The sequence below is a fragment of the Nuphar pumila genome, chromosome 9, assembly GCF_984573655.1.
Source record: "Nuphar pumila chromosome 9, dmNupPumi1.hap1.1, whole genome shotgun sequence".
Lineage (NCBI taxonomy): Eukaryota > Viridiplantae > Streptophyta > Magnoliopsida > Nymphaeales > Nymphaeaceae > Nuphar > Nuphar pumila.
In genome coordinates this window covers 88,369,802-88,441,890 of record NC_143257.1, presented here as the reverse complement: position 1 = coordinate 88,441,890, position 72,089 = coordinate 88,369,802, and the positions used below count along the sequence as shown (strand labels likewise).

The 72,089-nt window shown below is 37.2% G+C and overlaps 1 protein-coding gene across 6 annotated transcripts; it reads left to right on the top strand.

Moving 5' to 3' along the window:
* Positions 1-31,701: 31,701 nt before the first annotated feature.
* Positions 31,702-57,849, top strand: LOC149828680 (Small nuclear RNA activating complex (SNAPc), subunit SNAP43 protein). Of its 6 annotated transcripts, none has more exons than XM_090016932.1 (10): positions 31,702-31,940; positions 32,043-32,229; positions 39,367-39,426; positions 55,087-55,165; positions 55,251-55,377; positions 55,519-55,632; positions 56,819-57,017; positions 57,112-57,157; positions 57,258-57,333; positions 57,398-57,849. In XM_090016932.1, the coding sequence occupies exons 4-10, from the start codon at positions 55,109-55,111 to the stop codon at positions 57,595-57,597; spliced, it is 819 nt and encodes a 272-aa protein (XP_089873058.1). In that variant the 5' UTR covers positions 31,702-31,940; positions 32,043-32,229; positions 39,367-39,426; positions 55,087-55,108; the 3' UTR covers positions 57,598-57,849. The 6 variants fall into 6 exon arrangements, with proteins under 6 accessions (XP_089873058.1, XP_089873060.1, XP_089873063.1 ...); XM_090016937.1 differs by having other exon boundaries at positions 31,703-31,940; positions 57,409-57,608; XM_090016933.1 differs by having other exon boundaries at positions 31,718-31,940; positions 32,053-32,229.
* The last annotated feature ends 14,240 nt before the right edge of the window (positions 57,850-72,089 follow it).

Here is a 72,089-nt window from a genome sequence, read left to right as displayed (position 1 = left end):
AATATGAGTGCATTCCACACTCAAAAACATCGAATCCAATCGAATTACCCAATAGGAATGATATATCTTTATTTTACCATGATGTGAAATAGCAATCACGTATACATAACTTCAGACCTGATTAAAACCATTCAATCTACAAGGTATGAAAGGTGTATTGAACAAGAAAATACAACCAAACAATAATTTCATGAACAATAATCCAAGATACTTAAGGTTCCACGCCATTTGCCTACTTTATTTTTGTTTCGATCTTGAATCTGTCATGGCTAACACCCACACCAAAAATATATGCATTTTCCTGCATAGATTCGAACTATAGGTTTTGATATGAGTACTACATATCACCATGCACACACATAGGAACAAAATGCCCTTACAAAGAACACCACAGTGCCCCAACGTTGGCCAAGGGTGAGAACCATTGGCTGAACCACTACATATTAACCTATTGGCGAGTAGGTGTTTCCGCTCATGCCACCTCGGTCTCGAGACCCTAAACATTCCTATATACAGGTGGTGCTTGTCGCGTAAACTCCATGATATTGCAACATAGATGTGCAACAAGGCATCAACCACTTACATACAAATAGCAATGCTCCTTACCTCTTTGGAGTCTCACGACGGCAAGGCTGCAACCCCTTCTCTTCGTTAGAGCGGCACCCCACGTCGATAATAGATGTTCACGCGTTCAGCAAGGGAGGTTCACACAGTCCAACAATGGAGGTCGACCACCACCGTGAGAGAGAAAGAGAGAGAGAGAGAGACGTCTAATGTAACTCCTTACCAAAAATCTCTCATTTAACTCCTCTATTTAGGGGGGAGTTACCAAATTTTCAAGGCATTAAAACTTCACCCAAATCTTACGTTTTTGGTGGGTGATGTCTATTTTCAACAATGCCCCCTCCTGTCTTTGGCATGATTTCCTCTAACTTCCCTCACTATTTGCTTTATGGGTACCCCTCTTCCATGTCACCTGGGATTCTCCTCAATCCTTGGTAGAGCTAGATGGAAAAGCCAAAAATTTAGGCCTAACATAATCCCACGTTTTTACCCTTTTCACCAAGGTAGAAAACATCACTTTCTTGTGAAAAAAAATAATTTATGCACAGGGGTTTTGAATTGAGGTTGCAACTCTACAACCCTGTGCGTCCTACCATAACTCCACTTCACCACTTATTGTTTACTTTTGCGAAAATATTCTTTTTATTTCATATTGGGACGTTTTTCCTTGTTGATGGATTTCTTCCATTTTCAAGTGGATTTTTCACCCGTTGGTTTTAAACTTGCACTTGCTTACTTTAAATGTGCTTCGGATCTCACGCTATCATCCCGAAAGCATCGGGTTTCCTTACTTGGACTCGTGAACTGGGTCGGATCATCGGATCTCGCCAAGATCCGGATCCAAAACCACTTGTGAGAGTTTGTTATCGGTTTCCTTCTAGAAACCACAAGTCATAAAAATTGTACTGTCTAACTTAAAATCTTACTATTTCACATAACGGATCCCTTTTATTCATTTAGAATTTCATAAATTGCACGGGTTTTACATCCTTCCCCTCTAAAAAGAAATTTCGTCCACGAAATTTGTAATACATATCAATCAAACAATTGAGGGTACTTGTCCTTCATTGCTGCTTCCGGTTCCCACGTGCATTCTGCTAAGCCATGATGTCTCCATCTCACTTTGACTAGTGGGATGATCTTGTTTCGCATCACCCGCTCACTGCGATCTACGATTTCGACCGGTCTCTCTTCTACGATCAGATCTTCTTGCACACTGATGTCCTCAAACTGAATCACGTGTGATGGATCTTGAATGTATTTTCTCAACATCGATACGTGAAATACATTATGAATCTTGGCAAGTTGAGATGGTAGCTCAACTCGATAAGTCGTTTCACCAATCCGCTCTAATATTGGGAAAGGCCCGACATATCTAGGACTCAACTTTCCCCTCTTTCCGAATCTGAAAACGCTCTTGGTCGGCGATACCTTGACAAACACTGCATCTCCCACTTCGAAGCTAAGCTCTCTGCGTCGCTGATCCGCATAGCTTTTCTGTCAACTCTGTGCTGCTCTAAGTCGATCTCGTATCTTCTGTATTTTTTCAGTGTAATGTTGAAGTACCATTGGTGAATCAACTGTTCTTTCGCCAACTTCATCCCAATATACTGGTGACCTACAAGGCCGCCCATACAGTGCTTCGAAGGGCGCCATGCCAATACTTGCATGGTAGCTATTATTGTAGGCGAACTCTGCTAGTACCACATGAGCATCCCATTCGCCTTTCCAATCCAACATACAGGCACGTAGCATGTCCTCCAGTGTCTGTATGGTCCTTTCTGACTGTCCATCGGTTTGTGGATGAAAGGCAGTGCTGAACTTCAACTTAGTTCCCAATGCCTTTTGTAACTGCCCCCACAGTCGTGAGGTAAACCGAGGGTCTCTATCAGATATGATCGAGACAGGCACCCCATGTAGTCGTACTATCTCCTGAATATACAGGTCGGTCAAGCTCTCAAGTGACTAATTCTTCCTCATCGGTAGGAAATGTGCTGACTTAGTGAGTCGGTCAACCACTACCCAAATAGAGTCATGGTTCTTTCGGGTTCGCGGTAACCCCATCACAAAATTCATCGTGATATGTTCCCATTTCCATTGAGGAATTTCCATCAGCTGCATCGTTCCTCCTGGCCTTTGATGCTCAATTTTGATTTGTTGACATGTCAAGCACTTTGCGACGTATCTAGAATGATAGCAAAAATTAGCATAATCTCGATCTTATATCATAGAAAGAACAACCTAATTAGAACACATAAGTTTTTTTTCTCGTGAATTGGTTACCTTGTAACATCGCGCTTCATACCATTCCACCAGTACCAGTATTGAAGATCTTTGAACATCTTGGTACTGCCTGGGTGAATGGTATACTTGCTCTTATGTGCCTCTGCCAATAACTCTTCTCTGGTCTCTGGATCACTCGGTACCCATAATCGATCTTTAAACCATATACTTCCATCCTCTTTACGCTGGAAAACAGTGTCTTCTTGCAACGCCAATGCCTCCATCTTCCCGTACTGTGAGTCTTCTTTTTGCTTAATCATGATCCGCTCTCGTAGTTCTGATCGTACAGTCAAACTAGACAACCTAAGTACGCCTTGATCATCGAAGAAAGGTCTCCATTTTGTGAACTCAGAAATCATCTTCCATCCAAGATTTACCAAGCTAGAAAGATTTCCCCCAGCCTTACGACTAAGGGCATCAACAACAACATTTGCTTTCCCTGGATGGTACGAGATTGTAAATTCGTAGTCCTTGATGAACTCGAGCAACCTTCTTTGTCGCATATTAAGTTCCTTCTGAGAAAATAGATACTTCAAGCTCTTGTGATCAGTGAAGACTTCGAACTGCTCTCCATATAGATAATGTCTCCAAACCTTTAAAGCAAAAACCACCGCTGCCAACTCCAGGTCGTGCGTGGGGTAATTCCTCTCATGAATCTTCAGTTGTCGTGATGCATAGGCAATGACCTTGTCGTGTTGCATCAATACACACCCCAATCCAGTACCAGAAGCGTCTGTGTACACCACGAATCCTCCGCTCCCAGACGGTAAGGCTAACACCGAAGTTGTGGTAAGCTTAGCTTTAAGGGTTTGAAAACTTTCTTCACTTTTATCATTCCATTCAAACTTTACCCCTTTTCGTAGAAGCTTTGTCATTGGCATAGCAATTCGGGAGAAGTCTTGGATGAATCGCCTATAGTAGCCAGCTAATCCTAGGAAGCTTCGGATTTCGCTGACATTCTTTGGTTGTGACCAATTCATCACAGCTTCAACTTTGGCAGGATCTACTGAAACTCCATCTTTCGAGATCACATGTCCAAGGAACATGACTTCTTCAAGCCAGAATTCGCATTTCGAGAACTTTGCGTATAACTGATGTGTTCGGAGGGTTTCTAAAACGATTTTCAGATGTTCTTTGTGTTCCTCCACATTTTCCGAGTATATCAGTATGTCATCAATGAAGATGATGACAAAGGAGTCTAAGTATGGCCTGAATACCCGATTCATCAGGTCCATAAATGTCGCTGGGGCATTAGTGAGTCCAATTGGCATTACCACAAACTCAAAATGCCCATATCTGGTTCGAAATACTGACTTTGGGATATCTTCATCTTTTATTCTCAACTGGTGATAACCTGACCTCAAATCAATCTTAGAAAAGACTTTTGCTCTTTTCAATTGATCAAATAGGTCCTCGATACGGGGTAGAGGATATTTGTTCTTCACAGTTGCTTGGTTCAGCATTCTATAGTCTATGCATAGTCTCATAGACCCGTCCTTCTTTTTCACGAACAGGACCGGTGCTCTCCATGGAGACGTACTCGGTCGTACAAAACCACGCTCCATCAGTTCTTGCAATTGCTTCTTCAGTTCTTCCAACTCTGCTGGTGCCATCCGATAAGGTGCTCTTGATATTGGCTTTGTACCCGGCATTAGTTCAATCCCAAACTCGACTTCCCGCTGAGGAGGAAGTCCAGGAAGTTCTTCTGGGAATACATCGGCAAAATCGCGGACAATTTCCAAATCCTCTAGCCGAGTTAGTTTTGTTTCACCTCCGATCATACTAACCAAGAAAGCCATATCTCCCCGACGGAGATACTTTTGGGCTTTGAGGGTCGAAATAACCCTTTTCTTGATTCCAGGCTTTGCTAATCGAAATTCTACTTCCAGCATATCCGGTCGAGACAGAATTACTTTTCCTTCTCTACAAAGGACTCTAGCATAGTGTTCAAAGAGTCAATCCATACCCAGTATGACATCGTATTCGGTCATATCAAGTATGATTAGGTTGGCAGGTAAGTTGTGTTCTCCTAAAATAACTTCTACTACTGACATGTAGTTCACACACATTTGTTTCTTGTTTCTACATTACAAAACAACTTTTCTACATACTTACAGAGTCATCGCGGTCGCTGGAAGAGCCAAGATCTCAGATTGTTCAGTCCTGCTCTGATACCAAAGCTGTAACGCCCCAACTTTTTATAGTAAAAATTTTGGAGTAAATTTTTTTTTTATGAAATAGCGGAAGTGCGTAAAATACAAGTCGGGCGCATTACAGGGTAAAACAGAGAAGTACTAAACATACCATTCATTAATTGAAACATTAATGTCATTAATTACATCCCATAACAGAATTGTAAATCTACTAATCAGAGTTCAAACATAAAATACTGAATAAATGAGATCTTTTGGCTTTATCCAAAACGACACCCCGATGCTCCAATTAGTTGCTACCTGAAAAACATTTAAAGCAGAAGGGTCAGACTCCCCTGTCTGCGTAAGAAGCATTATATTTATATGTGGTGCTCAGTGACCTGTGTACAAATATGTGCAAGTACTGCAGATATAACTAGCTTGAAAGTTTATAACATTCTAAGAAGATGATTATGCTTTCTAATTCATGATACAGTGCAAAGGATGACTGAACTAGAGGTATATTTGTCCACATTAATACAAGCTGTAGATTCCACAAGTTTTACTAAAGTCAACTCAACATAATGTAATTCTTCAGAGATAAGTTTCTAGTCAACTTAAATTATTTAATGCTTATCTTACTCTTACCCTGTGGGTACGCACAGGCATAGACCTCGTAGCGGACCGAGACCATACGGGGGTCTATTATTTAATAACCCGTATGACTAGCCGTACGGATATTCAAAGGGGACGGTCAGTGACCGAGAGAGAACTCCCCAGTGGCTAGAACAAAAATTAAGTTGCACCCTGTACTTCTGCAGAAGACTTGGATCTACCACCTAGGACATACTGGTAGTCCTGGTCCCCTAACTTCGTGGACTGGGGACCGGGTGAGACGCCTAGCTCTCACAAGAACAAAAATGTCCACGAAGCTTGTACCACCTACCCTCTCCAAGGTAGACCATGGGTCCAGTAACATACACCATCTTTCAGGTGTACCCAGAGCCCTGGGAAACCAGTAACATATACCATTTTCAGGTATACCCAGAATCCAACATATTTAATTTATATGTGTATAAATTTTCATTCTTGCTTGTTTGGATCCAGTAACATACATCTTCTTTCAGATGTACCCAGAACCCTGGGAAACCAGTAACATATATCATCTTTCAAGTATACCCAGAATCTCACATTTAGGTTATGTGTGCATATTTTTTTTTTATTATTCTTATGTGCAAGTCATTGCACCACAGGGGATTTTCAAGACCCCAACTCATACTCAGGTTGATTATGCACATTACCCATCGAATGCCTCAAAGGCACCAACCATAATTTCTCATAATTCTGGTTCAACTTTGTGTCGAGTACTCAAACATTCGGCATTTTCAGTTTTGTTTATGAGCTCGAGTGTACGTTTCGTACCCCCACTGGTTATGCCGCAACATGGCATTATCCAACTTTATCATGTGTGTTCCATGTATTGGACATAATCCTAAAGTCCATATGTGAATCACATATTTAGTTTACCATCAAAACTATTTCCTTCATAGATATTTCAATTGCATTTCACCTAAAAAGTCTTTAGAAAAACTTTTCTAAAAGAACCCTTCACGAAAATCATTTTAGAAAACTCTTTACTCAATTTTTCATGTTTATTAGTCGACCAATAGGCTCACCGGTCGACCAACCTTTTTGGCTTCAAATCTTCTAAGCAAAACGTTATTTTTTTTGAAAAATTAGTCGACCAAAGAAGTTATCAGTCGACAGGACAGAATGTCTATTTTCTGGAAAAGTTTAGCAGCAGTCGACTGAAGGGTTTATCAGTCGACTGATCATAAAATTAGTCGACCGAAAGTTTTATCAGTCGACCGGACAGAATGTCCGTTTCCTGGAAAAATTTAGCAGCAGTCGACTGAAGGGTTTATCAGTCGACCGAAAGTTTTTATCAGTCGACCGGACAGAATGTCCGTTTTCTGGAAAAATTTAGCAGCAGTCGACTGAAGGGTTTATCAGTCGACTGAACAGAATATCAATTTTCTGAAAATTTTAGCATTAGTCGACTGAAGGTTTTATCAGTCGACTGATCAAAATATCTGTTTTCTGGAAAAAATTTAGCATCAGTCGACTGAAGGTTTTATCAGTCGACTGATCAGAATATCTGTTTTCTGGAAAAATTTTAGCATCAGTCGACTGAAGGTTTTATCAGTCGACTGAACAGAATGTCTGTTTCCTGGAAATTTTAGCAGTAGTCGACTGAAGGTTTTATCAGTCGACTGAACATATTATCAGTCGACTAACTATTGTCTCAGTCGACTAATTTTGCCATTTTTCTGTAACTTTTAAAAGGGTGTATCTTTTTATTTTTCAAACATTTTGATCATTCTAAATGGACTGTTTTGCCACCCCTTTCATCCTCAATGTATGGAATCTTTCAACTATAAATATGAGTGCATTCCACACTCAAAAACATCGAATCCAATCGAATTACCCAATAGGAATGATATATCTTTATTTTACCATGATGTGAAATAGCAATCACGTATACATAACTTCAGACCTGATTAAAACCATTCAATCTACAAGGTATGAAAGGTGTATTGAACAAGAAAATACAACCAAACAATAATTTCATGAACAATAATCCAAGATACTTAAGGTTCCACGCCATTTGCCTACTTTATTTTTGTTTCGATCTTGAATCTGTCATGGCTAACACCCACACCAAAAATATATGCATTTTCCTGCATAGATTCGAACTATAGGTTTTGATATGAGTACTACATATCACCATGCACACACATAGGAACAAAATGCCCTTACAAAGAACACCACAGTGCCCCAACGTTGGCCAAGGGTGAGAACCATTGGCTGAACCACTACATATTAACCTATTGGCGAGTAGGTGTTTCCGCTCATGCCACCTCGGTCTCGAGACCCTAAACATTCCTATATACAGGTGGTGCTTGTCGCGTAAACTCCATGATATTGCAACATAGATGTGCAACAAGGCATCAACCACTTACATACAAATAGCAATGCTCCTTACCTCTTTGGAGTCTCACGACGGCAAGGCTGCAACCCCTTCTCTTCGTTAGAGCGGCACCCCACGTCGATAATAGATGTTCACGCATTCAGCAAGGGAGGTTCACACAGTCCAACAATGGAGGTCGACCACCACCGTGAGAGAGAGAGAGATACGTCTAATGTAACTCCTTACCAAAAATCTCTCATTTAACTCCTCTATTTAGGGGAGAGTTACCAAATTTTCAAGGCATTAAAACTTCACCCAAATCTTACGTTTTTGGTGGGTGATGTCTATTTCCAACAATGCCCCCTCCTGTCTTTGGCATGATTTCCTCTAACTTCCCTCACTATTTGCTTTATGGGTACCCCTCTTCCATGTCACCTGGGATTCTCCTCAATCCTTGGTAGAGCTAGATGGAAAAGCCAAAAATTTAGGCCTAACATAATCCCACGTTTTTACCCTTTTCACCAAGGTAGAAAACATCACTTTCTTGTGAAAAAAAATAATTTATGCACAGGGGTTTTGAATTGAGGTTGCAACTCTACAACCCTGTGCGTCCTACCATAACTCCACTTCACCACTTATTGTTTACTTTTGCGAAAATATTCTTTTTATGTCATATTGGGACGTTTTTCCTTGTTGATGGATTTCTTCCATTTTCAAGTGGATTTTTCACCCGTTGGTTTTAAACTTGCACTTGCTTACTTTAAATGTGCTTCGGATCTCACGCTATCATCCCGAAAGCATCGGGTTTCCTCACTTGGACTCGTGAACCGGGTCGGATCATCGGATCTCGCCAAGATCCGGATCCAAAACCACTTGTGAGAGTTTGTTATCGGTTTCGTTCTAGAAACCACAAGTCATAAAAATTGTACTGTCTAACTTAAAATCTTACTATTTCACATAACGGATCCCTTTTATTCATTTAGAATTTCATAAATTTCACGGGTTTTACAAATACAGTCAGTAAGAATGCTATGTTCCAGTAATAAGTTATATCTATTCTTCTGTAAATTTGATTTACAATCATCCATCATAATACAGTTGTAATTGACATCTTCCTAATATCTAAGCCATACAACCATCATTCAGTAGAACTATGGCAGATTTTCTGGAATCAACTGCAGTGGAAGAGGTGGTATAACATCCGATCTTCAGATTATCAACGCAATATGTACAGAGCTGGAACCTCAGGATCCAGTGTCTCGTTGCATCACACAGCAAATTTCCATCTGGATGATGCTCCAGGAAGAAAACCTATGCATCTATGCCTATGGTTGCATACCTTTGTCTACCCCTGTTCAACCATATAACTGAAACTCCTCAAAAGGAAAATCTCTGGTTTGTGCGACGATGGACTCCATCTGAGGAAAGATTGTCTGATAAATTAACCCAACGTGGGTTTTGAGTGGTTGAATTAATCATATGTATTTTTGTTCAGGTAAGTTTGTTCTGCTCACTTGTGTTTTACATCCTCACAATATACAGTTCACTTATGCCTATCACTTACAGCACACACCTTCTTGTCTATCTGTACATTTTGCTCAGCAGGTCCATTGCCCAAACATACGCCTAATGTCCTGAACTTTAGCATCATCAGCATAACTCCTTTGTTGATTCACGTCTTCATCAATTCTTTGGTCACTGTTAAACATTAATATTGCGTTTTTTTTTTAGTATTTTGGATACGGATCATTTGTTTGTATCTCCACAAGCCTCAGCCTTTCCCAGCATTTACGTAATTCCTGTCTTGCATAAATCACTCGGTATCACCTTCTTGGGTCTGGCCATTAAGATCCTCCTGCATTGTTGGAAATCCTGGATTTCCATGTTGTTTTCACCTCATATATGTGCTTGGTCATGCTCATTAGCCACTATCCAAAATTTACATATCTTATGAATCATCAATAGCCACACCTTTGCCATTAGATAGTGATTAGGTTATCAGTGAGTCATCCATCTAAGGCTTGTCTTACCATTAGCTTTGCTCAATTCAGACAGTCACCAGCTTGAGAGAGCAGTGATGTCAGCCACATACAGTCAGACGTCAAAACTATTGGATAGTAATCCCAAGGATAGTAATAGGGGAAGTTCCATCCCCTACCTAATACTCATAGATATCCTGGAGTTATTTGAAGTGACCAGTTGCATCAGGAGTGTAATTGAAGAGGCTCTGTTTTGAAGGTAAACTTTCAGACTTGGGCATAAACAAAGGTTCGCCATTAGAAATCAAGGAGGAATGGGCATAATTCACAAAACTTTGGTAAACACCACATAATGGTAAAATGTTCCTTTCACAGGGATGCAGTTTTGATTTTTGAGCCACGTTCTCACTTGAATATATCAATATTCAGTCACAAGTTTCAAACCACAGAGGTTTAGAGAGTCATTGATGCAGAATCTGCTGCAGGTGCCTCTTTAGTTCATGAATATCATCAAGCCAACAGTTGAAAGCTCGGTTGGGTCTTAGTTTCCAAAAATTGATGAAACCACATACAATATTGCATGCTACTGACTGTACCCATGTTAAATCTATGGTCCATCGACAGGCTGCCACATTGGCATGGCCTGAAGCTTGATCCTGTTTGTGAAAATCACTCTATTAGTACTTGCCTTCTCTTACATACCAACCTTCACCTTGCTATGAGCTCTTCATAGTGGCTCACGATGGCTGTAGCTCATAGCACCCATCCTTCACAAACCACTGTGTTTACCACAGTATAAAAGTTGATGTTATATCAACTCAGCACCTCTTCCACCTACCATCCATGGCAATCACTTGCTTTTAGCCCAGCTGCAACACTACAGCACCAGTGGGCTGCTTTCCCACCTGCATATCTTAACATATTAAAATTCATGATAATGATTATCTCTGGAATTCATATATAGAAATCGATGGATAAATAAATCTATTATGTTATACTTCTCATAAGCTATTGATGTGTATATATATATATATATATATATATATATATATATATATATATATATATATATATGTATGTATACATACATGCCTATATATACGTATATAAGTATATATATACATCATTTCTTATCTTCTTATCATTGACATCTTTTAGGAAATCCATGTGATGTATACATTTTATTTATTTATTTATTTATTTATTTATTTTCATATTAAGCCAGTTATTTTTGCAGGAAATATGTGGATAAAGTTATTATTTGAAGTTGTAAATTTGATTTTATGAGTTGTAATAGCTAGACTTTAATGAGAATTTACATTTAATGAGAATTTACATTTTCCTATCTTAGATAGAATGAATGAACATTGTAAATATCATGAACGGCTCATTCTCATGTTGTTTGCCTTTATTTCTCAATCTCACAATGATGAAACACGAATGGCACGTGCACCATTTCGTAGGAGGTAATTAATTCTAAGTTGATGATTTACATCAACGGCCATAGTCGGGATGTAAACAAGACTTAGTATTTTTATCTTTTATGAAATAACACTGGATCCACGCTGGATCCTTTTCAAAAATCATTATATTTTCAGTAAACATTCTCCTCTTTTATCATAATTTAATCTAAAATTAACTCAATATATATACCAATGGCCATAGTCAGGGTATATTGAAAGTTGATTTCATTTTAAATTCTATAAAAGCACCAAAAATGTATCTTATTCTTCACTTGAATTTAAATGTAGTTATTACATAATACATTCAATGACCATAGTCAGGGAGGTATTATGTCTTCAACCTCATTTTTAATTCATTTAAAGAATGGAATAGCTTTTCAAAATCCAATTTCAAAATCATTCATCATTTAGGATAGAATTGCATCATATTTTCAAAAATTCCTTTCAAAAACCCAAATAATTTTTGAACATCTTTCTTCAAGCTTCTATTTCAAAATTCCAATTCTATCTCAATTTCAAAGTCCAATTTGACTTTGAAATTTCAAAATCATTTTATATTCAAAATTCCAACCCAAATTCAAAATTCAATTTCAAAGTTCAAATTTAACTTTGAAGTTTCTGATTCATTCTCAAAATCAAAATCAAGTTTATCTTCTTATCTTCAATCACAGTTTGAGATTGATTTTGAATCTCAAAATCTAAATCTTTCTAAAGTTTTAAAATTCAATCTTGGTTCTCAAAACCCAAGATCCATCTTTAAAGGTTCTATTTGGACTTTTTAGAATCCAAATCCCAAGTTAAATCCTAATCTCAACTTGGATCCAGATTTCCAAGTATGAATCCAATTCTAACTTTGGATCTCAGACTTCAGATCCAAATCCATTCTAGGATCCAGAATCCAACTTCGCTTTGGATTTCAGACTTCAGATCCAATTCCATTTTAGGATCCAGAATCTGACTTCACTTTGGATCTCAGACTTCAGATCCAATTCCATTTTAGGATCCAGAATTCAATTCTACTTTGGATCTCAGACTTCAGATCCAATTCCATTTTAGGGTCCAGAATCCAAACTTCACTTTTGATCTCAGACTTCAGTTCCAATTCCATCTTAGGGTCTAGAGTCCAATTCTATCTTGGATCTCAGATTTCAGATCCAAATTCCATCTTGGATTCCAAATCTTGAATCCAATTCCATTCAAAATTTCAGATCCAAATTCCACTTTGATTTCAATTCTTAAAACCAATTCCACTTCATTTCAGATTTCAAATCAAATTCCCATTTAGGATTCTAAATCCAGAATTCAATCTCCTTCTGAATTTCAACTCTATCCAGACTTTGGATTCAGATCCCATCTTGAATTCCAACTTTCAAATCAATTCTATTTCTCAATTCCCTTTAGATTTCCCACATTTTATTTTGATTTCAAAACTTCAAAATTAGAAATCAATTCCATTCCAAATATTCATCCAAGTTCAAACTTCTAAATTCAAAGTCCATTTATGACTTTGAAATTTCCTTTCTTCTCTTTTTATCTCAGTTTCAAGATCATTCCTTTCAAAATCCAGATTTATTTTCCCAAGCTCTGATTATTTCAAAAACTTAGAATTTTAATCTTAAGTTCTAAGTTAGAAAACATTTCTTCACCCCATTATCAAATTCATCTCAGAATCACTTGGGAATTCTTTAAAACATTTTCAAAAAGAGCATACATCTTTGCATTTGCACAAGCATGATTCTTTGTGCATTTAGATCTTTAGGATAAATTCTTAGATAATTTCTTAGCAAAGCAAAAGGCATAAATTCGACCCTTGGTTCGATTACCCCTAGTAAAGGCGCCAGGAACGGTCGAACCTCGTACCGACGAGCGGATTTCGTCTCCCAGTTTTCTAGCAAATATTTCAAAAACGGAGGCGAGTTATTTTCTAAATATTTTTCAAAATTAAGGTCAAGTGAGACCCCGCAAAAGAATTCATCTTCTCTCCTTTTCTCTTTCTTTTTCTCTTCTCTCTTTCTTTCTGCCCTTTTATTTTTTTCCTTCAAAAAGGAGGAAATAGAGGTTAGAAAGGAAAAGAGAAGGAAGAGAGAGAATATTACGAGAGGAAAAATTTTGCGATGATCACACCTCTTGATCAATACCAGCAGCAGTGACTGGTACAGTTAGACTTGCTTGATGAGAGAAGGCTAAAAGCAGCAGAGCATGCTCAATCCTATCGCCAAAGAATAGCGAGACAATATGCAAAGTCTGTCATCGAAAGGAGATTTAAAGTCAATGATCTAGTACTTCGATCCACAACTTATCTCAAGCATCATCCTGGTGAGAAATGGTCGCCAAATTGGGAAGGTCCCTATGTCATCAAAGAAGCATTACCCCGCAACTCATATCGACTCATCAATGCCGATGGGGTAGAATTACCAGATCCCATTAATGCTCGACACTTTAAAAAGTTATATACTTGAAGCATCTATTCTTCCCTTGTAATCTTCCTATTTTCTTCAATATGGATCAAACTTTCCTTTCTCAGTTATATTGGGGCATTAAAAAAAATTTATTCTATATGCAGGCAGGATAAACAAATCTCTCATTTTACACACTTCTGCATCAATTTGCATTTGTTTGCATTCAACTGCATTAATATCAATTTGGTCAGTATTGAGATTTCAGCAAATAGTCCCATCATAATTCCCAACTATTATTCAAAATTGCAAGACAGTCATTGGCACTGAACCAAAATCCAGTGCTCAAACTGGTATATTTTTAAAAATCTAGTGCTCGAACTAGTACATTTTTAAAATTCAGTGCTCGAACTAGTACATTTTCAAAATCCAGTGCTCAAACTGGTATATTTTCAAAAATCCAGTACTCAAACTGGTACATTTTCAAAATCCAGTGCTCAAACTGGTACATTTTCAAAATCCAGTGTTCGAACTGGTATATTTTCAAAATCCAGTGCTCGAACTGGTATATTTTTTAAAATCCAGTGCTTGAACTGGTCCATTTTCAAAATCCAGGGTTTGAATTGTTACTATTTCAAAATCCAGTGTTTGTACTGGCATATTTTTCTAAAATCCAGTGCTCGCTCATATTGGCACATTTCCAAAATCCAGTGCTCGTACTGGTACACTTTATAAAACCCAGTGCTTATATTGATATTTTTCCAAAATCTAACCCCATGTTAGTATCCCATCAATCATATCAGTCGATCTTCTAGGTTCAGTTTTCGTACGAACCTCTCATCAAAATTCAATCTTGACCTCTGGGTCATCCAATTTCCAATTTTGACCTCAGGGTCATTCAAGTTCCAATTTTGACCTTCGGGTCATTCAATTCTAAAATTTTGACCTTCGGGTCATTTGATTCTTTATTTTTTACTTAGGGTCATTCAATCCTCAATTTTGACCTTCGGGTCACCCAATTCTCAATTTTCAATTCTCAATTTCGATAGTTAGGTTATCCAATTTCAAACCTTCGGGTTACCAAGTCTATTTCAATCATTTTCGACCTACGGGTCACATTTGCCAATCTAGGTCGTATTCATTCAGCCTATTGGCCCAATATCCAAATTTCAATTATTTTATCTTGCGAGAGACCCTTTTTAGGGAGAGTTCGAGGGAGCTCATTCTTTTCGCATGCTATCCAATTCGTTCACTTAGCCTCGTTTCAGGGAGAGTTTGAAGGGACTTGTGTCATCATGAACTGTTTGCAAAACAATGTCCAATTTCACACAAGGAACCCTTTTATAGGGAGAGCTTCGGCGAAAGTTCGCTTTTCTTGTGGCCCCCCATTTCATACTAGGCCATTTTGTCATGGAGGATCCTCTTTTTAGGGAGAGTGTGATGAACTCGTTCCTTCATGACCCAATTTACCGAACTCACTACTATCGGCCCCCTTTCCATAAGAGAAGCCTAATGTTAGGGAGCTTTGACAAAAGCTCAATTTCTCTTCGAAAGTTCGTTTTGCAAACACCTCCTCTTCAGGGAAGAGATGAGTAATTCCCATTTCCCATTCAAGTAAGAGCTAAGCCTGAGTCTTCTCCTTTGAGGAAAGGAAAGGATAATTTTCGTCACGGATGCGTTGAGCTGTACCTCAAATGCTCTCTTTCACCAAGGATTTCAAGAACATTTTGTCAATTTGTCAATCAATTACTTGTTGATTTCAAAATCTTTATTGCACAAATCTTTGCCTCAAAATACCTTCAACATTACTTCCAAAAGAGCAAATCTTTTACAAAGGAAGATTCAAAATCCAAATTTTTTTCATTGGCCAACCAAAAGGATGAAGGATAAATCCTCGATATGGCCAGCAAAAAAGATTTGATATTGTTGCAAAGGCCATGAGTCATTGATATTGATCGTAGTTATGGCACATCTCTAAAGACTATTCTTGTAAAAATGAGGCACTAGAAATATCTTAAGCACTAGAAAAAGAGAGAATTCATCCAAACCCTATCTCCTCAAATCACCTAAGCTGCAATTAAATATCTGCAAAAGGGGTCTCTCAATTGTCGTCAAGATGAAGACGAACTATGCGAGTTAGACCCTCAGGGCCAAAGAAGATTCGGATCATCTCCAAGATGAAGGAGTTTGTGACGGATCCTTCCAAGGAAAGTTCAAAGCATCGTCAAGATGAAGGCGAATGCGATGAACCTCCTGACAATCCCTAAAAGATATATAATTTCTGCTATCATCCAGAGATTTCCAACCAATGAGCCAATATCGTCAATATAATCCCTAAGGCAAAGAAGGATCTGAACATCTCCAAGTTGAAGGAGTTTGTGACGTACCATTCCAAAAAGAGAAAGAGAGGGGGAAAAGAAAAAGAGAAAAGTCAGGACATCTCCAAAATGAAGGATGATATACTAAACTCCCCCGAAGCCCAAGAGAGCCCAAAAGAGTGCAGAAAGATTATCATGAGAGAAGCATCTCAGGATATCAAACTGCCAAATCCATCAAGAATCTTCTTTAATTTAGTGAAATTCTATTATCAATATTATTTCATCAATTGCTTTCATAATATTAAATTCTCTCTTTCTTGTTCATATCAAGGAAATTGATAGCTTCCTTGAAGAAGGTTAATCGCAAGCAATTTGGATTTCAAATCTTGATTTTGTGAAATGAATCTCGTTTGGAGGTAATACTTCAAGTAGAAAAGAGGAATATTTTCGCAACAATGTGCATCATTTTCAAATACTTTGAATCAACAACAAAATTTTTAACATTTTGACAATATTTTCTAGCTATCCTGACGTGAAGTGAGAGCTTGATGTCTGTTTTTGACGCATCCTGAAACCATTTTCAATCCCTCTTTATGACTTGATTACGGGAGTTTTCAAGATTCCTTCTCTTTTGGTATAATCTGAGTGCTCGGGCTCTCAGATTTGCATACTTCCCTGTGTCCCCACTGTCCCGCCATAGACAGTTCAATTTCGGTTTAAGGTCGAACCCCCAATCATTTTATCGCAAAAAGGCAATTTTAAAAGTTGATTTAGTCTTAGAAATGAGGCACCCAAGATCAATCCCTTTTCAAGCTTTAGGGACCCCATTTTCCTTCCTTTTGCAAAACCTCTGTTGGATTCATTATGCAAAATCCAAAGGTTCCATCATGGTCTCTTCCTTCGAGGATTCCATTCATTTTCCGCCCGATCAGGTTAAGGGTACAAACCTGAGCCTCATTTAATGAGGTATTTTCATTTCTACCCAATCAGGATAAGGGTACAAACCTGAGCCTCATTTTGATGAGGTATTTCATTTTTGCCCAATCAGGATAAGGGTACAAACCTGAGCCTCATTTAATGAGGTATTTTATTTTCGCCCGATCAGGTTAAGGGTACAAACTTGAGCTTCATTTTGATGAGGTATTTCATTCCCCAATCAGGTTAAGGGTCAAACCTGAGCTTTTTCCCATGCAAAGCATTTTCTGTCTCATCCCGGTTAAGGGCAAAAACCTGAACTTCACCGCCACAAAGCAAATCTATTGTTCTCCATTTCATATCTACCATCTTCACTAGGCTAATATCTCTATACCCAGTCAGATCCTTCTAACTGGGCATTTTTTTTATATAGCCCAAATTTGGTGTGTGTTTTTTTGCCACTAAGCTCAACCACAAGCCGGCTTAGTAGCAAAGAGAGGCATCTGTAAACACCCTAAATTTTCACCCATATCCCCAACACTTTCACCAAACACTACAGTTTGTCTTCCAAGATCACTAGAGGGCAAAATGGTCATTTTCTGAGCCTGAAACTTGCAAAGGTCTAAATTTCATCTTCAACTCTCAAAATTTCTTTGTTTTAGCTCAGATTTTCAAAGTTTTATTCCTAACAGAAGACGAGAATCTCTAAATCCTAGTTCAGGATTGCATTTCATAAGACATGTCATTGCATATCATCGCATGAGCATTTCACATTATGTCATTTCGAGGTCCAGAACTCCTGATTTTCAAAATTCTCAATCCAGATACGAGTTTTTAACTTTTTCAAAATTGATTTCAAACCTCCTAGGTCTTCAAAATTGTCAATTCTTCCCATTTTACCCCCAAGACTCTGAATTTCAAAAGATTTTCTCAGGAAAATGATCTGAATAGTTTTAATATGGATTTTCAAATCTTATCAACTGGATCGGCTCTGCCAAAAGAAGGGGATGAAGTCTTGAATTTCAAATCTCTATTTTTCTCTGCAAAAAGACTTTGAATTTCTTTACAAAATTTCTCCATTTTGCCCTAAAAGGCCACCTTTCTTTCAAATTTTTGCAAATTCCGCTTTGTATTTCATAAAAATTTCAAAAAGAATTTTTACATTTTACTTTAATTTTGTTCTTATTTTAAATAAAGAAAAGAAGTGGGACCCACTTTGAGGTGGCATCACACTTCAATTTCCTTTTTATTTCCTTTTATTTAAATTTTTATGAGGCCACCCAGAGATGGCGTCACCTTTTTCTCTCTCTTTCTACTCTCCACCATGCGTCACTCTCTCTCCTCTTCATTCATTGCCACTTGGCAATGTGGAGTCACCCTGAGGTGATGCCACATGCCTTTTTTTTCTCTTTCCACTCTCCACCATGCGCCACTCTCTCTCCTTTTCCTTGATTGCCACTTGTCAATGTGGAGCCCCCGCTAGAATGGCGCCAGATGTCTTCAATCTCTTTCTTTATTCCATGTCAAGTGTCACATGTCTACCCTCCTCATTTCTCTCTCCCTTGCCATATGTCACTTTGGGGCCACCCTGAGTCGCCATGTGTTCAACTCTCCTTTCTCCAGAAAAAGTAGATTTGTCCCCCCTAAGGTGGCGCCATCTGAGGTGCTTCCTCCTGCAGCTGACACATGTCAAGCTTTGCTCTCTTCAAAAAAAGCAAATGACACATGTCAAGCTCTGCTCTCTTCAGAAAAAAAGCAAATGACACATGTCAAGCTCTGCCCACTTCAGAAAAAGCAAATGCTACATGTCTCTCTCTACTTCCTTCAGAAAAAGCAAGAATTCAAATATTCAAACTCCAGACTGAGGTGGCGCAAATCCAAAATTTTCCTCCTTAATTTCATTTTTTTATTTGATTTGAGGTGGCGCCGCATTCCCCTTTCCCTCTGTTTCCTCCCTCTTGCCACTTGGCAATGTGAGGCCACCCTTAGGTGGTGCCACATGTCCCTCACTCCCTCCTCCAGAAAAGCAAAAAAGGTAATTTTAAATTTCAAATCACCCACCAAGCAAGAGGGGCATCCCACCCTGAGGTGGCGCCATCTCTAGAGGCTTCCCTTAAAAATAGCCATTTGCTTGATTTTAGGAAAAAGGCAAAAACCAAGTTTTGGAAAATTTCAAATCCCTTCTGAGGTGGCGCCATTCCAGAGCTCTCATTTTGTTTTTACTTTTTTATTTTATTGTATTCAAATAAATAAAGATGGCCCACCATGAGGAGCCCCTGCAAAAGAAAAAATTTTGAAAGTTCAAACGCTCCCCTACAACTTAGGAAACGCAAAATGGCTTTTTGCTTTTCCTAAGAAGTAGCCAAGTCTTTAAAGAGTCCATCTCACGCCCCTTAGAAGAAGGACTCATTTTTTTTTAGACAACCCTCTCATCTCACGCCCCTTTTGGCATCCCTCCATTTTCTTCTCTTTAGTCCAGTCTCAAGTAGCAGCCAGGTTGAACATTGAAGGTGAACCTCAACTTGATCTCCAACCTTCTTTCTCGAAGTTAGTCTCTAGTGGTGGTCGAGCAACGAGAAGCAACCTCCATCACAGTTGTCGATCCCAAGGTGAGCCTCCATACGAGTTTACTCTATCGCTTCATTTGATATTTTTTGTGGTAATATGAAATCATATTTATGTTAATATAAATATGATTCTGAAAATGTAATATAACCATGTTATATTGCCATTCAGAAGAAACGATTCATCTGGTTAATGGACCGAATCCTCTTTGTAAATGACATACATCAAAACATTGATCAGTTTCCTTGATTCATTTTTTCATTTCATCATAATCATGCATTAAATAGGATAGATTTATATTTTGTTTCATTAAAATAGCATGTTCTATGAATTTATTAGGTGTTTCATGCATTCTGCTTCATTTTAGTAATTCCCTATTTTTGTCAGTCAGTCCACTCGTTATTTTATGTTTTTATTTTTCCCTAAAAATGCCAAAAAAATCATATTATGTGTCCATAGTTGTCTCTGATAATCTGAAAAAAAAAATCAGAATCATTTGAGTTCATTTTCTTTGTTCAAAAGTCAAAATGCCAAGTCGGGTTTTATGAACTGGGAAACGTTTAGAACATTGGGTCTCAACTTGTAAAATCGAGATCTCACTCATGGAAGATATGATTCTATATCCAAAAAATGCCCTGAACTTGGTATTGAGTCTAGTATTTAATCTGATTTTATCATATTTTTCTGATTTTCTTTTTGCTGTCTGAAAAAAATCTGAGAGTTTGAGACATGTGTTAGAGCCTAATTTGAGTCACTGAGACTCTGGATCGACTTAAGTCGACTGGTTCTCTCTGAATATAGCTCCAAATCCAGATCTATAAAAAGTGAACTTTATCTTCTAAATGTCTTCTGTTTGATTCTGAAATTTTGTAATTTTTAGGATAGTCTTCATGCCAATTTCTTATTTTTTTATTTCGGTCTCCTATTTTAGTGTTTATATCTGCTCTTTTGGTTTATGCGCGTAATGTTATATTTTTATTTCTCAGCCAGTTAATCAAATACCAAATCCATACAAGTGAAAGTTGTTTATATGCATGTCAGTAGTTCCCCACTTAATTTTCGGAAATTTTGATGGTAAATTATCAATTTTTATCCATTTTCACATCAGATCCTATTGATTTTAGTCCCGTCAGAACCAAATCTCTGCTACTGAACTCACCGTAGGTCAAATCTCAGAGCTGTAAAAGCCAAAGATGTTCATTTTTATGTCTTTTAGCAGTCTACAAAATATCAGACATTTCTATGGTGGATTTTTGCATTATTGTGTTAAATGCTATGTTTGGTTCGTACCCATAGGCGAAATTTGCTTGTTTTAGGGTTTTCTTTGAGATTTTGCATCTAGGCTATGTCATTTCATGCATTTTATCATTCTATGTTATTTATAAGGGTAGAGGTATGCTCTATAACGAATTTGGCATGATTTGAGAATCGTTTGATGACCGGTTTAGCCGTATTATCAAAACAGGGTTCTCAGGGGACCCTGATCCGAGCGAAAAACAAACGAAATTCGCTATTTTGGCCTAGTTTCAAAAATCATTTCTGATTTTTACAGTCCTAATATGTTTAGCAGCATATCATCATGTCTCATCATACATTTCATCATCGTTTGATTCCATTTGCATTCTAAAATCCCCAAATTTTGTCAAAATTCCTTCAAAACCCCTAATTTTAAAGGTATAACCTCAATATTAGGGGTATTTTGGTCATTTTGACCACAATTCCGAATTTCCAACTATTTATTACTGGATTTTTTCGCATTTGCATCATTTTAAATTATTCAAATATCAAGGAAGCATGAAAATCGAGTTTATATCCAGCTAAGTCCAATAATCTCAGGATATTATTGGAAGATCTTGGAAAAACCCATATATTTGAGCTAACCTCGTTTCAAGCTTGGCAGGGACATTCACAGGAAAGAGCTGGAATCTGCAATTTTTCCTTTTCTTTCATTTTATTTAGTGATGTAATAATTAAATGAAATTTTGGAATAAGAGATTTACTTTTCTGCTTAGATTAGGATGCATATCATATAGTTTGAATTTCTACAATATCCTGATTATGAGATTCATGCATTTTATTTAGAAAATCATTGTAGATGAACATGAATGACACATGCACCAACTCTTAGGGAGTTGATGAACTCGGTGGAGTCCATATTTACGGCCCTAGTCGGAATATGGACGAGACCCAAATTCAGCATCTTCCTACTAGTCACACTGAGCCTACACTCTTAGGCTATCTTCCAAAATTCACTGCATATCTTCAGTTTTTTTTTACAAAAGATTTTAGAATTAACTAAGTAAATTACAAGCATATTTACGGCCATAGTCGGAATATGTGATAATCTTACCTTAGTTTAATTTTAAAATTGCATATTTTCCTGAAAAAGATGCTTTCATAAAAAGACATTCATTCATTCAGGATAGTTCACATCATGAAATCATGTGCATTTCTCCTTTTCAAGGAAATCGATTTTTCAAGATGCTCTGAAAAGGTTTTCAAAGATTGATTTTCCCAAGCTAAGTTTTCCCCTGATTTTCCCAGAAAATATTTCTTAACTTAGGATTCATTTCCAAATTTTCAAATGAAATTCTCCATTATTTTCCAGAGTCAAAATCGATTTCCAATTTCCCAAGGCTACGATTTTCTGAATTTCAAGTTTCTAAGATTTGATTTCTTTTCTCAAAAAAAGTTTTCCTATGAATCTTCAATCATTTTCCAAAGAAAATTTTCAAATCTGGAGTTTTTCTGACAAGCATTTTCCCTTCAAGTGTTTGCCTTTTCTCAAGAACCCTTTCCATTTTCCAAGGATTTTCAGCCATTCATGATTTTCCCAACTCTCTATGAATTTTCTTCAGATTTTAAATCCTTTTCTCAGGGTTTTCTTGAGAAATCAATTTCCATCATTGGCCTTAGAAACATTTTCCAACTCCAAAATATTTTCCAAGAATACATCATGTTTTTCAACTTGCATTTTACAAAATTTCATAGCACATGCCTAAATTCTCTGTGCATTTAGGATAGAACACGGTTTTGATTATTTAACTAAGTCAAGCACACTTTTGGTCCTTGGTTCGATTACTCCTGGTAAAGGCATCAGGAACGGTCGAACCTTGTACCGACAGGTCAAGTCCCATTCCACAGAATATTTTCCGCTATTTTCAAAACGGAGGCGAGTATTTTAAAACAATTTTCAAATTTTGGTCAAGTTTGACTCGTAGGATCGTTTCCCCTCTCTTTCGCAGGGAAGGGAAAATTTTTGCGATGATAACACTCGTATTGTATCCGCACGATAAGCTAAGCTCGAGGAGCTCACGCTTGGATTCGTGAGATACAGATGTGCCAAGTCATGGTGACTTGAGCGTGACATCCTAAATGAGGCCTTAAAGAGGCCTATGCCAAGTCGTGGAGACTTGAGCCAGATGTTCAAATCACATCCTTGATGTGGCTCACGCCAAATCATAAAGACTTGAGCGAAGTGTTTAACTCATAGCCTTGAGGAGACTCTCACGATATACGCTAAGTCGTGGAGACTTGAGCGTCGTTGTTATGAACTACGAGCTTAAGTGGTCTTTGCATGAGTTGATGCTTGAATGAATATTTGAATGAATGCTTGCTTACCAGACCAACAGTGGTTCTGGCCCCGTTTAATGGAGATTTCAAGTATTGAACCTGCGTTATAATATATGGAGCAAGGCGACATCAAGTTTTAGGGTTTCTCTAGATAACGTTGCACTGCTTCCTTTATTAAAACTAAGTATTGCTTTTCCAAGCAGTGATGTTTGTAATAAACAAGTTATTTTGATAAATGAAACACTTTGGTGGTCAATGAGAGCTTGACCACATACCTCTGACTTGTCTGGAGTTTCTAAAACCGACAACTCATTATTGTCTATTTCCACTGCTAAAACCTTTTCTAAGTTTCGCTGCAAAGAAAAAAATTCATGAAATTTTCAACTTAGCCTTATTTTGGAAATTCGGGGTGTTACATTTGAACTTAACTAGATGTATTTTGAAAGTTTGCAAAAGAAATTCTATCAAAGGATATTTTAGTCATTTTAATTAAATAACTAGTTTATTGTGTCAAAATGCTTAACAAAATATTGTTAAAAATAAATATTTAAAGGATTATATAAGTCCTTAATATCTCTTAAAGCTTTAAAAATGAAATTTAGATTTTTATCGAAACTCGTTTTGCAAGAGAGTTCAAACCCAAACAGATCAACCCAAATTAAGGTTTTTATGGGGTTTAAAAAATAAATAAAATTATATTTATTTCAAAGTCTAACTTTAAGTAAAAAAATTTGTGAATATAACATTTATTAGTATTTAGTTTATCTTTTCTTCTCTCATTTCACATAGTCGACCTCTCTTTCTCTCTCTCTCTCTCATTGTGCCTTCTTCCCCAAACCGTGGAGATGCCCTCCCTTCTTCACTCTTCTTTTACTTCTCTCTCTTCTTGGAAAATGCACCAAAAGACTTGGGATTGATGCCACCTGTTGGAGTGTTCTGTAGCCTTCACAAACCCCATCTTGGTGAGCTCATTCCCCCTCTTTCCCCTATCTTAGTTCTCTTCTTCCCCTTGTTCTATTTTTTAGAGAACCTCTTTTCTTCACTTCTGTTTTTTGCATTGGGTCTTTACAGAAACCCTAGCCAACACCTAGCATTGGGAATTATGTTGCGTTTTTGGAGATCTGCACCACCTTCAGCCACCATTCACATCCATTGGTGAGTTTCTCTACCCCATCTCCTTTTTCTAATTTCTTTTGATTTTTGGGTGTTTTTTACACTAGTCGACTTGCCTAATAAGGGTCCTTTGTTTTTTCCTGACTCTTGATTAGATTTTTGGTATGTTGGTTATTTTGTTTAACTACTTCTATGTACTTTATCTTAGGAAGCGCGTGAGAAAGCTCCCTTAGGGTCGCCCTACAAGTCGCACTCCATCTTTCTTCCCACCTTTGGGCAACCTTGTCAACAACTAAGAGATTCATTTAAGGAACACGAGGACTAGCTGAAATGGTGACCCTACCTATTGGGAGGGTCATTATTTCAATTGAGATAATGAAAAAGAAATTCAAGTCAGAAAGTAGAAGTAGAGATTTGGTTATTTATAGGCAAAAAAATAGTTGAGTTTGGGATTCATGCCCCTTAGATTTGGGCTACTTCCACACCCATTAGCATTAGACATATGTTTTTCTCACTCCCCTATCATTTTCCTTTCCTAAATTGGGGTTGTTTTGCCAATTTTCCTTATGTTCTATTTTCCTTATTTTGCGTGCCTTATTCCCAACATTGGGAATCATGACTTGCAGTTTACGCCAACCCTATCAGTTGTGATGGTGTTGATATCATCTGTTTTCATTTATTTTTTCTTTGATTTCCTAGTTTCAGATTAATTTTCCAAGGGAAAATGCTATTTGTTTGGATTTAGGAGCCTCAAGATTCGTGCAGCCATATCATAACTACCTTGGACCACGTGCAAATCAGTGGAGATGCCCAACACAATCGTCCAACTTTGTTCCAGATTTTTTGGTATGTTTCTTTGTTATTTTCGATAATCGAATTACCGATTTGTGTTGTATTTTGTTATGTTTGTGCATATTCAAATTTTGACAAAATTCTCATATTTATGTACAGTGCTATAGCGCTCTCTGTCAGTGAGAGAACACCCAATCAAGGTTGTTAAATGCGATGAGGCGAAGCGAGGCATTGAGCCTGCGCTTCGCCTCTGAGGCGTACGCCTCTCACAACTGGTATGGAAGTGAAGCGGTGGGAGGGGAGGCAGGGAGCGGCGGAGTAGAAGTTGGCCGACACGTGGCGGTGGATCCACCGGCACTTGGGGTTAGCACAGCCGGCGAATCGGGCGGAGGAGGAAGACTTGGGGATGAAGGAGGGGATTTTGGAGGTTGATGAGGGGCAATTTGCGCATCACAGCAAGCCTCAGTACCTTGAGCGTGTGCCTCGCCTTTGAGGCGTACGCTTCAGGTACTGAGGCGTACGCCTCTCACAACACTGCACCCAATTGTGTCGTTATTGTTGTATTGTTGCTTGGTGTTGTGTGTTGCATACCAAGTGTTCGGTGAATTGCCTAAGCGACAATTCGTTGCAGTTTTCACAGAACCTCTTGGTTTTTTGGGTTTTGCTACTCATTTTCATCAAATCACTAAGGTAGGATTTCTAAACTGAATTTGTAGAATATATAAGAATGTTGTTTGGTACTAATCTAGTGTGTTGTAGCGTTATGTTTACTTAAGCATTGTAGCGTAGCGCCATGTTTAGTAAATTAGATATATGAATGCTTAATTCGATGATTTTGCATGAAATCAATTAGTGAATATATTGATTATAACATTAGCATGATTAGAATAGTTTAAATAGTATTGTTAAGCGTGGATTATAATTTTAATTTTTTTTATTATGCCATGGAAATTATGTCGCACGCTAATTGTCTGGCAAAATGCCTAAGTGCAATGAAATTTCAAATTTAAATGTGGTTTCAAACAAGACTTCAAAAAAAAGGTTTTCAAAAGTAGTATATGCATGCTTGAAACTCGGTTTTTATGTGTTTATTTACATCTTACAATCATGTTTTTTGATATATTATTTTGCATCATAAACATGCACTTGAGTGTGTGCAAAGGTGCATAGTTAACCATGTTAAAATACACATCGCAAGTGCAGTCTTCACACGTGCACATGCATAGTTTGTGTTCGCAAATGAAAAATGTTTAGAAACACTTATTCATTCATTTCTATTAGTAAGAATGCTTAGAATTATATATTTTGCAATGTGCAAATTTGTTTGTAGGTATAAAATAAAATAATACCTAAATGCTAAGTATTACTTGCGGCTAGAAAAGCCACGCAAATTAAATGCAATGCAAAATGCAAATTGGTAAACACCTGTGGTAAGTGTTCATGATGCAAATGCATCACACAGAGGATTATATCATTGTATGCAACACATACCTGCACACACACACACACACACCACTTAGTTGTGGATATCTAGTACTGTTGTGATTGAAGTTCGAAGACTGTGCTTGACATGGTTTTAGTATAGCGAAGATATGAAGTGTGTGGGCTACATGGATCGTATGTGATGCTTTGTTTTACTTAAATCATGCATAAATGAATGTTATGATGAGAGCCCTGCAAAACCATGTTTGTATTCAATGTTATGTATGAACATTTGTTATGATTGATGCCTTGCATAAATGTTATTGAGAATGTTATACATGAGAGTATGTTGATTATCATGTATGATGGCATGTTATATCTAATTCATATATGAGAGTATATTGATTATCATGCATGAGGGCATGTTATATTTGATTCATACATGAGAATATGTAGATTATCATGCATGAGGGCATGTTATATCAGATTTATGACTACCATGCACGTGAGGGTTATTCTGTGAGGGAATGATACTAGAATATGACCTATGACTTATTAATAAAGATAACTCTGAGATAATGGGTTCATTTAAGGCGTCAATGAAGTCAGAATCTCTAAGATGGTTGGGTTCATTCTGATTTCTTTATCCTCCTAGAAGAGTGAATGATGATACAAGCCTCGTGAGACATATTGAGTTTTTTGAGAGCTGAAGGTGCCTTTTGTCCCCATCCCATGGAGGTTAGGGAATAGGTCTACCAATGAGTCCTTGGTGGTAGTACCATAACACTTCAGAGTTAGGGATGAATGCCCGACTTTTAGTTCAATTATATTGGTTTGGTATAACCCGAAACCTGGGACCACAAGTTCATTTTTCTAACCCCTGCATTGTAGAGTTGAATTGCTCAGGATAGACCCAGTTAAGCCATAGGAGAGCAAGTAAAATACATAGAATAATAAATACTCGTATGGTTGTTTCTAGTGACTATACCTTCTTTTTTACCAGATAGGTCTTACAAGACAAGAGAAACAATACATTAGATTTTTTAAATCGCTGCTATCATGTGCATAAACATATAGATGTGAACATATAAAGATTGCTAATGTTTGCATGTGTTATTGCATATAAATTGTTATATGTGAATAAAAAAATATATTTTTAGGGTCGTGTGATTGACCTATTGATGCAAGTCACAAACTTGGTGGCACGTGAGGTGCTTGTGTATGTGAGACACATAAAAATGTTGAGTTAGGGCTTGTTCCTCATATGACTTGTAATGCAAGAGTGCATTGATGTCCTAAGAATGAACCCGCTAATTTGATAATTGTAAGAATGTATATCTTAGTCACGAGTTGGACATGTGTATGCTTTTGTGAGAAAAAGAATAAGAATGCCTATATTTTGATAGATTGTTATGTCTTATTTCACTAGAAAGCATGCACATATTAAGTACATTGGAATGGTCGAATGAGACTTCAACCTATTTGTCATGTGCATTTTTTTTAAAAGCATATGCCATGTTTGTAAGAGACTCCGATGTCCCAAATTTTTTGAGAAGCATGTGTGTGTGTTTCACGATGGATACGGTTTAATGAGATTTGACCTAATTATATTTGTGCGATTATATGTGAATTGCTTATTGTTATTCATTTATATAAATGAATGTCATGGATATGAATGAATGCAATTATGAATGTCATGATATGAATGAATGCAATTATGAATGCCATGGATGCGAACAAATGATCATAAATATGAATGAATGTTATGTGAATGCTTTGATTATAGATTCCCTTGACCCTCATTTTATAAATGATGAGAATCATACTTTGGTTGTATTATTATAAACTTGATATGTATTCATCAAGTTTAGTTTTGAGTTTCCTACAAGCATGTGGTTGATGCCCTACAACATTATAGATACCTTCTTGGAGGACCGAGGTGAGAGACGAATTGCTACGCGGTTGAAGGCTCCACTCTTACCTATTATGATCCCTAGAGAATCCAAACATTTTTTACTTTTATAAACTTATAAACAATTAAACTTTGTTATTTCTGGATCTTTATAGTTGAGGACTTGTAATATTTTGGAATGAGAATCTTTATGAATGTTGCCTCATTTTTTGCCATGTTAGCGTATATGATTTCAAAATCTCAAATCTTTACGTAACTCCTCAATGATCTTAAACCTTAAATGAATTTCGTCTTCTGCATTTTTCTTATGTATGAGTATTCTTGGAGTAATAACCTCAATCGAGTTGTATTTAAGGTTTGATTATGTATTGGATTTGATGCTAGGAGGCTAATTTACGCCCGCGTTTGCACTCAGGTGGGCCATCCAGTATTTGAAATGGTTGGAATGTGGCCATAGGTGAACTCGTTGACACATTACTCTCGGGAATCATATAAAACTTTATAACGAATGAAACGTTTTAAATTTTCTCAAAATTTTGGGGTTTGGGAAAAGTTTTAAAAATATTGAATTTTTAAGAAACGTTACAACTAGGGTTTAGCTTACAAGTGATTAATACCTCTCAAGCGGGTCCTAAAAAAGGTGAGGTTGATGGTGCATGGCATCACCAACGCTCGAAAAAAGCATGAACAAAAGCAAAGATCCAAAAATTAGAGACAAACATACTATAATAAATTAAATTAAACAAACAAAATGAAAATAAGAGAAAAGTGAATTCACCACGGGCTTAGGTAGCCCTCCTAAGACATTGACTCTAATGAGAGACAAATTTGAAACCTCCACAAGGCACATGCTTGGGGAGGTTTAGATCCAACAAAATGGATCCTATGATAGGTGATCTAGACGTAGATTTGGCAGGTAGATTTGACAAAGTGAGGATGCTCAGGTTGGCTTGGGCTATCTATGTGACAAGACTTCCTTATTCTAGTTCTAGATGACTAGAAGGGTGGATCTTTATTTATAGATTTTAAAGTCAATTTAGGTCATAATCCTATAGATTAGATCTCCAAAGGTCCAAGTTTAGTGATTGTGAAACGACTTAAATTTGATTGGATGAGATTGTTGCATGGCAGAATCTTATTGGTTGATATCTTCATGGCTAATTCTTATTGGTTGGAGTTACCTTACTTAGAAACAGAAGCTTTTTAGATTACGATGAGTTTTTGGGATTCTTGAATGAAGTATAGGTTCATTGAATGGTTTATAGAGGCTTCATAGGATAGGAATGACTTATCTCTAAGAAAATAAGTGAAGCTTCTATGTAGCTTGTAGAGATTTTTAGGAAGATAAAGATCCGAGGACATGGATGGGGCTTTTAGAAACTTTATACGAATTTAATATAGAAATTTTAGATCTCCACATTTCAAATCAGGTCCTACTTCGGATCTATTATGACATGTTAATTTTTTTTTACCATAACTCTCTATTAAAGTGTCAGATTGAGATAATTTTTTATGTTTTGAAGAGTTAACATCCTCTACTTTAATGTATCTTTCCAAGCGTAAAACCAAATTCTATCATTTTGAGGTCACTCAAAGTGGGCCCTATAAGAAATTAATTTTTTTTACTCAACAAGCCACCTTGTTTTGATCATAACTTCTGATTGAAATATTAGATTGACCAGATTTTTATGTTATTTAAAAGTTAAGACTCGAGTTTAATTCATCTTTTGGTCAAAACTCTCAACAATGTCATTTTTAAAGTAAAAAATGTACTTAAACCTAATTTTGACTTGAAAATGACCTAAAACACCTTGATTTCAAAGAAAGACTTTTCTAGAAAACTATTTGATCAAAATTAGGGTGTCTACGTCTATGTCCTAAAATTCAAACAATTATTTTTTTTTTATGATCAGTCCGCCAAATTGCCAAGTGTTTTGACTAAGTTGTGACCTAACTAACCATAGACATTGGTTTTCTTATAGTGGGGTACTTTATTTTGATGATTGCACTTGCTTTATTTATTAATTTCAACATTTATATAAACACTATAGGCATGCATACAACCCACATTTATCTATTTGCTTCCACAAAATTGTGGACTTTTGAAGAAACTAATGGGTTAAGATGCAACTTTGATTCATGAGCATGAGATAGTAAACATTAAAGTGCACTAGAATATGGATTTATCTAATCAGGCCACATACCTTTGCTAATTGGGAGAAACATATTCCTTACATGGACTTGATATTGTATAAGTATAGCAAGATGGCATCTTCTAGTTTCTTACATGGATTTGTATAAGTATAGCAAGATGGCATCTTCTAGTTTCTTACATGGACTTGATATTGACCAAACCCATACACTGGTAAATTAAGATCTTAGTAGGTGTGCTTAGCTTATTGGCCATGTGTTGTGGAATATATCCTACATCTTGCCAAGGAACCACTAGCTTGAGGCTTTAACCATGTTTTTTATCATATGGTTTGCTTGCACAAAAATCGATATGAAATTGATCTCTCTCTCTAAATAGCCAGTGGATGCTATTCATGGTGATGGGTGAACTTGGATACAGTGTTGTGAGAGGCGTACGCTTCAGGTACTGAGGCGTGCTGTGATGCGCAAATTGGCTCCTCATCAACCTTCAGAATTCCCTCCTTCATCCCCAAGTCTTCCTCCTCCGCCTGATTCGTCGGCTGTGCTAGTCCCAAGTGCCGGTGGATCCACCGCCACGTGCCGGCCAACTGCTCCTCCGCCGCTCCCTGCCTCCCCTCCCACCGCTTCACTTTCATACCAGTTGTGAGAGGCGTACGCCTCAGAGGCGAAGCGCAGGCTCAACACCTCGCTTAGCCTCATCGCATTTAACAACCTTGCTTGGATAATAGTACTGAGGCGTGCTGTGATGCGCAAATTGCCCCTCATCAACCTCCAGAATCCCCTCCTTCATCCTCAAGTCTTCCTCCTCCGCCCGATTCGCCGGCTGTGCTAACCCCAAGTGCCGGTGGATTCACCGCCACGTGCCGGCCAACTGCTCCTCCGCGGCTCCCTGCCTCCCCTCCCACCGCTTCACTTCCATACCAGTTGTGAGAGGCGTACGCCTCAGTATGCCTCAGTACCTGAGGCGTACGCCTCAGGCGAAGCGCAGACTCAACGCGCGCAGACTCAACGCCTCGCTTCGCCTCATTGCATTTAACAACCTTGGATAATACAAGTTCCCTGCGCCTTGGACAGGGTGTACCTAAGAAAAAGTTTGTGCAATAAAACGTGAAGACCTTTTTTATTGAAAAAACAAGGTTTTTCTGAATTTGCCCTTGTCATTTGAAACGCACACTCTCTCTCTGTACCATGCCCTCTCCCTCCTCTCTCTCCCCCTCTATCTTCCCGTCCCATGCCTAAACCCCTTTTCTCCGTCTCCCTCTGACCCACCAGCCTCCGCGCCGGCGACTTTATTCCCCCGCCTGTCTTCCTTCGGGTGGTAGAAAGAGAGCTCGAAGGCAGACGTCCACAGATTCCCGTGCCCCTCTTCTTCCTCTTCCTCTACCTAGGTAAGGTTTCCGATTTCTCATTTTTTCCCGTGTTTTCTTTATCTGTTTTACCAAATCTTAGACCCAAAATACGAAGATTGAATCGAACCCTATAAGTCATAGTTTTGTGCAGCGCATTAGGGTTCTGCCTCCGGTGACTCCCCTGGCGATCCGTCGAGCAAGAAAACCCAAGGATCCTACTTCCATTCGGCGGTCCGATATAGGTTCCACCTCCGATGCTTCTCTCTCTCTAAGAAACCCCAGGGTGACCAGTTTTTTTTCTGCGTCTGTGTGGAAGTCCTTTTCTAAGGTAAGCAAACCCTATTCCGACTCGTTTACCGGCATCCCTTCAATTCCCTAACAGCCCTGCGGCTGCTCCTCTGCTAAGACAAAGTGGCCATTCTCTTATAAGGTGAGGAATGTTGAGGCTAGTCTTCAGATCCGAGGAAGGTGCTGATTTTTCTTAGTAGTTTTGGTTTTAGGAGCTGAGGGTATTGGGACTTTTATGGTGTTTCTTGTTTTTTTTATATAAATTGGGCTTGTGGCTTCTGGTTTCAGTTTTTAATATATATATATATATATATATATATTGAGAGAGAGAGAGAGAGAGAGAGAGAGAGAGAGAGAGAGAGAGAGAGAGAGAGAGAGAGAGAGAGAGAGGGAGGTGGTTGAACATTAGGTGCTTGCTATACGTGCTTGATGGGTTTTTCAATTTTTTTTTGTTTTTTTTTAAATTCTGACCGTACATATGTGATATGTGTACTTGATTTTATAGGGATCAGCTCTTGAAGTGTTCCAGTCGGACACATGGTTGGGTTTTTATAAGGTTAAAAAAATCAACAGTCCAAAATCTTCGTAAATGTTTGAGGCTCCAAATATCATTTTTTTCGTCCAAAACACATGATCCAGGTGTGGGACCATGCCCAACACATTTATGGGGTCGGAACTGCAGAAAAAACCCCTGAAGTGCAGAGAAACCCATCAAGCACATATCACAAGCACCTAATGTTCAAGCACCTACACTCTACTACATATATAAATACATAGTAATGCTCAGGTGCTCCGGGAGTACCTACTCCCACGTACTAGAAATCATGGTTGTAGGTTGTATCTTCTCAATCAAACCTGATGGATGTACTCAACATAGTTTATTTGATAGGAATCATGCTTTGGATAATGTTTTTTGAACATAAAAATATGATTTTTTAAGTCATAAAATTTTGATACATTGTGAGCCATTGATTTTTAAGTATTAAAAAACATACATGGATGCTATAAGCACATATTCCAAAACTTGTTTTCTATAAATAATGCTTATAGATCATATCTATAGTGTCTGATCAACAAAAGAAGTTCAAGAAATTTGAAAATCTAAAACTTCAATTAAGTGGGAGTAGGTACTCTTGGAGCACCCTATCATTACCAATATATATATATATATATATATATATATATATATATATTTATATATTTGTTTTTTTGTGCAGTACTGGACCCTGGTTTTGTTGATCACTAGGATGGATATGTGTTATTGGTTGGGATTCATTAATGGTGTTCTTGGTGTTTCCTTTATTGATTGAAGGGGCCATTCTTTTATTTCTCCATTTTGTTTCATATTTGACTTTATTTGATAAGAAAATTATTGTGGGAGTCTTATGGGTTATTCATGCATATTTGGTCCTTTCTTTTCTTTCCTTTTCTTCTTCTCTATTTTGGTGGGATGTGTGGTCTATTTTTTGTTTTTATTTATCTGATCTCATGTTGTTCTTTTTGTCATATTTTTTGATGAAGAATTATTGTTGTAAATTTTTTTGGCCTGTATCTGATTTTTTTTGCGCTCATGGTGTTCTTTCTGTTAGAATTCTGATAATGAATTAGTATTGTGATTCTTTTTGCCAGTATATGATATTTCTAGTTTTGTCCTCCTGTTGCTCTTTCATTTTGGTTATTATGGGAGGATTTTTTTTTTCTTTTTTACAATATCTTTGAATACCAGCTTTTCTTAACCATCGCCACACACACTTACCATTGGTCTTTTTGCTTATTTTGTTTATCTTTTTTGTTATTCTTTTAGCAATTAATTTTTTTACTCTTCCTATATATTTGTTCTATAAGGTGCCCACCACCATTTTCAGTTATTGATTGATAGGTAGAACATGTTTTTTCCTTCAATTTTATGGTGTTTGTGGTCTTTGTGATTTGACTAGTTGTGTGAAGTAACTCTAGCCAAGGCACGAAATACAGAACTTACCAAGGCAAGATTCTTATGCTCTTTTGATCTATATGAATTAAACATGGTAATTTGAATGTGGGGATCTCATTCTTGTTAAAATATTGTCTCTCTTATATATATAATCCGATAAGGGTATTTATGTAAATTCACATGTTTTACGCATATTCTCATTTGAGAATATGTTGTATTTGTTTTTTATTTTCTTTTTTGTATTTCTTTTTTCCTCTTTTTTGTTCTTTTCCTCTCATTTAATGAGATGTCACATGGGGGGCCTCCAACACATAGGTTGGAGCACCCTCCAACGGCTACTTTTCTAACCGTTGGAGGGGCTCCAACATATTGGAGCCCCCCATTGCTCCAATGTAATATAAATAGGGGTGACCCCCTTGAGTTTCTTCAAGCTTTTGTAAAGCCCCTTTTGGTACCCAATATATTCAAGTTGATATTTTTTACTTTTGTGTATTTGTATCCGTGCCTTTGTGCACTTGTGAGAAGTTCTCCTTTTGTGCCTTTGTGCACACCTCGTGTTCCTAGCATTGCGTTTTTACACAAAATCTTTTTTTATAGAGATTTTCACATGGTATCAAGGCGAGGTCACTTGGAGAAAGAAATTGGTGCGGTTCTACACAAATATTGAGTACCTCGAAAAGCGTGCCTTCATCATTTTGGAAATTGGCGTGAAGACTCTTCATCCAATATTTTAGAAAATTACTACAAGTAAAATTTAAAATCTTATTGTGGTATCACGTGTGGGCCGGAAATATGGAAGCTCACATTAAAGGAAAAGGGCTTTGGGGTTACGTTCAAGGCTCGATTTCGGAACCGGAGCCTAAAATCACTTTGGTAGAAAGAGGGGAAATAAAAATTCTTGAGGGAGATGAACGAACCAAGGCTCTTGAAGAATATAGCAAAAAACATGAGGAGTGAGAAATGAAGAATTTTAAAATCTTGTCATGGATCTTCTCCTCCGTTGAGACGAGAATTAATGCCAATATTATAAAGTTCAAAAAGGCATCTCAAGCATGAGAGTATCCTGAAAAGATGTACACCTCTAGGGACTTGTCCCATAAGTATTATCTCCAAAAGAGAGCGTTAACTCTTTTCCAAGGAGAAATGACTATAAGGGAGTATTTTGCCGAACTCTCTTCCGTTTGGGATGAGCTTGCTATGCTCGAACCAAAGTGGAGTGGAGAGGTCATAGAACATCGTCATAAGCAATTAGAATAAGATCGTTTTTTTAATTTTTTGAATGGGCTAAGGCCCGAGTTCGAGCAAATTAGATCTTCTCTTCTATCCTTCTTCACCTCTCTTTCTCTAGAAGACGTCATTACAAAATTAAGTGGAGAGGAAACTCGGATGGGCATTAGCAAGCAAAGTTCAAGTGTTCTTGCAATACCCACAAATCAAGAAGAATGTGATGGGGTGAATGCGGTTTCTAGGCCTGGAAACAAATTGAGGACATATAAGCCTCCACATTTTAAAAATCAAAATCAAGGATCCAATGGAAGACAAGGCGAAAGAAGGGACTATAGCAAAATTGTGTCACTTTTGTAAGGAACCGGGACACATCAAACCGGTTTGTCCCAAATGAAAGAAATTATTGGCTATGGCTACCACATCCCAACCTCAAAAAGAAGGTGCATCTACTTCCACAAATGGAGCTCTATCTCTAAATCAAATTATGGAAGCTCTTCGACCTCTTCTTAAGGGAGCCATTTCCGGTGCCGTCATATCTACTCCTTCCCCTCCAGGTAAAACTTCTTGGCTTTTAAACTCGGGTGCTTCATTTCATATGTCTCCAAACATTTCTTCTCTTTCCGAATATTCTAAAAGTTTGTCACCATCTTTTGTTTCAACCACGGATGACACTTCTCTTGAAATTAAGGGAATTGAAAACTTTAAACTCAAAATTTCTTTATTCCCAAAATTAGATTTACACCTAAATTGAATTTGAACTTACTTTCCGTCTCTCAACCCTCGGACCTTGGATGTGACATTCAATTTTCATCTAATAAATGTTTAATACAGGATCACCGATCCGGGAAGTTGATTAGGGAAGGCTCTAGGAAGGAAGACTTGTACTATGTAGATTCTCTTCAAATCCCTAAAACCCCTTTTTGTAATGTGGCCCAATATAAAGACATAAATGTTTGGCATAAAAGGCTTGGTCATCCCAACATCACCAAGTTATCCTATTTGCATTTTATTAAATTTTTTTGTAAAAGTACTTTCTCTTGTAATGATTGTATTATTGAAAAAATAAGAAGTATGCCTTTTGAACAAAGATCTATGTTTACCACAAAACCTTTTGAAATTGTTTATTCGGATGTTTGGGGACCGACACCCGTCATATCCAAGGGAGACTTTGCCTATTATGTGATTTTTGTGGATGATTTTTCTCGATATTGTTGGATATATTTTCTTAAACATAAGCATGAAGTGTTTTCATGTTTTAAATCATATCATATGATAATTAAGAATCAATTTAATAGTAATTTAAAGATATTTAGGACCAGTGTTGTGAGAGGCGTACGCCTCAGTACCTGAAGCGTACGCCTCAGAGGCGAGGCACACGCTCAAGGTACTGAGGCGTGCTGTGATGCGCAAATTGCCTCTCATCAACCTCCAGAATCCCCTCCTTCATCCCCAAGTCTTCCTCCTCCGCCCGATTCGTCGGCTGTGCTAACCCCAAGTGCCGGTGGATCCACCGCCACGTGTCGGCCAACTGCTCCTCGGCCGCTCCCTGCCTCCCCTCCCACCGCTTCACTTCCATACCAGTTGTGAGAGGCGTACGCCTCAGTACCTGAGGCGTACGCCTCAGAGGCGAAGCGCAGGCTCAACGCCTCGCTTCGCCTCATCGCATTTAACAACCTTGTTTAGGACCGATTATGGAGGCGAATATCTTTTCAATGAATTTAAGAAATATCTTGAAGACTATGGTATTGTCCATCAAAGATCGTGTCCTAAGACCCCACAACAAAATGGATTAGCCGAAAGGAAGCATAAGCATATCATTGAAACCACTAGAACGCTTCTTATTTCCCAAAGTATTTCAAATTTTTTTTGGGCCGAAGCGACTCTTGCTTCAGTTTATCTTATTAATCGTCTTCCATCCAAAAATTTAGATAAAATCTCTCTTTTTGAAACTTTATATGAAAAAGAACCCGATTATAATAGATTGAGAGTTTTTGGTTGTAAGGGCTTTGTTCTTACAAATAAGAGTAATAAACTCTCACCTAAAGCCATTCCTTGTGCCTTTCTTGGCTACTCCGAAACCCAAAAAGGGTTTCGATGTTATGATACTAAAAATGATCAGTTATATGTCTCAAGGAATGTAACATTTTTGAAAAATGATAGTGGTTTTGAAAAGAATGAATCTCATTTAGAAAATGCCGACTATTCCTTTCTCTTTGATCTTTTATCTAAAGATGATGATATCTCTAGTGATGATGAATCAACATATAACAGTGACAATGAAGTGGTTGAAATCAACAATAACTCTAACCCTACTACCTCTCAAGAAGAAAATATAACTAGAGACCCTATCACCTATACTCATAGAGATAGACACACTTTTAGAAGTGCTATTGAGCAATGTAGTGAACCTAGCGAATCTATCTCTTCACATGATTCAAACCCTAGAAGAACCGAGAGAACTAGAAGAACTCCTTCTAGATTCGTGTTTTTTTATTCTTTCTCTCCTAAATATCGGGCTTGCTTAAGTGCATTCACTTATATTTTAAACTGAATTTTTTTGAAGATGCCAAACGATGTATTGAATGGAGAGAAACCATGGAGAGTGAACTCAAAGCCAAACGATGCCAAACGATGAAGATGCCAAACGATGTATGGAATTGAGGTTGCCTATTCTCACCGAGGCTATTTTCTGTCTCAAACTAAACTTGCTTGTGAGATTCTTGACAGATCAGGAATCACAGATGACAAGGTCTGCGAAACTCCTGAAATAGTAGGTTCAAAGTTGAAGATTGATGATGAGATTCTCCTAAAAGATCTCACACCTTACCGGCAACTAGTTGGATCTGTAACGTATCTCAACGTTACTAGGCCTGATATTTCTCATGCAGTATATGTTGCTAGTCAATTTCAACATGTACCTACTACAGTCCATATGAGTGCCATCCTTCGCATCATCAAATACATAAAAAGTACAGTAAATAAGGGAGTATTTCTATCTTCTCCTTCTGAATTAAGTTTAATTACTTATACTGATTCTGGTTGGGGAGGTGACCCAAATAATTGTCACTCCACCACTGTTTTTTTGTATTTTTTTAGGTGAATCATTAATCTCTTGGAGATGCAAGAAGCAACATAAAGTATCGCTTTCATCCACTGAAGTTGAGTATAGAGCCATGACATCTACCACTATTCTACCACTATGGAGATTGTTTGGATTCGTAGTTTGTTGGAAGATATGAATATTCAAGTTCAAGGGCCCACAAAATTATATTGTGATAATAAAAGTGCAATCTACATTGCCAAAAATCACACATTTCATGAGCGCACGAAGCATATCGAGATGGACTGCCACTATGTTCGTGAAGAATATTTAAGAAAAACCATTGAACTTCCTTATGTTACATCAGAATATCAACTGACAGACTTCTTCACCAAGGCGCTGTGTTCTCCAAGATTTAACTTCCTTCTTGGCAAACTTTCGGTTGTGTCACCCTAAGTTTGAGGGGGAGGGGTGTTAAAATATTGTCTCTTATATATATATATATTTATATATATATATATATATCTAACCCAATAAGGGTATTTATGTAAATTCACATATTTTACGCATATTCTCATTTGAGAATATGTTGTATTTGTTTTTTATTTTCTTTTTTGTAGTTCTCTTTTTCTCTTTTTTGTTCTTTTCCTCTCATTTAATGAGATGTCACATGGGGGGCCTCCAACACATAGGTTGGAGCACCCTCCAACGGTTACTTTTCTAACAGTTGGAGGGGCTCCAACATATGTATTGGAGCCCCCCCATTGCTCCAATGTAGTATAAATAGGGGTGACCCCCTTGAGCTTCTTCAAGCTTTTGTAAAGCCCCTTTTGGGACCCAATATATTCAAGTTGATATTTTTTACTTTTGTGCATTTGTATCCGTGTCTTTGTGCACACCTCGTGTTTCTAGCATTGTGTTTTTACACAAAATCTCTTTTTATAGAGATTTTCACAATTCTGTTATGTGTTATGCAGGAGGTCCAATCTGTTCTTAATCAGCTTGCTGCTGAACAATCAAGATGTTTCAAGCTTGAGGTTTGTGCTGGTCACATTTAGATTTTTTCCTGAATATATCACATCTAATGGTAGTTGCTTTAGATATAAGAAAAGGAGTCCCACATGTGACTAAAATATAAGTAGTATAAATAGAAAATTTAAATAGGCATGCAAAAACATATGTTACCTTGCATTTGTTTGATTGTTTTTTAAAAAGATATGCCACAAGATATTAGATATCAGTGATGATTGTTTAGAATATTAAAAATCGTTGGTGTTTAGGTTCAGTAGTTTCCAGCGATTGCCCACTATCCATCAATTATCTGTGGCACTCTTTGTGTTTATTTTATCTTTTGTGATTACAGTTTGATCAGATGTAACGATGCCAATCTCCACCAAAGATGAAATGTTTTTACTTGATTCACTAGAAAATAAGAAAATATTAGCCAATAGGTTTCATGGAAGATCATTTTTTCTTTTATGCATTTCTCAGCCATTGTTCATTAGAAGGGCCTCATCTTTCTGACTTGCTATTGAAAATTGGTTTCCTATCTGTGTAACATCTTTACCTGGAGCATCAAGCATATATTGCTAATCTTCAAAAACTAACGATCGATGTTGGAAATTATGGATTCTCTAGATTTCAGTAATCCAAGATAACTGTAGACATGAAATATGTTTTTTGCTATACAATTTTTATGTGATTGTATTTTAGCTATAATTATAATAGTTATGGTGAGAAAGTCATCTGCTAGAGGTTTAAAGACTCTGAAAAAAAGTATACTAAAAGATCTATTTGGGTTGAGTAGGTTGATGTTGGTGAGTTACTGCAAAAGCTACAATCCATGGAAATGTTGCAGAAAGAAGTGGAGCTGCTTTACAGGCACAATACAATCCATGGAAATGTTGCAGAAAGAAGTGGAGCTGCTTTACAGGCACAATTAGTCGACTAATCTTACACTTTTTTCGCTTTTCTTTAAGACTTAACATTATATGCAGGTGCAATGACTTGCTTGACAACAAATAAAAGAAGATATATAACCTATACGTTCTAGCCTTGCACACACTAAAGAACATCAGCTCCTATGCCACTGATCTTGTAAAAATTTAGTAGAAAATTTCAAGATAATTGTGTAGGAAATGAGTCGACTACATTTCTCAAGCCAGTGGTAAGCAATCACCTAGTTACTTTAGCTTCATGGACACTAAGCAGCATCCATCTGACAATTCAATTTTAAGTTCCAATGGAAAATACTGTTACAACCCGTGTTCCAAGAGACCCAGGATCCATGCTGTAAATCCTAGATGCCACCTCATGCCTAGGGGTGTCAATAGGTTGGTTTACTTGGACTTGACCCGGACCAAACTAAGGATGGCAATGGACCGGGGCGGGGGACAAGGTCTCCACCCCTGCCCCGTCTCAAAATCCGAACCTCCATCCCCGCACAGGGATGGATTTTAACCTCCACCTCTGCCTCCATCCCCGTTTCATGTCCTCCATCCCCGGTCCAAACGGGGGCGAGGCGGGGCACCCATTTCCCCTCGATTTAGTGTCATCCCTTAGAAGGATTGGGGATGGGGTGGGGCGGGGCAAGGCGGGGATCGAGCCGGGGATAGGGCGGGGCGGGGGAAAAGTCCATCCCCGTGCAGGGATGGATTTTAACCTTCATCCCTGCCTCCATCCCCATTTAATGCCCTTCATCCCTGGTCCAAACGAGGTGAGACGGGGCTTCGCTTTCCCCCGATCCACTGCCATCCCTAGACCAAACCCTATAGGGTGCGGGTATGGTGATAAATAAGAAGACCCAATTAAGACTCGGGTCCGGACCCAAAGGTCCGATTAATACATGGATCCAGGTATGGTTTATGAAATTTTATACCACACCCAGGCCCGACCCAAGTTCTAATTAAGAGCCTCAATTTTCAATGTAAAAATGATAAAAAAATATTATGTTAACGAGTAAGACTCGGGTCCGGACCCAAAGGTCCGATTAATACATGGATCCAGGTATGGTTTATGAAATTTTATACCACACCCAGGCCCGACCCAAGTTCTAATTAAGAGCCTCAATTTTCAATGTAAAAATGATAAAAAAATATTATGTTAACGAGTATGGTCCGGGCCTGGTTCATGTAGTTCTTATCAGGTCTGGGTATGGTTTCTCTTATGGTGGATTCGATTAGACCCAAGTCCGGACCTGATACCATACCCAAAAACCGGGTTCAGGTTTGGTTCCACCTGGGTCCGAACCAAACCCGACCCGTTGACACTTCATGCCCATAGGGGCGATTCCAGCTTGTATGGGGTCCATTATGTTGATGTGGAAGCTTATGTGGCTGAATATAATATAGAAAAGTCAATGAAAACATGTCCATACCAGAAGGGAGGAGAGCCTGACACACGTCCACATCAGAACCAGTGAGAACCACCCGATGGGGCCCACATGAGGGGCATCTAATTGGAGGAAGAGGGTAGGACATCCCCCCTCTCTAGATGTTTCTCAAGTTAATTAGGTAGAGTTTAATTATGTTTTCTTTCTTAATTAATTAAGACTTTTCATTAGACTAGAGGTCATGAAAGAGGTAGGACTCTAGAATCCTCTCTCTAGTTCTTGTTTTATAGTGACTTATGGATTGATTGTTGGATTCTATGTAGACAAAACCCCTGACTAGGCACTGACTAGTCCGCCCAGTTAGTCTAGGCATAAGTAAAATACCTAGGCTTTAAAATTCCTAGTTGGGTACCTTAAAAGATACCAATTTTTCCAACCGTCTAAGGCGCCTAGTTGGCGACTAAGCTGCCCCCGCCTAGACATGAGGGAAGTTTAGTCATTTATTATTATTATATATATTCTATTGTTTTTTTGTACATATATAATTATATATATATGCATGTGTTTGTGTGATTTGTTATGTGAAATGATGAAAACATGCTTATATATATCTGTTTGTGTTTTCCTGAAATAATGTTTAGTATTATGGATTATGTAATATGTTATTCATATATATCTCTATTATGCTTATGTGAGGCTAAAAGCATATTTTGTTGATTATATTGAATATGTTATGAATAATTGTATATATATGCGTGTATATAATTATATATGTATATTAATATATTTTGTGAAAGCATGTGTAATTTTGTACTTGTGTGATGAAAACATCTTATTAGTAAAAGAATTAAACATATTTTTATGTATATTTTGAGTACTTTTTTATATTCTAATTGGTGTACCGAAGAGTCTTACTAGTCCCGCCTAGTCTCGACTAGTCTTTTTAGGGGTTTACCAACTAGGCACCACCTAACGCTTTTGACTGCATAGGTTAGATTAAGACTTTACTCTAGACCTTCATGCTATAAATAAAGGTCTTGAGAACCCCTTTCGATTATGGATTAAATAAGATTAAATTGATTTTTTAAACCTCTCTTTCTAGATGTCCCTCTTTAGATGTCTCTCTCTCCCCTTCTTCTTCTTCTTCTTCTCTCTCTCATGTTTCTCTCTCCTCTCTGTGATCCACGTGAAGCTAAGCCTCCTTAGGCTGGTCCTTCATTCTTTCCAAGGGGCAAGCCCTTCTTGTACCTGTATCTTGGCTGTGGAGTGATCCCTAACTTGGAAACCGATTTAAGAGCTCTGTCAGCCGTTGTTCTGCTAACCAACCTTCCTTACAAACATGTCTCAGGTATTTATGCCAGTCCTTGGATCTTTATCATACCTTGGGACCAGTCCCTAACCTTTCCTAAAGCTGCCTAAGCCGTCTCGGCCAAGATCGCAGCCAAAGGAGCAGTGCAGTCCCATTTTTTGGGCTGTTTTGCCTTTTTTAATCTCATGCACATACCCTGACCACACCTGAATATGTAAACCCCTTTAAGACCTCTCTAGACCTGCTATACAACGCCTGGAAATGATCCCAACATTAGCTAAGACCCTACCCATGTTCGGGACCTGAAACATCAAAACTTCACTCTGTCGATTATGCAGAACGTGTAGTTTCGTCTGTTTCACCTTATCAACCACTCAAACGACCCAACCTGACCTCTTTGACCCCTAACACCTATATCAGACCCAACACATGCCCCTAGGTCCCTCCCTCCAGAAGCTTTGGACCATGTCCTTTCAGAACTTGACCAAAATTCCTTCTCGATTCACTTATTGATCCTAGTTTTGACCTACCCGATTTAGCTGTTCTGACCCAGTAGCTTCATGGACCTTCTAACGAGTCCCCATTAGAGACCTTAGACCCGTACCACATTGTGTCAACCGGGGTACACAACTCCAGACACGTCAGCCACAGGCCCAAATGGGCCAAAACCGCAGGCACAATCTTCTCACTTTCGTCAGGCTCCAAGTAAAATACCCGTCTGTTGCAAACCCGAGGCTCCCTTTAGGTCCAAGTTTCGAGCCGTCTATTTCGGTTCTTGGGGAGGATGCAACAAAGTGGTATCAGAGCGAAAAACATACCATGGAGGGATCTCAACCCCTCATGATAATAAATTCGAGGAGATTCGTCGGCATGCCGAAAATGCCCGAGTGATTATACAGCAAACCCAAGTTGAGGTATTTCTGTGAAGGCAAGAGAGCACTAACAAAACCAACCGCTTGGAGCGAATTGAAAGGGCTGTAAATGCCCTTGGAGATCGCTGAACACTCTCCACAAGCGAAGGCATGATACTGACCGGGGTGCTAACTTTAACGATGGCCGAAGGGGACACCCGACCGAACCGATTCTCGGGGGCCATCACATGAATTTGCTCGAGGCATGGGTAAGAAGCCTCGCCTTGAAGTCCCTACTTTTGCTGGTGAGAACGTGCATGAGTGAATCTTTAAACTCAAGCACTTCTTTACTTGCCATAACGTGCCTCTGGAGGCACGTGTTGCCTATCTAGAAGGCGTCGCCCTTCGATGGTACGAGTGACTTGACCTCGTACACGGGTAGTCCATACAAGTTGATTTTGAGGGCCGAATCACAGAGAGATTCGACATTTACGATAGTGGTCTTTGTAAGCATTAATCCTTGCATGACAGTTCTACGAAGTTGAATACCCCGTTGACAGACGCAGTGATTTCTCTCCCAACGTGGCCATCACCAAAGACACAATAGTGCACCACAGACCGAGAGCATGTCTAGTCAGACCAGACGCCACACCTGCTGAGAACACCCTAGTGCGCAGCAGGGCAACACCCCTATATGCAGCAGTGAACCAGCCCACCTATTCACCTGTTCGGAAATCAGGTAGTGAGTTGACATTGTCGGAGGAAGAACCGACTACTGTTGAGGGGCGCCGAGGTGGAATCGCCTCACAACCTCCCCTATGACACTCACGAGTCGGGGTGGCCAATCAACCCAACAACTCGATGGGCCAAGTCGATCCGGCCCGCCATGGGTTGGGTTTGGGCCATGATTTTAGGCCCGGGCCCGTTAGGTACCAGGTTGAAACCCTGCCTGTTATATACTTGGGCCGGGCTTGGGTTGGCCGACAGGCTACTGGGTCGACCCGATGGGCCTGCATTATTTTTTTTTTAATAATATAAATTTTTTAAAAATTAACTATTACATAGTAAATTGGATAACTATTATTATTTACCTAATTAGTTGCGTGGGAACTTGCTATTTATTAATTATTACTATTTACCTAATTAGTTGCACTAATTAGGAATTAGTTGCATGGAAACTTGCTATTCTCTCATTAACCCATAATTTCATTCAAGCACTTATGCATTTTAAGATTGGGCCAAGCCGGGGCGGACAGGACTCGCTTCACATTGACCCAACCAATGGGCCAAGCCATGGGCTTCTCTTTAAACCTGAGCCTGTTAAGAACTAGGCCAAAACCCTGCCCATTAACCGGCCCGGCCCGGTCAACAGCCTGATCGACCCGATGCATTAGCGGACCGAGCCAGCCTGATGCCCACCCCTACTCACGAGCGTGACAACACCAAATTCGGTGCAGATCCATGGTGAGGTGTAACTATAAGGTGGACACGCTTGTTGCTATGGGCAACACCCATAGTTTTGTTCGAGAAAATGTTACCAGGGCCCATTACAAAGAGCACCTTGAATTCAATCCTATGGTCGGGGCTGAGACACAATGTAAAGGTATTGAGGTATGCTTAGATGCGGTTGTGAAGCCCCAAGGTGCGAGCCTTATGCCAGATTCATATCAGGTTCCCACCTTTGAAGTCCGTGTGAAGTTCAGAGTCCATGTGGTATTTGATCAAGGAGGAAATCAACATCAAGAGTGCCGCTTCCTTGAGGAAGTTCCTACTATCATCTTGGAACTCTGCCCCTGCATATCGCGAGTTAGCAAACAAGCTAAGCTCGTTACATGTGGTGCTAAGGATTGTTATGAGATCTGTTGTGCAGTCAATCAAAGACTCGTTTGACCTTGGTGGAACAACAAATTAGAGGGCCGTGGTCTCTACTTTGGGAGCAAAGTGGTGCAACGTGGTGGTCTGTTAAGACCCGATTTCTATGAGATGCCCCAGGATCCGCACTCCAAATCCTAGATGCCACCTTATGCTCATATGGGGTGATTCCAGCTTGCGTGTGAGGTCCATTATGTTGATGTGAAAGCTTATGTGGCTGAATATAGTGTGAAAAAGTCAATGGACAGATGTCTATACCAGAAGGAAGGAGAGCACACATGTCCACATTAGAACCAACTATAGCCACCCAGTGGGGCTCACATGGGGGACGCCTAATTGGAGGAACAGGGTGGGATGTACCCCCTCTCTAGATGTTTCTCAAGTTAATTAGATATAATCTAATTAGGTTTTCTTTATTAATTAATTAGGACTTTTAATTAGAGTAGGGGTCATGATAGAGGTAGGACTCTAGAATCCTCTCTCTAGTCTAGTTCTTGTTTCATAGTAGGACTCTTTTGTAGCTCATGGATTAGTTGTTGGATTATGACTTTGCTCTAGACCTTCATGCTATAAATAAAGGTCTGGAAAACCCTTTTGGATTATAGATTGAATTGATTTTCTAAACCTCTCTCTCTAGACGTCTCTCTCCTTACGTTTCTCTCTTTCTCCTCTGTGATCCACGTGAAACCAAGCCTCCCTAGGTTGGTCCTTCGTCTCTTTCAAGGGCCCAAACTCTTCTTCTACCTACATCTTCGCTGTGGAGTGATCCTTACCTTGAAAACTGACGTAAGAACCTGTCAGCTGTGATTCTGTTGATCAACCTTCCTTACGAACGTGTCTCAGGTATTTATACCGCTCCCTGAATCTCTATCATACCTTAAGACCAGTCTCTAACCTTTTCTAAAGCCGCCTAAGCCTTCTCGGCCAAGATCGCACCCGAAAGAGCAATGCAGTCCCGTTCTTCATGCTATTTTGCCTTTGATAATCTCCTGCATATACCTTGACCACGCTTGAATGTGTAGACTTCTTTAAGACCTCCTTGGAACTGATCCCATCCTTAGCTAAGACCTTACCCACGTTCGGGACCCGAAACACCAAAACCACACCCTACTGATTCGACAAAACGTGTAGTTTCACCTATTTGTCCTCATCAGCCTTGCCAACGACTCCACCTGACCTCTTTGACCCTTAGCACCTATATCAGACCCCAACACACACTCTTAGGTCCTTCAGAAGCTCTGGAGTAGGTCCTTTCAGATCTGGACCGGAATCCTTTCCTGATTCGCGTACTGGGCCTAGTTTTGACCTCTCTGACTTAGCCATTTTGACCTAGTAGCTTCACGTACCTCTTAACTGTCACCATTAGTGGCTTTAGACCCCTACTACATCATGTCAACCAATGTATAACTTCCCAGACACGTCAGCTATAAGCCCAAACAAAGGAGCCGAAACTGCAGACACGATCCTCTCACTTCTGTTGGGCTCTAACTAGAATTCTTGTCTGTTGCCGGCCCGATGCTCCCTTGAGGTCCAAGTTTCTGGTTCTTGTGGAGGGTGTAATAGATACCCTCAAGCTAAAAATATGATGTTCTAAGTAAGCAACAATTAGGGAAAATCTCAATCAACAATTGTATTTCAAATTACAAGGATAATAGGTATCACCACTGTAGTTTTTTTTTAACACATTCTACAAAATCTCCCCCATGTTCAGCAAACACCTTGACCTACCACAAAATCTCCGCCACATTCAACACATGATTACAAAAACTTTTTTGACGTGCAAAATATGCTAAACTCATAACATAAAATAAAAAGTGACATAGTGGTACCTTCACGATTGGGACATAAGGGGTAGAAAGGAGATGATCAACAATTTATATGTTATGCCAAAACAAAATAACTTTAAAATCACAAAGGTGCAAACTCACAAGTACAAAAGCCTATAATGGGCCAAATACAAAGAGCCACTAGGGGCCAACACACAATCTCTCAAAGGAGAGCAACCAACACTTAAAAGTAATAAGAATCTTTATTTCAATATGCTTGGCAACAAACACGATTAATATAAGAGAGGGAGTGGCCTATATATAGGCATTCCCATGCATAAAGGGGCTCGCCCAACTATACTATTTCTAGACGTTGGGGTTGGCCCAACTGCTAGTTGGACCTGCTCCCAATCATCTGCTACATAAAAAAAGAAAACAAAAACACAAAAAATTGAAATAGAGAAACTTGTCTGTCCTCATTGGATTGACACCTATTACAACATGAAATAATTGAAATACCCTCGATGGGTATTTCAATTTACATACACAGTGAACTATATATATATATATATATATATGACATATATACAATGCATTTTAACATCCCCTCAAACTTACGCTATGATCACCGAAAGTTTGTCAAGAAGAAAAGAAATTCGAGGTGGTAGAAGCACTTTGGTGAAGAAGTTTGCTATGTAACATAAGGTAGGGTGATGATCTGCCTCAAAATTCACGCACATAGTGGCAATCCATTTCTATACGTTTGGTTCTTTCATAAATGTATTATTGCCAGCTATGTATATTGCACTCTTGTTATTTAGCTATTGCATGGTACTCGGCTTCAGTGGATGATAATGATACTTTTTGTTGTTTTTTGCACTTTCACGACACTAGAGAATCACCTACAGAAACACAAAAAACATTAGTTGTGCATCGATCATTTGGATCTCCTCCCCAATTTGAGTCATTTTGCCAATAATACAATCCTCATAATAAAATTTTCCATTACAAAATTTGTTTAAATGAGGTAGATGAAATAATTTTGACAAACTAGGATATCCCAATCTTTGGTGCCATAAAGCTAAATTTACATTTTGAACATTATAACAAAAATTGCTTTGTAGAAGAAGAAGACAATCCATGTAGTAGAGGGATCCTTCTCTATAGCCTTCCCCAATCTGCTTCTCGGATGCACAAGATATTTTTTGGATGAGAAGGCGATACTACACCCAGGGTCAGTGATTTGTGAAACAGACAAAAGATTTAAATTTAGTTTTGGGACAAGTCTAACTGTTAGAATAGAGAATTTTGAAGTGTTTACAAAATTTTCAATGCTTTTAATACTAAGAGAGAAACTGTTGGCGGTAAAAACATTGTTTGATGTTGAATTAGTGCAACATTCAAAAAGTAAAGAAGAATGTGGAGTCATATGAAATGAGGGTCTAGAATCCAAAAGTCACAAAACCTTATTGAGAGGTGATGATGTAGAGACCGCGACACTAGAGAGAGAAATTCTTGATTAGTAGACAAATGTTCTTCATGATTTGAGAGAATAGGGTTCCAATAGATTTAAGTGAGACGCTCCCATGGTTGCCACTTTTTTTTCTTATCTTCTTTTGAACTTGGGACAAAATAGCCTAATATGGCCCGGTTCTCCACAATTATGACAAGTCAACATAGTTCTTTTTTTGTTGTCATTATATCTAGGCTTCCTATTGTAAGACTTTGAAAAATGAGATGGTTTGTAAACATTCGTATTGGCCCCGGTCTTGAGATGGCCAACACATTATCCTTTCTCCTTAGATTCAGATATATAGATTTAATTCTTGTCTTCTCCATGTATACTTGAGCCAAAACTTCATGTAAGGGAAGACAATTTTCCCTATGGATAATATTGATATGAACTTGTTTAAATTCACGTCTAAGTCCTCTAAAAAATTGGAATAGTTGTTTATCATGCTTGTATTTCTTCCATTCTTGAGCATCATTTGGAGTCTCCCATCTAGGCTCAAGTTTAACCAATTGATTCCAAAGCCTCTTGAGGTTACTATAGTATTCCTCACGGTCTTATCACCTTGTTTGCAATTATGCACCTTATTTTTGAGATCCCATTTATATGCCACGTCATTTTAGATATATGTTTGTTTAACATATTCCCAAGCCTCATCAACTCTTTCAAATTCAAGAATATCGGAGCAAGTTTCCTCATGCATACTAAAGAGGGAAAGAACCTTGGTATGACCTCACTCTTTATAAGTTTTTTTTGTAATCAATCTAAAGGCTTTCTTCTTTTGATCCACCATCAACTTCAATAACCAATTTTGTGAGAATTGGTTGTGGCTCCAATGCGGATCCATCAACAAAATGCCATAGGTCTTTACCCATGAGGATTCTTTTCACCGCTGCGGCTCATATGTTGTAGTTTTCCCCATCAAATTTGATGAGAACCACCGTTACAATTTCTTTATCGGCCATAGTGGAGGAAAGAATGAGAAGAAAAAAGAAAAAAAACTAGGGAAAAGTGTTGAAGAAGTTTGATGGCGTGTTTTCCAAGGCAATGAACCAATGCGCCACTATTCTCACGAATCTTCTCTTAAGTTTTGGCCCAAGAGCACTAAAGGTTCAGATACCAAGCAACAAGTGCACAAATACGATGCAACAAAGTGGCTACAAAGGTGCACACTCACAAGTACGAAAGCCTCTAATGGGCCAAATACAACGAGCCACTAAGAGACAATACACAATCTCTCAAAGGAGAGTAATCAACACTTAAAAATAATAAGAATCTTTATTTCAATATGCTTGGCAACAAGCATGAGTGCCTTTATATAGGCACTCCATGCATAAACCATCATTTGTTACATCAAAAACAAAAAGAAAACAAAAAAACAAAAAAACTGAAATAGAGAAACTCGTCAATCCCTAGTGGACTGACACCTATTACAACATGAAATGACACACACACACACACACACACACACACACACACATATATACAAATGGCATATACAAAATATATTTTAACAGTTTTGACCCACCCGATTAGCCGTTCTTACTTGGTACCTTCACGTACCTCCTAAACCGTCACCATTAGAGGCCTTAGACCCCTACCACATCGGGTCAACCACGGTACAACCTTCCGGACATGTCAGCTACAAGCCCAAAGGAGCTGAAACCGCATACATGATCCTCTTGCTTCTGTCGGGTTCCAACTAGAATACCTATCTGTTGCCAGCCCGATGCTGCCTCTAGGTCCAAGTTCCGAGCCATCTAATCTGGTTCTTGTGGAGGGTGCAATAGATACCCTCAGGCTAAAAATATGATGTTCTAAATAAGCAACAATTAGGGAAAATCTCAATCAACAATTGTATTTCAAATTACAAGGATAATAGGTATCACCACAGTAGATTTTTTTTTTAACACATTCTACAAAATCTCCCCCCCACATTCAGTAAACACCTTGACCTACCACAAAATCTCTGCCACATTCAACACATGATTACAAAAACTTTTTGGCATGTTGTAAAAGCAACACTGAACTGGCTAAAGCACAAACACTAAGCCACAGAATCATAACCTATACATCATGAAGCAAATGAGTTAATTCTTTAAGGTTTTGATGCACAAAATATGCTAAACTCATAACATAAAATAAGAAGCGACATAGTGGTACCTTCACGATTGGGAGATAAGGAGCAGAAAGGAGCTTATCTACAATTTATATGTTATGCCAAAACAAAATAACTTAAAAATGAAGTGCATCCTGCTATCTCAAATTACACCCTTATACGACTAATAACAAAAAGCATACAAACAAATAAACAATGAGTCAAGCTTTCAGTATACTGTTGCAGCCACGTTGAAGGGGCCTACATCCTACCCGAGTAGACACGATGAGTAACAGGTCCTATGTGTTGCTTCTCTTGCAAATTGTCACTGGGGTATAGGTGCGGGTACGGGTACAAGTACCGAGGGTACGACATGGCAATTCCAAAAAATATGGGTACGAAAACAACTATATATATATCATAGTCACCTATATCGTTTTAGGTATTATCTCGGCGATGATATTTCTTGGAGAGATTTTCAAAAGTTGAAAAATATCGAGAGTTTAAAAAATTGGAAAAGTATAAATGACAACAAAAAAGATAAGAAAATAATAAGCTTTGCATTATTTTTCTTCCAAAATATAAAAAAACACGTTTTAAAGGTTTTAAAATATAAAAGAAACAAAAAATAGGAAATGCAAACTTAAAATCAAAAAAGTTTTTCCCAAAAATATCATGATATTATCATGATAATATATATTTTGTCTTCTAACGATATTTGAAAATATCGCAAGATATTCCCTTTAATATCGACTACCTTAAAATAACAGTATTTCTTGCGATATTTTCAACTATCATTGATATTGGTGACAATGATATATATTTATATTAAATATCACATAAATACAAAATAGACTGAATATAATATTATATACTGAATATATATATATATATATTATATCTAAAATATATTATATACTGAAAGTATAATATAATATAATATAATATATGTCACGCAAATTGGCATGTTTGGTACCCATACTCGTGTCGACATGGGTACGCCACCACCTAAAGTGGCATGTCTTGGTAACATAGCTTGCAAACAAAAGTTACGTAGGAGAAGTGAAGGGGCTACCTTAGGCAATGACTCTACTAACACATCCACTCCTTCCCCATTGGGTAAAACAATCAAAGAAAACACAAAAAAATGAGAAATTGTAAACCTTAACAAGGAAGATGAAGAGAAAGAAGAGAAAAGGGGCACAGGAATTTGTTGTTTGCCCTCGCGTTCTCTTTCGGACCCAAAGGAAGACAGGCAGGGAATTTTCATTCACCGGCACAGAGGCTGGTGGGCCAGAGGGAGATGGACGGGGAGAGAGAGGGAGAGGGAGAGGGAGAGGGAGAAAAGGGGTTTAGGGCATGTGATGGGAAGAGTAAGAGAGGGGGAGGAGAGAGAGAGGGCGAGGGACGTGAAAAGGGGTGTGACTTTGGATCGTCTGATCATAATGGGTAGGTTTGGCATGTTTTTTGGTCGATAGATTTTCATTTCTCTCTCTTATATATAGAGAGAGAGATAGAGAGAGAGGTGTAATTTGAAAAGAAAAGGTATATAGCGGTTCTAAAAGGCTTTTGGGCATATACATGATGTGTGATAGCCCATTCAACACCTTCCACCTGTCCACTGATACACTCGTTCTTGTATATATATGGGAAAATATATGGTGATTCTATACCATGATACCATATGGTTAGGGCTAATCAACGATCCAGTCCAGATCCATATTCGGATTTAGATTCAGATTGTATGAATCAGGTCGGGAACAAAATAGGGGTCCAATCGATCCGATCCGATCCGTAAAACAATGGTAATCGATCCGACTCGATCCCAAAAAAATGGGACTGGGTTCTAATCGGTTCGGTATTGAGTCTTGCTCGATTATAAATATTATATATATGTATAAATAGAGTAAAAATACAATTTTACACTTTGAGTGACACATTGCATAATTTGCATTTAAAAAGCCATTTGGTAAAATTGTAAATTCTAACCATTTAACAGGCTTTTGTACAATTTCCAAATGAACCACCCATTTTCACCCAAATGTGTATAGATTTATTTTCTTTTAGGGTTTCTAGCTGTAGCTGCCTCTTGCCTGGTGTTCTCTTCTCCCTCATCACCATTTGCCACCATCGTCCGCTGATTCGCCACCGACCCCTATTGTCGGTTCAACATCTCCATCGAGGCTTCCCCATTTGGCCTTCTTTCCTCTTTCTCGTCTCTACACAAGAGTATACTGTTTCTAAGTTTAAATCTAAAGGAAAGAAGGAAGGAAAGGAAGGAAGGGTGGAAGAAATGGGTAAGCATCTCCAACCTCTATCCTCTATTGCAATTCGCAAATTCTATTTAATTTTTTTCCGAAAAAAATTCTATTGTGAATTTGTAATTTTGGAAGGAAAGAAAGGAAAGAAAGGAAAGGAAGGAAATTATGTGTTTTATGTTTGAAATTTAGATGTGATTTTGGAAGGAAAGAAAGGGAATGAAGGGAATTATATGTTTTGTTTTGAATTAGTCGTGATGGAATGAATGAAATCATGAAGGGATTTTGGTGTTTTATTTTGCTTGTATAATTTGAGTCTTAAATTGGTTTAAACATATTTGGAGTCCTACATAATTTCTTTGCTTGTTTTCTTGCCTTCTTGGTATTCAATTAGTGGTTTCTTGCTATTTTGCTTTTATGCTTGTATGCTTGGTGTTAATTTGAGTCTTAAATAATGTTTCTTTTCTTTTCTTTTTTCTATTCTGGATTTTGATATTTAATGCAAATTGCTTGTTATATTGATGTCTTTGTTTTTCATTTATTTTCTTGAAAATCTTTCACACATTGTGTGTTTGCTTGATTATATCACATGTTTATATTTATACTTGCATGTGTCCATAATTATAGATTGTCAATCAAGAAGTGATTATCAATCGACTTCCCTGTGGGTCTTCACAACCCACAGTTGAAGGTGAGTCTATGTGACATAGATTACAAAACTAGTATAAGGTTTTATTGTTGTTGATATTACTATGCTGATGACGGGATATCAAGGGATTTCTAAGATTGGATTTCACTAGAAATCTCAACCAGTGAAAGAGCTGTGTAAGATCAAGCAAGGTAACAACTTTGGAATGAGACAACGAGAAACTATAAAAAGCCTTTAGAAAATCTGTTATATCAAGGGATTGCAGAGAAGATTGGATTTCACTAGAAGTCTCAACCAATGAAAGAGCTTGCGAGGGAACAACTTTGGAATGGGAACAATGAGAAGCTGCAAAAAGCCTTTAGAATAGATTGGGGAAGACCACTTGTGGATTAGATAGATAATAGGCATTATGAGAGTTAGCTTTTTGTATTATATGTTCTCTTCGTTCAGTTATATATGATGATGATAGTTGCATTCTAAAAGACTTTGATGGGCTTTATTTAGTGATGGATATTGTTGATAGACCTTTTTTTATTATGAAAATACATGCCTTAGATGTTTGTTTTTTATAAATATGTATGTGTGAGTATTTGTGTGTGAAAGAGAGGAAAACAGAGTATATTGAAATCATTCTTACTAAAAAGTAACATAACTATTTTCATAAAAAAAAAAGAACACATGAAGCCAAGTTAAATTGAAACAACAAATTTGGATGACAAGGTTATCTACAAGTTAGCTGGCTATTATCCAACAGCAAATCCAGGTTTTCTTAAAACCAGGCTTTTCTATCTGTCATCCAAATGTACCCTTACAAAACTCTCTCTCTTTCTTTTGCCAAAACTCTTCTCGAATTAGGGTATATGAGGTCATGAGTTCCTTCTCTTGAATAAAAACTTAGCAAACCATGGTAAAAAGGGAGCTCATACGGGTTCAGATCTTGTGACCTCTTTTCTTTCATTAAAAGAAATCTTTCTTATTATATGCGAATTGGCTTGCTGATAATGTCTTCTATGTGTGAATTTAATTAAGATTGTATGTTTACTTGATCTTTAGGCAAAGTTGAAAAGGTGTCACAATGGACCTTTCTCCTTTTAAGAAAGATATCGACGAGCTCTTGGATGAATTCTCTGGGGTATGTTTTCGAGTTTGCTACTTTAATTTCTTATGATCCATTTATCACTGTGAAACTTAGATCTTTTCAAATCAATTGATTGCAGCAAAATGCCATAACACTGGCTGAAATGAAGAAGATCTGGTTCTCACGAAAGTTTTCTTTCATTTATGAGGCCAAGCCTGCTACCAATTTGGCACTTTTTATGCAAGCTCTGTATGCCCACACAATCTGTATGCTGCTGTAAAATGAGATTTGATTAAGATTTTTACTTTTTTCCTGCATTAGCATCATTAAGTTTGTATGGCTTAAAAAAATATGAAGCTTTGTCTTTTTTGAATTTTGAATCAAGACTTTCTCTTCCTTTGTTATAGCTCATATGCTATCTGGAGGTTCTCTATCTCAAAGATGGGGGGCATTATACTGTCTCTATTATCTTTATGAGACACAACCATTCAATCCAGCTTTCAAAATCTATCTCTCACTGGGTATGTCCTCTCTCTCATTTATTGACTTTATTGCATTCTTTGGAATATGTTTATATAACATCTTCCAATAGGCAAAGTTGGTATTTTTAAAATGAAGGAGCAGCTTACCTTCATTATGGCTTTGACATATAAGCAGGAATGATGGACTATCTGGCTTTACCTAACTCAACGCAAGTCAATGGTCAGAAATTAATCTGGGATGTGATTATCTGGAAATATATGAAATGCTGGTTCATGGGTGGTGATGCTAATTCTAAGCATTGCTTGTGGTGTAAACGATAGCTAGGCATATTGCTTCCATCCTCTAGATTTCTCAAGGTGTATGAAGTATCATGTTTGATGCTTGGAGCGGAACGACAAGGACTATTGAGGATAATCCTGATTACACATAAGATGAAAGAAAGTTGAAGAATAAAGAAAATGATTATTTGTGGAGTTCCCTTTATTTTGTGCAACCTAGAATGGTGACTTGTTTCTGATGACTGTTCTAAGACTTTTTTTGTGCAACCTAGCTTATTCCCACTTTTTTTTTCTTCTGTTAGAAAACTAGTAAAGTCCTAATTATAGAAACTTAAAGTACTTAAGCTTTATCAATGAGATGTCTTGGTTAAATTTGATCTATCAGATATCTTTCTTTTGGTGATGTGTTTCTGATGACAGTGTTCTAAGACTCATGCAGCATCACATGCTTCCATCGTGGTAGCAAGGGGCATGAGTAAACCCTCTTATTTTTACCATGGGAAATTTGCTCATTATCCCTACACCATATTTGAACTGCATATGTAATGGATGAGAAGGATTCATGGATCTCTTGTTTAGTTTTTTTTAATGGTTTTACGGCTCTCTCATTTAGCAGATCTGTGGCATCATTCAAGCCATTCAGGTGTTATGTATATGTTCTATATCTTATGGCCGACTCAGGTCCTCTTCTGAAGTTTCCCATGTTTCTTTTCTTTAACGTTTTTTGCTAACTGCAAGTTCTGTGTTCATACCCTTGTCTTTTGTATTTTCTTCATGTACACTAGTTGATTTTTCTGGTTTATCGTTCCTTCTATTTTTGTGCTTCCATCTGTTACAGCAAAATTGCTTCTTATAATGCTGTCCATACGTGAAGCATCTACTTAATGTACCATAAAGGTTTTGAGGCATCTCATGCCTGACCATTTATTTCTCTTTCATTACGCAGGTGAGCTAAAGAAGCTCAGGGCCCTTGTCCATGATGCGATAATAAATGATGTTAAAGATGTGCCTGTTTTAGTTAGGAGGATACTTTCGAGAAACATGTTCCTGTTTGGTTTTGTTGATAAGAATGATGGTTCCGTATCAGAGAGGATTGGTGAAGTCATGAAGCTGCAGAATGCGCAACTGCGAGTTGCCTGTGACAAGTATGGTAACAACTCAATGTGGATTGAATTCTTAATGAGTTTAGTTGTTGTAGCTTGTTGTACCCTAAGCTTACATGTCACTTTGATCAAGCAGGTTGTTGTCAAAAACTAAGGTTGAGGAGTATATGGACATGAATATTGTAAGCATCATTGTTTGCTACTCCCTAATTGATTGCCTATTTGCTTGCTGTTTTGTTTAATTTTCCATTTTCTAAATTTTGCTTCTTTGTTCTGACAAAGGGTACAGCATTGGACCTAGATGAGCTGAAGAAAATCTCAAAAGAATATGCTAGTGCAAAAAAGCTAGCAATTGATGGTACTCTCTCTCTCTCTTTCTCTCTCTCTCTCTCTGGTATTCATCACTTTGTGCCAATATGAAGCGGCTGGAAAGACCGTGCCAATTGGAGATATAAAGCATATAGCAGACGGAGATCTGGTTGGGGATGGCGTTGAGAAGATTGCAGGCAACTGGGAGATCCAAAAGCAACAACTGTATCAACAAACAGGCATAGAAATCCAGAAAGAAGATGCAGGAAACAATGATTTTGATCTGGAGTTGGGGCGCTTGTTAGCAGACTAAACTACTAGTTCATGTGAGCACATGAACCAAGTCAGACTCACTTTTTCTTAGACTCCTAATATATGAAAAATCCAGTTACTGGGCAATCTATCGATTTATTCTTATTCAGATCAAGCATCTGATTATTAGTTCTAAGGTGGTCTGCTTCACTTGTATATAACATGGGTGTTCTTGCTAGACTAAGCAAACCGGTCTTATAGTTTTTTGTGAATAACATATATGATTTATTTTAAGATGAATATTTTAGTTTTAGTGGTGTCCTAAAAAGTGGTTACTTTTTAATTTTGTAGATTCGCCATTCGTTGAACTTTGAATAATGTTCTTGTGCTTGTTTGTGAAAGAAAATCCTTGTGTTGGTGTGCGAGTCTGATGGTCTTGGTAATCTTATTCATTCAAATAACAAGGGAAACCACTGGTTGTTAAGATTGCTTCTGGGGTTCTGGATTCTGCCTTATTTTGATAAGCAAGTTAGGATCAGGCAATCCCCAAGGGGTTTTGTGTAGTGGGATGGGGCCTAGGCCGCTAGGCGGGTGGTCTAGGTCCAAATTGCATGAGCGTCACCTTTTGTGCAAGCTGAAGTTTGATGACTCCCTGTGGGCGAAGGGTAAGCCCTCAGAGTTTTACGCTACCAGGACAGTGACATTAAGTACGGCAGGAAGAGCCAGTCCAAGTATGTCTGATCCTGGAGCGGTTTCTCGGAGTAAATAAAACAATAAAAAATAAAAATTTAGGATTAGCAGTGCACAACGATTTACATCTCTATTCATCAACTAGGAAAGGAAACCTGTGGTGGTTTATCCTTCCACGATCTAAATCCAACAATGAATCCCATCGGAGCCAATATGGCAGCAACATAATTGCAAAAATGGATTAACCTATGTTTCTGGCCTCCTTGGGGTTTGATGGTAGGGGTAAACTTCTCTTAAAATAGAGAAACTCTCTTTTTGGGTGGGCTTCATGCGCCATCAAATGCACCCTTTTTCTCTCCTAAATTTCTGTTTTAGAGGAGTATATCTCCTCAAAAAGTGGGGGAGAAAAAGTCGCTGCATACCCCCACATCAACTTTTTTTCCCTGGTAAACTTATCTCTAAGGGCAGATTTGACTGTGCTGATAAAGTTATCAGAAAATAACCCTACTCTATGGAAAATATGACATGTTTTAAAAAATGCTGTGTAATTTCTGCTATTCTCCAAATGTCCAAAATCTCAAATACCCAAATTCACTATGACCCTTTTAACCCTCGCATGTGTGGAACTGGCAAACTTCACACGATATATTGCTTCGCGCCTCGGGTAATGCAAACAACCACTTAAAAAGAGTTTTGCATATTTTTTCTTGCGAACATCATGAAGGTCACATAAAATTTATTTGTGAACTTTCTGTTAATCTCAAACTTTGAAACATCACACATATGTCACGAAGTTCGCAAATAAATTTATGTGAACCTCGTTTTACTCTCAATCTTCGAAACATCGCAAAAAACTCATGAAAGTTCACACATATTTCATGAAGTTCGCAAATAATTTATTTGCGAACTTCGTAAGTATAAAAAATGGAACTCTACAGTCTAGAATTTTTAGGGTTATTTGTGGTCTCCAACCAGTGGCCCTCAACCGGCTTCCCGACGATGACTTTTCAACAACTATTCTGGCGGGACTTTGTCTTCAAGTATTCCAGAATCTTCAATGGCATTTTTTTGGTAAGCACATATTTAACTGTTGAACTAGCTATTAATTTTTTTAAACACAATTTTTTTGGAACACGATGACGATATGGATGTTTATATGTATATATTTATTTGTGTTTAGTTGTTGTTGAACTTTTTTTTGTGTTTTCTTGTGTTTATCGTTTAGGGTTTACTATATTTAAGTTTTTTTCATATATATATATATATATATATATATATATATATATATATATATATATATATATATACATGGATGCCTTTTTCTCACATACTAGTTTCTAAAGATAAATGATATATGTTGTGTGGTTGTTATAGAAATGTAACGATGGCCTCTTAAAGGGTTAAAATATACTATTATAGGAATGATCATCCTACTTGGATATTTATACTGGTATCCAAAAATAGTAGTTATAAGAAATTTGTAGCGTTGATGTCTCTTAAAACCGGATATATGGAAGAGTCAATTAGCCTTCGATATAGGAAAGATACCAAATTAGATGACAACATTTAAAGATAAATGTCTTGGATGATAACGACATAGAATCCATGTTATTTAGTGATGACGTTTATCTAGTTGCTCGCAAAATTGAAGAAAAAGTTGCTTTGAGAGTTAAATAAGAAGCAGTTAATGAATGGAATGATGGGGATTCTTTGGATAACATACATCTATCTCAAGCACCATCGATCAAGCTTAGTCATTTGAAAAACATGGATCTTCGATTTGCAAGTAATGAAGAACGAATAATTGATGTTGTGCACAATCAAAGGATCATTGTAGAGGATGGAGAACCATGTCAGCAAGCCAATGCCAGTGATAAATCTAGGTATAAGTTTTAATTTATGCTTGAGATATAGGTGCAATTAATTTATTTTTGCATATGCTTAATCTTAAATGTTGAAAATGCAGAAATGTTGAATGCATGAATGAGCTGAAAGCGATAGATACAATGAATCTTGACTTAGTTTGTACAACTGAATAGTCAATTAGTGGTGGTAGTGGAGAATCAAATGATATCAATGATGATAACTATACCATGTGGATGAGAGAGAATGAAGATAATAATGACATGAGACAAATAAATGCGGGTGAAAGCGATGCACTAATGGCATTTGAGAAGTTGAAGCCTTGGTATGTTGTAGAAGTTATATAAACATTTGTTGGCATAAGAACTATTTTATATTTTTACACTAATGAGACGTTGAATAGGTTCCCATTCAATGGGTTCTCATACAATGAAGAACAATTAAAAATCATTGAAGCAAAGACATATCATTTATATGAGCAATTGCGTAACAAACCACTTAATGATTGTTAACAATTCCAATGACTAACAACGTGCTCAAATGATAAAAAAATTGCTATCAGCAAAAGGTTTAATGATCTCTAACATTGTCGTCAGTTTCTGAAAGATCATGTCATAAAAAATAACTATAAAACAAAATTTTGAAGAGTTGTGATAACAAATTGTCGTATGCACAAGATCGAACTCGCAAAGTATAATTGTTTGCTCGTGGAAGATTTATTGTACAAAGGTGCCCGAAGCATGGTGAAGAGATATCAAAGCAAACATACATGCGGTGGATCACTAGGCAACTTTATGGTGAAAAAGTGACTTCCATATGGATTTCAAATGTTATTCACAAACGTACGCACGATAACCTGAAGATAACTCTAAGAAAAATCATGAATGACATCAGTCATGAGGAAAGAGTGGAGGTCACTTACAAACAAGTATGGCATGGACAAGAACAGACTAAGGGGGTACTTTATGGTTCATTCAAAGAGTCCTTTAAGATGCTTTCTATCTATTTCGATCATTTGATGAAGGCTAACCAAGAATCACTAGGGTATATTCAGACTGATCAGAAAGATCGATTTTTGTATATGTTCTTATCCTTCTGGCCAAGCATTGATGAGTTTTTAAAAGGATGCCCTCAAGTTCTTATGATAGATGTCACTTTCTTAAAAGAAAGATAGGCTAGTATATTGTTGTCGGCCCATGATATTGGTCCTTGTAGTGAGACATTTTCGATAGCATTTGTAGTTGTTGATAATGAGTTCAAATATTCATTGGCCTGGTTTTTGAAGCATCTAAAAGAAGAACTCATATGCTACGATGAATTAAAGAGATATTAGACCTTATAGTTATCTATGATAGACATGAATATCTAAAGTATGCTATCCCCCACATATGACCTACATGTCACGTTGGATATTGTATGAAGCATTTGACAAAAAACTTTTCTAAGAAATTTGGTTTACCACTTTATGCATTTTGGTGGAGTGCAGCTTGAGCAACCACGACACAACAATGCACTTATTTTCTTCAAAAATTTGATTACAAGACGAAGCCACATACAATTATGTTTTCAATGATGTGCACCCAAAACATTGGGCTAACAATAACTTCTCCACGAAAAGATATAGATATTTAACGTCTAATATAGCAGAGAGCTTCAATGTGTAAATTCTTTTCATACGTGACAAGCCCTTAATTTCTCTTATTGAAAAACTCCGTCTCATGCTGATGAAACTTTAAAAAAAAAAAAAAGAATGTCAGACAAAATATGACAAGCGTTGTGGTGCATAAGGTAAAAGAAATGCTAGAAGAACTCTCGAGGAAGGCACAACAAGTACGTGTGCAAGTAGTGCATTGCCACCAAAAGTGGTACGAAGCACACAACCGATCTCACAGTTATAATGTTGATCTTCAATGACACTTATGCGCTTATCAAAAGTGGTAGGTTAAAGGGATTCCATGCGAACATGCGATCACAAGCATTTTGTATGAGGGGAACCTACCAAAAGATTATTGACACAAGCTCTTCACAGTTGAATAGTATCGAGTTGAGTATAATAGATTTTCATTCTTTTTTATGGTGAACAATGTCCAACACATTGGTCCATCAACTCTTATGAAAGTGCTGTAGGATCGAGGCAACGAGCAGGGGGGGGGGGGGGGGGTAAATAGTGCTTTTAAATAGCGTCTATGGAATTTTGAAGGATTTTAAAATTCACAAAACAATCACACAAAGAACACAAGAATTTATCCTCGTTCAGTCTTCCTGAACTACATCCAGTCCTCAAGCAAAACCCGCTTGAGATTTTCACTATAAACCTTGTGTCACCACAAGAACATACATACCAAATCTGGTTCCACTTTCAGTAACAACCCCACTGAAAGCAAACAACTCCTTTAAAACAAGGAGTCATTTTCTTTTACATAAAAAATATAAGTAAGCAAACTTACAATCAACCTACAAGCCTTTCTTATAAATGCAAATGGAATGAAATAGGCCTCTATGGTTGTTGAAATACTTAACTCACGAATTCACTATCTCTCAAAAGAATTTGAGTGAAAATATCAAGTGAGTGAGAAAACGAATACTTGAATGAATAAGAGTGAAAAACAAAGAATTTGATCTTTGTAATTCAATGTAATTCGATTGAATTCGATGTTTTTGAGTGTAGAATTCACTCATATTTATAGTTGAAAGATTTCATACGTTAAGGGTATGAAGGGGTGTCAAAATTGTCACTTTTGAATGGTCAATTTGTTTGAAAAATAAAAAGACACACCTTTTAAAAGTTATAAAAAATGATAATATTAGTCGACTGGAACAATATTAAGTCGACTAAAATCAAATATTAGCAGACTGACAGTTATCGTCAGTCGACTACTGTGTTTAACAAAACCGTTTGAAAATAAGGAGTTTTGAAACTTAGTCGACTAAAGAAAAGTTAGTCGGCTGATGAAATCATCAGTAGACTGAAAAACCTTTCAGTCGACTCCTGTTAAATTTTTCTGAAAACAAACATTCTGTTCGGTCGACTAAGAAAACCTTCAGTCGACTGTTGCTAAATTTTCTAGAAATCAAACATTTTGTCCGGTCGACTAAGAGTCGATTAGTCGACTAATTCACAAAGTTGACGTTTTTGCTTTGAAAAATTGGTGCAAAAAAGTTGGTCGACCGGTGAGGCTGTTGGTTGACTAATAAACATGAAAAATTAAGTAAAGAGTTTTCTAAAACAATTTTCATGAAGGGTTCTTTTAGAAAAGTTTTTCTAAAGACTTTTTAGATGAAATGCAATTGAAATATGCACTCTAAGTAAGACTCTTACAAGAATCTAAGACATTTAATGAAATTTACATTTGCATATTTATCTTCAAAGATTCTTCATTGAATTCTACAATTCTTGTCATCTTTCTTCATTGCCTTAGCTGGAATGAAGTTGATTCACTTGTTCATCATCAAAACCTAGTTCTGGAAATTTTATATACGACTTCGTTGTCATAAAAATCTCCCCCTTTTTGATGATGACAAACTAGTCAAAGATGGAGCATTTAGATGCATAGATGGAGATTTTACTCCCCCTATCAATATGCTGCAAAACATAAGAAGTTAGCACAATCAAAGCATATATATATCATATATTGATTGTTTTGCATTTCCATCATTACTTCATGCATTTCTATTTCTTTTTTCATAAAATTGGTATCAAGTTTTTATGCAATTTTCAATGCTTTCTCATGCAATTTTCATGTTTGTCTTTTTCTCCCCCTTTGTCATAATCAAAAGGAGTAAGTGCAGTCATAGCATAAGAAAAATGCAAATTCAAGTTCAAAATATTACAACTTAGAAATTATCAAAGTTCAGGAAAAGAAATGTTGTTTTTATCAAAGCAATAACAGTAAACAAAGTTCAAGAGAAGTGTTGCTTGATCATCTCTTTAAGTTCAGCAATATCATTCTGAATTGACGAAAGTTGTTGAGTCACATCCTCCCGAAAAGTGTGTTGATGTAGCTCTAAAGCTTCTATTCGTTGCAAAACTTCATCATGATCTTGATCAATAGGGACTTTCTTTCGTTTGTGTTGAGATGGAGGTGATGAAATTCCACTAGAGGGGGGGTGAATAGTGAAATACGATGCAAGTTGATACAATAAAAATAAAGCAGTAAGGCACAACACAATAAACATAGGATTTATACTGGTTCGGTCAAAACCCTGACCTACATCCAGACCCCAAGCAAACCACTTGAGCTTTCCACTATAACATCCGAGTCACCGGATAAATAGTACAACACCCTCTTCCTCAGAGGTCTTCTTCTTTCAACAGAGAAGGGGCACACCCTCTTCCACAGAGGTCTTCTTCTCTCAACAAAGAAGGACAACACCCTCTTACACAGAGGTCTTCTTCTCTCAACAGAGAAGGGCAACACCCTCTTTCTCAGAGGTCTACTTCTTTCAATAAAGAAGGAATACAGTGAATAACAGAGTTACAATACTTCCTATAGAACCTTCAGGATGATATGAATGCACGAATGAAGGATTCTCAGAATGTTCTATTTGTCACTCAGAAGATACTCTTTGTCAAAGAGTTATTTTTGACTTTTTCTCTTTCTTTTCTCTTTCTTTTTCTAGGCTCTCTTTCAAATATCGAATAGGTATTTTTCTCGTTGTAAGCTCACTTGTCTATTTCATTCCCTTCTGTGTTGAATAGTTCATTTGAGTGTGTTTTTATAGCTTAAAAAAATAGTCGGCTTTTTGAAATCGTAGCCTTTTTGAGATGTGAAATGTCATGTCATTTCAAAAAACATCTTTAGAGAAGTTCGAGAAAGTCTTCTTTCCATAAAAGTAAAATATAGGGTACACTAGTCGTTGTAATATTTTAGGTAATACATATTTTATGTAAAAAGTCTATTTCTTACAATAGTACATTGAACGTTGGATTATAGGTTGTCATGTGGTTTTGTCTTTATCCTAATTAATGATTTGTGGTACATAGGTACTTCTTTACTTTAAATGAGTGTAAGTACAATAAATGCTTTGAGATATTTATTTGTACATAGTCATGTCAAGAGTTTTCTTTATGTTGTGTTTTTCAAAGTCTACAGAGAGAATGAAGACTATAAGTAAGTCGACATTCTTGAGAAGGATATTTAACAAGGATTCTTTACAGAAGGTATTTAATGCTATACAAAGAGAATGATGACTTCAAGTAAGTCGACATTCTATGAGTTTGTAAAAAGGTAACTAGAGTCTTTTCAAAACCAATATTATATTTGTTTTCTTTGTGTAGCCGATTTCATGTTTTGTCTTTTTCCTATCTTTGAAATCATTTCTTTAAAGAAGGTAACTAGAGTCTTTTCAAAACCAATATTATATTTGTTTTCTTTATGTAGCCGATTTCATGTTTTGTCTTTTTCCTATATTTGAAATCATTTCTTTAAAGAAGGTAACTAAAGTCTTTTCAAAGCCAATATTATATTTGTTTTCTTTGTGTAGCCGATTTCATGTTTTGTCTTTTTCCTACTTTTAAAATCATTTTTTTTCAAGTTGTCTTGTATATGATATAAGGTACAATTATTACATTTTGAAATCATGTCAAAATACCTTTTTCATAAAGGGTTGTAAGAAGGTACAATTATTACATTTTGAAATCATGTCAAAATACCTTTTTCATAAAGGGTTGTAAGAAGGTACAATTATTTGTTTTCAAAAAGGACCTTTTTAAAACTATCGTATACTTTTATGAAATAGCTATTATGAGTGAGTATGCAATATGCAATATGCATCCTTCTGAAGGTTCTGTTACAAATGACTCTAAAGAAAAAAATCTTCAACTTGTGGAAGCCGATCTCTTTAGATGGTCTTTAGGAGTGCATGGCTCAACAAGCTTTTTCTTCAAGGAGTATGATTGCATCATAGTTGTACTTGAACAAGAGGTCTTCATCCTTTTTGAGTGAGATATCCTTGCATCAAATACTCGTTAGATATATGGCAAAACATATCCAGTCATTATATAACATTTTTCAAGAAGACATATTATCATATCATATGAAATCAAATAAGACAGTGTATCATATTATGTAACATCAAAACAGAGTTTCTCAACATTCTCCCCCTTTTTGATGATGACAAAATATGCTCCCCCTGTCAAAAAGACATTATGCATAGAAATAATAATATCATAAAACTATTGAAAAAATGTTAAAGAGAGTATTTTTCTCCAATAATGGAGACAAGATTTCTCCCCCTTTGTCATGGACAAAAAGGAAGGGATCAGAGTAAGAGAGTTATTACAGACCAAAAAAAAAATGTAAAGTTATTACAGACCATAATTAATTAAAGGTGATTACAGACCGAAAAAAATACAGCTAGTATAGTCTAAAAGATAAGTTGTTGGATGTTGGAGCATCTTCATCAGAGTCGGGCAGGTGCAGGGACCTGAGATTGAAGGAAGTAGCATCGAGGACCTGAGAGGGATGGAGGATAACTTCATTTTGAAGAGGTACTTTGAAGTATTTTAAAATGGGAGTTATAAAACACCCGAAAAGAAGAGGTTGGAATTTTTGATAACGAATAAAAAGGTCGAAAAGAATGTTGGACCAGTTTATCGGAGTAGAAGAAAAAATTGCGTAGAGAAGGAGAGAGATTTTTCTTGGTACTAATCCCTTGCGTGGAGGCTTGGGATAGATATTGTGGAGAAGAATTTGGGCAAGCAGTTGAGCATGAGGTTGGAGATTCCTCATGTGCCAGGGAAGTTATGAGCAGTTGGTGCAGAGAAGAATTTTTCGAAGTACCGACAGTTCGAGTGGTACTATGTTGTCTAGGTTTAGTCCGGTGGAAGGAAGATTAAGAATTTTGCCTAATGAGGAAGCATGAAAGATCATCAGGCGTCCGCGTACTTTGGTGGTGATGGTAGTTTGTTCATGATCAGAAGAAAAATTTGTGTAGAAGAGTCGGACGAGTTCGGGATAGTAAGCAGCTTGGGATGAAGATCCTAGTAAGTGTTTGAGTTCGGGGAGAGATCTTTCTAGGTCAAATAATACGAAGTCGTCGTAGTTAACCAATTTTCCTTCATGAATTGGTCGAGAACAAAGGGAGTTGTAGAAGTGAAATAGTTCGGGATACCTTAGGTCGGCGGCAATGATAGCAGTGTTGGAGGAGGAAGCCATGGCAAGAGCTTAAAAAGAATAAGCAAGAGAGAAGATCTTGGAAGGAGTAAGGGTTTGTAAGAGAATAAAGAAAATCGTGGGAAAGAGATATGAATCAATCTAATAAATAGAAGAAGAAAAATAATAGTGATAAGAAAAGAATGACATTGGAAGTGAAGGATTTTTAGATTTTAGTGGAAAGCGTGAGTTGTAAAATAAGAGACTTGTGAATGACAAATCAAATCAATTTTGGAAGAAAGTGTATTATATTAGTATAGATATTAAGAAGGACATAGTTTGGAAATAATTTTTCTATATATGTAACAAATTTACTATGGGCAATCTTGTTGGATAGTGAGAAGAGTCATGAATTGAGTATGGAGTGTCATATTAAACGTAAGAGAAAGAATGATTCAAGAGATTTTAAAGATTTTCGTGAAGATCATGAAGAATAGAGAGTGAATAATGGCCTAATAAGAACAAACAACTTTTTCAAGAGTTTACTTTGTGTGAAAGCATTCCAAAATCGTGAAGAGGGAGTTTGGAATAGGACAAACATGAGAGTATGAGGAAATGCAATAATTTCTTATTTAAGAAGTGTATATTTTGATATACGTGAAAGGAGTGTGAATAGATATAAAGGAGGGTGATACGGATATGTAAAAGAAATGAGAGTGGTCATAAAGGACACCAATCACTTGAAGTTGGATAGGAGATGTATGACACAAAGTGGAGTGAAGGACAAGGTTTTAATGAGTCTCGATTGGAGAGAGAGATAAAATATATGAGAGAGTCATGGTCACGAATGAAAAGGAACTTCGTGTAATGTAGAGAGAGAGAGAGAGAGATAAAAAGGTGATGCAAAACGTACTAATGAGTGGAGTACAAGTTTTTGAAAAGAGAATTTTACAATACTTTTTGTAAAAGATGTAAAGCATGAAGAAATGATAATAGATTGTTCTTAGGCTATGATATAATAGATGATATAGTAAAAATTTACGTGAGATATAATAACTTAAAAGGTGGTACGAGAGGATAATCATTTGAAATTTTCATGAAAGGCATTAATGTTTTAGTGAAGTGTCTCTATAGGAAGAAAAGGAAGACATGATAGAGATAGAGTGTACGCAATATATGATATAACAAATGCTATAGTAAAAATTTTACGTAAAAACATAGCAACTAGATCTTTAGAAGAAGGTAAAAAAACCAAAAAAAATAATCATTCGATTTTGACTAAAATTTGAAAAGCAAGATTTCTCATAAACTAATATGTTATCATGTTGAAGGTGAATCAACTTATCGTAAGAGAAGTTTTCACAAGAGGACAAAAAATAATAAAGGAGTTATGAGATGAGTGATATGAACAATGTCATGATAGTTTTTAATATAATTAGTTCTTATGGATATGAGTGAAAGGAGATAGGACAAGGAGTCATTATGGATGTATACTTGAAAGATGACACGTTGAAAGACATAAAGAATGTGACTTATAAGAGTTTAGAGTATACGTGAATATGGAAACCTAGTTTGACTAACAAAAAATCGATAAGAAAAAAAACTTTTTAAAATAAGATTTTAACAAAACTTATAAGAAGTATTATAATAAGTGTGATTAATTTATAAGTCACTTAGTTTGCATATTCCTAGTTCTCTTCTAATTCGTGTAAAGTCTTCATGTTTCAATGGCTTAGTGAATATGTCTGCTAACTGTTGATTAGTGGGTATGAATTCGAGTTTAATTATGTTGTTTAAGACTTGTTCTCTTAAGAAGTGGTGTCTTATTTAAATGTGCTTAGTTCGTGAGTGTAAAATAGGATTCTTAGATAAGTTTATAGCACTAGTATTATCACAGAAAATAGTTGTATTTTCAAAATTTAAACCAAAATCTTTTAAGGTTTGTTTCATCCAGATAACTTGTGTACAGGCTAGGCTAGCAGCAATGTATTCGGCTTCAGTAGTTGATAAGGATACACAGTTTTGTTTCTTACTGAACCATGATACAAGTGAGCCCTAGCATATGACATGTTCCACTTGTGCTTTTTCTGTCAGATTTACTTCCAGCAAAGTCAGCATCACTGTATGAGATTAAATCAAATGTAGAGGATTTTGAATAGAATAATCCAAAATCTACTGTGTCTTTTAAATATCTCATTATTCTTTTTACAGCTTTAAGATGTGATTCTTTTGGATTTGACTGAAATTTAGCACACAAGCAAACACTGAACATAATATCTGGACGGCTAGCAGTTAAATATAGTAGTGATCCTATCATACCTCGGTATACCTTTGTATCCACAGACTTACCATCTTCATCTTTGTCCAAAACAATAGTAGTGCTCATAGGAGTGGTTTTTGAAGCAGTTGAGTTCATGTTGAACCTCTTCAGAAGTTCACGAGCATACTTAGATTGATTGATGAAAACTCCATCCTTGGTTTGCTTAATATGCAGTCCAAGAAAGTAGTTGAGTTCTCCCATCATACTCATTTCGAATTCCTTCTGCATGGACTTAGAAAATTCTTCACAGAGAGTGCTGTTAGTAGATCCAAAGATGATATCGTCTACATATATTTGAACAATTAGGGTATGATTATTCACTATTTTCACAAATAATGTTGAGTCTGCTTTGCCTATAGAAAAACCAGTTTTTAATAGAAAGGTTTTGAGTCTGTCATACCAAGCACGAGGTGCTTGTTTTAGGCCATATAAAGCACGTTTTAGTTTGAAAACATGATCTGGATATTGTTCATTTTCAAATCCTGGAGGTTGTTTTACATAAACTTCTTCATTTATAAAACCATTTAAAAAAGCACTTTAAACATCCATTTGATATAATTTGAAATCCATATAGCTTGCATATGCTAAAAACATTCTAATAGATTCAAGTCTAGCAACAGGAGCAAATGTTTCATCAAAATCAATACCTTCCTCCTGGTTGTAACCTTGAGCTACTAGTCTGGCCTTGTTTCTTATAACATTACCTGTTTCATCTAGCTTGTTTCTAAATATCCATCTTGTCCCAATGATCGGATGATCCTTTGGTCTTGGTACAAGATCCCAAACTTCATTCCGTTGGAATTGATTCAATTCTTCAGTCATGGCTAGCATCCAGAACTCATCGATGATGGCTTCATCAATCTTCTTTGGTTCAAGTTGAGAAATGAATGCCATATTTGCAATCCGTTCTAGCTGAGCTCTAGTCTGAACCCCCTTCGTCAGTTCTCCCAAAATCTGCTTTTGAGGATGATCTTTGATATCGACAAATGTTCTTTGATTATCATCTTCATTAGACTTAGCTGTGTTATCTAAAAATAAATCTGTACTTTCAACATCATCATCGTTAGTTTGCTTATGAACAGATTGATCAATAGATTCACAGAAACTAACATGCATAGATTCTTCAATAGACTTAGAACTCTTATTGAAAACCCTGTATGCTTTACTATGACTTGAATATCCTAAAAATATGCCTTCAATAGATTTAGCATCAAATTTATCTAGGCTATCTTTTGTGTTTAGGATAAAGCATTTACAACCAAAGACTTTGAAATAGTCTATTCTTGGAGTTCTGTCATAGAATAGTTCATAGGGAGTTTTATTTAATAAGGGTCTAATGAGAACTCTATTTGTTATGTAGCATGCAGTATTAACATCTTCTGCCCAAAAAAGATTTAGCAAGATTATTGTGTTGGAGCATAGTTCTAGCAGATTCCTGAAGGGTTCTATTCTTTCTTTCTACTACACCATTTTGAGGTGCAGCTCTAGGAAAGGCAAAGTTATGAGAAATACCATGCAAGTTACAAAAATTTTCAAAAAGTTCATTTTCAAATTCTCCTCCATGGTCACTACAGATTTTAACAATAGAACAAGATTTTTCATTTTGTAATTTTTTACATAAAATTTCAAATTGACAAAACGTATCACTTTTGTTTTTCAAAAATATTACCCAAGTAAATCTTGAGTAGTCATCTACAATGACAAAAACGTATTTATTGTGATTATGACTAGCTACTCTAGAAGGACCAAAGAGATCCAGGTGGAGAAGCTCTAAAGGTCTTTTGCTTGAAATGATATTTTTTGATTTAAAAGATGATTTAGACAGTTTTCCTAATTGACATGCATCACAAAAATAATCCTTTTTAAAAGATATTTTGGGTAACCCACGTACTAACTTATCTTTAGCTAATTTAGACATGTACTTAGAATTGACATGACCCATTCTCATGTGCCATAAGTGTTGAGAGTCATTATTAGCTATGAGGCAATGTTCTGTGATGTTTTCTAGGTATAGTTCATATATATTATTTTTTCTTATACCTTTTAAGATAATATTTTCGTTGGTGTCTGCTATAAGACAAGCATTGTGATTAAAGCTAACATTATAACCTGTATCACACATTTGACTAATACTTAGAAGGTTATGTTTTAAGCCTTTAACCAGGAGAACGTCTTTGATAAGAGGTTTATCTATATTTCCAATATTACCAATACCTATTATCAAACCTTTGTTGTTATCTCCAAAGGTGACGGTTCCTCCTTCTTTTTTATGAAGAACAGCAAAGAGGTCTGAATGTCCAGTCATGTGTTTTGAACATCCACTGTCTAATATCCATCTGTTATTCTTGTTTGGAGCCTGCAAAACATTAAGTAAAATTTCTTTTTGGTACCCAGTCGGGTCCCTTTTTGTTAGACTTTGGAACCCATATCCATTTAGATTTGGGTTTGTCTACAGCCTTGGAGGAGTTCAAGAAGTTAAAATTATAATGCTCCTTTTTAGGTTCAGAAGAACTTTTCACAAATGTGGTCTTTTGATTCATACAAGAAGGCTTGTTGAAATGAGAGTAGCCAATACCATTCTTGTAA

Excerpts from the sequence above, each read along its gene's own strand:
- LOC149828680 (XM_090016934.1), top strand. The coding sequence starts at position 55,109 with ATGGACCTTTCTCCTTTTAAGAAAGATATCGACGAGCTCTTGGATGAA. Across the intron at positions 55,378-55,518 it reads TCTGTATGCCCACACAATCT|CTCATATGCTATCTGGAGGT; the intron begins GTATGCTGCTGT and ends CCTTTGTTATAG. Across the intron at positions 57,018-57,111 it reads CTGCGAGTTGCCTGTGACAA|GTTGTTGTCAAAAACTAAGG; the intron begins GTATGGTAACAA and ends TTGATCAAGCAG.